This window comes from Metopolophium dirhodum, chromosome 2 (genome assembly GCF_019925205.1).
Source record: "Metopolophium dirhodum isolate CAU chromosome 2, ASM1992520v1, whole genome shotgun sequence".
Classification (NCBI taxonomy): Eukaryota; Metazoa; Arthropoda; class Insecta; order Hemiptera; family Aphididae; genus Metopolophium; species Metopolophium dirhodum.
This window is the reverse complement of record NC_083561.1, coordinates 2,860,250-2,932,338: the sequence shown is the minus strand read 5'-3', so window position 1 is coordinate 2,932,338 and position 72,089 is coordinate 2,860,250. Positions and strand designations below refer to the sequence as shown.

The 72,089-nt window shown below is 31.5% G+C and overlaps 2 protein-coding genes across 2 annotated transcripts; both read left to right on the top strand.

Moving 5' to 3' along the window:
* The first annotated feature begins 13,757 nt into the window (after positions 1-13,757).
* Positions 13,758-60,503, top strand: LOC132938148 (putative uncharacterized protein DDB_G0277255). The gene is made up of 4 exons (XM_061004834.1): positions 13,758-14,534; positions 22,140-23,065; positions 51,578-51,776; positions 57,110-60,503. The coding sequence occupies exons 2-4, from the start codon at positions 22,223-22,225 to the stop codon at positions 57,406-57,408; spliced, it is 1,341 nt and encodes a 446-aa protein (XP_060860817.1). The 5' UTR covers positions 13,758-14,534; positions 22,140-22,222; the 3' UTR covers positions 57,409-60,503.
* Positions 13,769-14,260, top strand: LOC132938029 (integumentary mucin C.1-like). Its single transcript, XM_061004685.1, has one exon. The coding sequence runs from the start codon at positions 13,769-13,771 to the stop codon at positions 14,258-14,260; it is 492 nt and encodes a 163-aa protein (XP_060860668.1).
* Positions 60,504-72,089: the final 11,586 nt, after the last annotated feature.

The following is a 72,089-nucleotide window of genomic DNA, read 5'->3' as shown; positions in this document are numbered from 1 at the left end:
ATTACTGAAAAGTGATAGAAAAATAAACTAACAATATTTAAATAAAATATTTCATTTAAAACAATATATACCAGCATAATGTTATATTATATTCTGCGTAAGAGTTTTAAATGTATCAAATCATATATAAAAAATAAAAGATATGTCATAATACCTAATAATACCCTATAATATTAAACTAAATATATTATTACTAGGTACGCCGCTATCGATTTGATATTTTTTTATCTCTCGCGTGCTATAAAAATATGTAGGGTTGTATATTCGGATGCATAACTAAGACACTACCTGTATGATATAAAATATGAAAATATAGTGAAATCAGAACGAACCTCGAAATAGCCGATTTCCTCCATGAAGCACTAGGTCCTGACAAAATTGAAAAAAAATTCAGATTTTTAAAGTCAACTAAATTATACCACTTCATTTAACCACCCGCATCTGTATCGAAATTGTACTATAATATTATAATACTGTTCCGACTTGTTTCCTTTTTCCGTACATAATGTAAAACGTAATATAAATCACCGTGCAAATGATTTTTCAATGCCAAAAGCCAACAATCTCTGTTGTTGCAGCTTCAAAATTAATTAAAAAAAAATACAATATGCTTCGATAGTAATACGGACGTCGTAATAGTAATATTCTTTAGGTGACAAATATAACACAAGACATATGCCTAATATTAACAATATAATATTATACACGAGTTCGGCCTAGTATTCAATTTCGTCACTTGGAATAATATTGTATACTCTGCCACAGATACTACACTAGATAAGCAACTCCCGCCATCGGTTGAAGCCCGAATGTCGGTTGGCAATTGTATGGTATTTTATTATTTTTATATTATGGTAAATAAGATCAATTATGATGTATTGTATTTTATTATTTCTATATCTGTTGTTTTTTCAAAAAAATAAATATTTTACATTTATAATTTTATTTTACAATCAAAACCGTTGTTATTCCAAATACAATTATTATAATAAATTAAATGTTTTGCCAATCGACGAAATGGCGGTTGTCACTTTATCAGCTTCATAGGTTAATAGGTTATCCATGTAAATTATATAGGAGTTTCTCATCTGATGTATAGTAAATAGAAGTGTATTTTTAGACCAATGAATTTTAAAGTTATCAAATCATAGTTAAAAAAAACAACAAATATTATAATATCTCCTTAATATAATTAATATACAATACATACACGATACATAACAAGAAATTAAACATATATTACGCATTTACACTGTCATATCGATTTGATATATATTTATTTCTCACGTGTTTAAAAGTTATGTACATACATAGCCAGACGCAATACAAAAAAAACTACTTAAAATATAAATATATAATATTAATCATTATAATACGGACGTCGTAATATAGTGATATTCTTCAGGTTCCGAATAGAACGCAAGACAGACATTAATAATTATACCTATTGCAACTGCACGAGTTCAGTCTTATTCAGTATTAAATTTCGTCACTTGGACTAATGTTATACTCTACGTACTTACGAGTTTTTGAGTTATCGATTAGACAATAAATTGTATTATATAAATAAAACAACGAATATTATAATACCTATCGCCTCAATATAATTAATATATGATATTAAATCAATAATTGTATATTACACGTTTACGCTGATATAATATCAAGTTAATATTTGTATTTCTCGCGTGCTTGAAAATAATGTATGTGCAGACTATGTAGTATAGTCGGACGCATAATTTAAACACTAATTGTCATAATATACCTAATATACTTTGTGATCGTTATTATAATACCACGGACGTCGTAATATAATATTGCCGTAATATTCTTCGGGTGCCGATTACTATAATAGAACGTACGTATTTATAATAACCGCGAATAATAATATAATTATATTGCGCGGCCTCGCGCAGTTGTGTACGCATTCGATTTCGTCACTTGGAATAATATCATATTATTAGGTACAATATTATATACCCAGGATGAAACGCGGGAGGCGACAGATGTCGTGAAACGTGCGCCGTGGTCGTTTTTCACCGGGATTCAAGTAGTCCACTCGCCGCCAATACGGTTGTGCACATATCGCGTACTGCTCTCGACAATGGGCTCTCGACCATCAAGACTCGTGTGACACCTTGAAAACACGGAAGAGGAAAAAAATTACACGCACATATTGTATTGCTGTGTATGCGTTGCAGGTATTTCGAGTGCCCGCCGCGGACCGACCGGCAGACCAGAAATAATATTATTAATAACAGAGTAAACTGTGCTCGCTATAATATACTATTTTACACTTTATTGCGTGACGCGCGTACCTCGACACGAATAGTACAACACCAGCTGCCCACCGGCTGGTTATAAATCGACGAATTGAATTTGAAACTTTTTTGAAAATCCCTCTTATACGCAACAACGACACGGTTGGATATGACGGTTTTTGATGACACGACGATATGACGGGTTTCTCACGTGTTTTAACTACATAATACCATATAGTGTAAAACTGTAGAAATATGTGTGACTTTTTTTTAACTGCAATTGTTCCTTGTTATATATTATATACTTTTATAGGCACCAAAAGAAAAAGAAAAATAATATTAGAATTACAAAAAAATATGATTTTATATTCTTCCGGGATTCGTATGAACTATGAAGTCTTAAGGGCACTTGACTTATGCGAAACTTATACGAAACATAATATGGAAATAGGCTTTTTGAGTTTTAAAAAAATAAGAGAATATTTATTAGGCTTGAGATGACGAAATAATTCTTTTGTATCTTAATAATAATGTAAATGTTTTAGTTGTACATGTTAAAATTGAAAGAATAATTTATTAATTATAATAATGACAGTCGCCATATTGTTAGTTTAGTAACTATGCTAAGCAAAATTTCTCAACGACTCAAATTAAAAATAAATTATTTTAATTGTGAACATTTTTACCATAGGCACATATTTGCATAAAAACATCAAACTAATGGTATACTTATTCTTCTTATAATTGAGTAATATTGAATATGTTTATAAAAGACGTTTCCTTAAAATTAAAGATTTTAAAACTGGTATCATTTTTAGATTATAAGCAGAGCAATGAATGTATTGATTTTACAATGATGTGTGTGTGTTTTTTTTTTTAAATTTTAAATTTTTCGTCTGTCACTACCGTTTGGGGCAGTAAAACTGCTTCGATTTTCTTCAACAGTATTTTGTTTGATGGGAAAGTGGGACATTTTTAGAACATTGGATATTCACTCGATTTCTCATGTAACGATTTTCTTAATTTGTTGTAATTTAAAAACGAATAATTGTAGATACATGGAGATTTCATTGAATGTTTATATTTTCATTTACTATACACCGTAAAATGTTGAAAATATTTTGACTCTTTTTAAACTGTTTACGGACATTGTCAGTTTTCAGTTTTTTTTTTCTCTAATTATCAATAAAATTTTATTTGTTGGGTAAAAATGCGTGAACATTTAATACAAGGCTTCTGATATATTGCTACAATAGCAATTAAAAAATATTAAAAATACATAATGTGCATAATTTTTTTTATAAGCATTTCAATTTCAATTATTCACAAAATTTATCAAATTGAAAATCTACAAATTATTCGGTTGTTAAAAATTTATAAAATATTCAAATTTTATAACTAAAGATTGAAAATTTAAAACAAGATTCCACATAAATAGGTTATGTATAAATTACTTTATTTACAATAATATCATCAAAATATATATTTATAATAATATACCGTCTTCGCTCAGAATCGTTTTTCTTATACAATGATATTATACCTATCATTGAATTCAAATTTAATACAATCCTTTACTCTATTACAGTGACCCACTTGTAACCTACTGCACAGCAGAGCGACACCCACTTGCCCACTATTTTTTAATTTGTAAATCATAATTATTTTTGAACATTTCGTTATGGTTTGGTAATTTTGACATTGTAATATAATATGATAACGCGTGTTGTATACACGTATTTTAGACATCCAAGTTTGTTTCTATGACGGTTGAATTAATCACGATTTTTTTCTAATAAATAAAAAAAAACGCATTTTATGGTCATGAACGGGTGATTTTCGGTTGAACAAAATTAAATTACGCCTAAAGCTGCTGGCATAGTAATTAAATAAATCAACTGAAGACTAAAATCAAGACTGAAAAAATTTGATCTATAGAAAATAGGTAACATGTTTGCGCTGATATTTTACGGCGTACATTATAATTTATAGTAAATAGTGCATGAAAGGGATGTCAATCGATATGTTTGAATGCCTCACCTAATCAAAAATATTTGTTTACGTTAACATCGGAACAACGCGTTATAATACTAATGATATATTAAAGCGCCTTTTATGAGGTTGGCTTATTTTGAAGAAACAATTTAACACATCTTCCGCTCCGTTTACAAATAGAACAACTGTATGCATTACAATTATTGTTGTCTTAAAACCCCCCGAACTAAGACAAAAGCTATTAAGATGCACGCACGTGAAATCTTGTTCAATAAAGTTTTTGTTTCACGTGTACGTGCAACGTGCTGGATATTTGGTTATACCTACATACTATAACACGGTTACGACATCAAAAGCCAATCAAAATTAATTTAGTTCGTAACCATTATATTCCCGCGTGACATATTGTGATAAGGTTGTAATAATTTAGCTGCGGCGGTTGTAGTTACTATTGTATCGACTGAAATATATTATTTTTCAATCTGCAGGCGCACAATATCAACGCGGTCGTCGGTTGTTGTACCAATATATAGGTACCTCCCAGCTACTAAGGGACGCAGAGAAAATACAATATTATTATTACTATTATTTAAGAATATTTTTGAATTTATATAATGTTGTAATAATATCGTGTCTCATGCACACGTATAAAGACTATTGATTTTGGAATATGAAACATCTGATAAGTTTGTAATAATTTAGCCGTGGTGGTTGTAATTATTATTATTATTGTTTTTTTTTTATTGATCCAAGACAAGACATTGGCAACAACAGCCATTAGTTGTTGCTGTTATAATAATTACAATTATTTTTCCAATGTATATTCTTAATTATAATATTTAAATTAAGTCGAACAATTCAGATTTTCTTAAAAATAATAAAATTTGGTAGGCGGTGTCTGCGTTCGGTCCGAGTGCTGCGTCTAGGGTGTTGAGAATGTTAAGTTTGTCGAGTTCCTCTGTGTACTGGGAAAATTCTGTAGTAATTATTATTAAATCGACTGAAATTTATTATTTTTCAATCTGTAATAGTGCACAATATCAATACGGTCGTCATTTATTATACCTATACCGGCTACGCGATTGGGAGAAAATATATTATAATGCATTGTATTGTTATTATTTAAGAATAGTTTAGCATTTATATAATATTATAATATGTCGCGTGCACATGTATAAAAACTATTGATTTTGGAATAAGAAAAATGTGTGTTATTGACATGTAACTTGTATTATTATAAAATTTCGAAATACGGTACCAATTCAATATTTTACTGTACCTTAAAAATTAATGCATCAACAACACTACAATATTATATTATGTCGTTTAGTTCTCAAGATGATTTTAAATTTCGATTTATTTTGGTGATAATAATAAATTATTCGTGGCCGATGTGACTGAAATGATGTTAACAACAATTCTGTCAGTTTCTAAAATTCATGATTGGTTTAATAATTAAAAACGAGCACTATATTAGTTGAATTTGGACAAATATAATATCTTCAATATTAATTTAAAAGTAATTTTAGCACACACAATCTATTTAAAAAAATGTATTTTTTACACTACGCAGTATAATAGAAATGTAATATCTTTATTTTGGACAATGTGCATGATCTATTTTTAACCGTATCGATATAATACGCCATGTTAAATTTAGATAACTGATATTTTTATACGAATAGCACTCATCGTAATTACTATTACCTAATGGCTATCACGTGAAAACAAAAGTCGATTTTTTTTTTCGTTCTGACCCTACTTGGTGTTGACTAAAGCTAATAAAAACAATATCGCTTTTGAGATTTTGATTAGGGTTATGATGTAAGACGACAATAGTCATTATTATATGATATGGTCAATGCGTTATAGCGAGTCGTTAATCACGGTTTTGCTTCTCGTGCCACTGTCAGGCCTCTTGGCGTCTTCGTGTTTAAAAAAGACTGCGACACTGGAAAATGGCAATTTGTGATTGTCAACCGTATAACAATAATATATATAAAAAAAAAACCTCATTAAATACAGAACACTCAAGTCTACGCTACGGGGCGTGGTGGATTCTAAGACAAAATATAATTACAATTAATTATTGTTTATTGTCTACCATTTGCCTACTATGTATAAAGAAAAAACAATTAGGATTAATTGTTTTTCATTTAGATTTTATCAGTTTATATTTTTTTTGTGTATAGTATAAAACAAAATGATGTAACAATTAAATGGATTAAAAATGTAAAAAAAACATTTAGCATGTGAGTACCTATATTAAACGAACAATTTCAATGCATTTTAATACCAAAAAAATGTTGATCGAATATAAATTAACAAATCTTAGGTAATATTTTTTTGAAATTAGGTATGCGTTATACCTAAGACTTAAATAAATCAATTCAAATCAAATCAATTCAAACTTACTAAACATTATTGAATACTTTTAATTAAGTTAAAACAAATTACGACTTAAAAATACGATTTTAATATAAATTATATATTTTTGTAAGTACTTACATAATTAAATTTATTATAACTAGTCTATTTTAATAATATCAATATATTGAATATTGTGTATTTCTCCTGAACGAGTTTTGACCTGATCATATTCAATATTTTGATCAGTATACCTTCTACTGGTCTAATAGTGAATGTCATGGCCAATCATACCCTTTAATACATATATGGTCTGTCCAGTGAGAGAACGATGCGCCCAACCTAACCGACCAAAATTATTAGTTCCCCCGCGCAACACTCTGTCTCAAAGGGAACCGGTTTCAATAACAAGGAGACGCGGGGGGATGTGCAGAATCGGCGTGTTCTCTCGCTGGACAGAGTATAGTGTTGTCAAATGAATCTGATGATTTGAACAGAGAGTTAAACGTGGTTTGAGACGTAATATTCTAACAGAAACTAATAGCAATTAGAAGTCTTAAAAAAAAATAATTTTTAATAATTCATATAGATTAATGTGTATGTATATTATGTATTATGCGTTTATATTGTATTAATCAATACAATTTAAACCATAGACCTACAATTTAGTAGATAAATTGACTGGGTCGAAAGATTTATAACTTATATGTATTGGTTTTGTCCTAGAAAGTTGGATATAATTCCCATGAAAAATATTGGTATATGTTTGTATAAAGGGTCTACTGCTATTTAGTCTCGTCGAAGAGCTTTGTTCAGAACTGAGACCGAGCACGTATTTAATCGTTTTCTTTTGTATTTAATATTTAGTGTATATTGAGACCATGCGAGTCTTCTTCAAATAATGTTCTCAAGTGAAAATATATTGATGTATGGGTACCTAACCTAACCTATTCATTATATTATACACTCATGGATTTTGTATAATACAAACAATTTTTTTTTCTCAGAATCAAATAAAGACAACTTTGCCTTTGTTTTTATTTTTTATTTATAGGCGAGTTATTAGTAAGTTATATAGAAATTATATAAAACATATTATAATATGTAATTTTAAGTAAATTATTATAGTTAAATTTAACACATAACTAGTGAGCATTTCCACTTTAATTAGAAAATATCGTACACATTTTTTTTAATTATTATACAACATTATAATGTTTCTACCTTTTCATTACTATGTTTTTATAAATAACTTAATGTAACTTGTTTTTTCATGTACCTATGTTATTTGAACATTTTCGTTCATGACATTATATTTTTTTCAAGTTTTAATTGTATAAAACTATTCAAATATCAGAAACGATTTAAAGTATGTTGTATATAAACTTTTAAATAACAAAAAAGCAGAAATAAAAATTCATACTTTCGTATACTAGTTTTGGTTCACTTTGACTTGGGCAGACATCGTTTCCCGTGTACACTATTTTTTCTATAATATATAGTGACTCGACTTGATCAGCGGAAACTTAAGTATGCGTGTTTTTTAAGTGCTACTACTATTTTAGAAACAATGCCATACTAAATATTTATTTATTTTAACGTTGAAATTATTACATAATATTATCATATCAATGAGACACCGTCAAAATGCTCCCATCACAGAGGTGTAGCTAAATTGCATATCCAAAATGCCGTGTAACCATTATATTTTTACTATTCAAATTCACTAAGTATAAATTATAAATAATTTAATAAATTGTATTCTAATGTGATTTCTAAATATAAATTAACCTAATGTTTGGTATAATAATATTACAAACTCCTGGACGAAGTAGGGGAAAGTTATTTCAAGTGCATCGAGTAGGTATTTTGATTGTCTAGTTACCAGTTGTTACTTGTTTTCGGGTGTTTTTCACAACAAATGAAAAAATAGAATACAAAAATTTCCATCCAAATCCTTAAAATGTATTGTTTTTAAAAATATAAGCTTTAAGTTTTTAAGGTGATTTTTCTATTAAAAGTATAACATTTTTGTATGATGCGCATTTTTACAGTTTATTGGATTGACATCTTAACTTAAATAATATGATCATGAAACATGAGTGGGGGAGGGGGTTGTACTCAGTACTTATGGGTAAGACTACTAATGCCACTTACATAATGGAGGATGATGGGCTTTAAGAAGATTTTCAACAACGACTTTTGAATTTAAGAGGATTGGTAAATTTTAGGTTAGCCGGTAAATGCTCTGGTTGAATTCGTTTTAATTAAGATCAACAAAACTTATACGGTAGTGGAAGTTTGTCTAAAGAGTAGACTCGTGTCGATGGTGAACGCTATGAACATTTATACGGAGAAATCTAATTTAGCTAGAGTTGCTTCAATATTATTCGTGAGTATAGTTCGATAGATGTAAATTATGGAAAACCACTTTGATTGAGCAGTCACAAGGACCAGTCAAAATGAAAATTGGTTAGTTAAGTCTGATTATCCAGTCCATGACCTACGCCTGTGTCTTTTATTGTTATGTATCATGTATGTATTATCATGCAGTATTTAATATTTATAAGTAATAAGTATTATTTATCGAGTGAAGTACTAAACTTGTGTAAAATAAATGCCTAAATGGATGATGGTGATTTATTATTTTTTAATTGATAGTTTTTATGATTGCTTAGATTCAAAAGTACCTAATAAGTAATATCGATCTTTATCATTATTTATCGTGCTTAAAAAATAAGCCACAAGTATATATTAAAATATATTCTGGCCGATGTCGTCATTGAAAAATAGGCACGGAATAATAACAAACAATTTTGTTTTACTCTAATTAAATTGTAATCATTTGACCGGTATAATTGTTGAGATGTTTGACTATAACCGGTAATAGTTTTATTTTTCAAAAAGATATTTTACCATTCCCAGCAATTTATTAACTCTTGGCCGTTAATAATTTCCTTATACGTAAAACGATTGCCTTATACATTAGGGTAATTCTAAGGGAAAACGATCTGTTTTATATAGAAAGGAGTGGCTTTTTAACAGCGACAGACCAAATGGTATAGAATTGCAAACGGATGCCAAGAAACCGTTCAGACAATGATAATGGATAATACTGCTGAAAATTAAGTAGATTTAAACGTTCCTTATCACGCAAATATATTAATATCATTACTTTCAAACGAAAGAAAACGAGGTAAAAACCGTTGAATACTTGGTAAGATAATAATATATTATATTATTCACTCCACCAATAAAACAAAAAAAAAAAAAAATTATATTGAGGTTTATTTATACATAAATAATATTTTTTTCCCCCAGAAGTTGTCTATGAAACACTCATACATTTTCATGTTCTTTTGTTCATTTTTTTATGATATGATGTACAATTAATTTAAATATTTGTAGCATCTATTTGCTGTTATTGGACATCAGTGGTAAGCAAACTTTAATAGTGGCTATGTTTGAACTATTATTATAAATACTATTAAAAAGTTTATAAATTATACCTTTTATGATTTAGTATTTTTAAAAATAAAATTGAAAATTGCATAAGAAAAGGTAAAAAAACATTTTTAAAAACAAAATGTCAACATATAACTTTGTTAACATAAAATCACATAACCAGTTAGTGTTCAAGTACATCTAGGTTTATAATTTTATGAAAGATAAATGAAAAAAAATTTGTTTGAAATATGTAAAATTGAAAATAATTCTTAAAACAATTGCTTTTGAATCGAATTAGATCAAAGGTAATATTCAATTTACATATGAATATTGCTAAATTAGTAAGTTTTTTTTGGTAAATTTGATTAAATTTTACTGTTTTGGACAAATATTTTGATGTATACCTACAATATACATGGTTTAGTACATAAATAGTTCGTAGATATTTTGAATATATTAAGTTTAAATAATGTTAAAAGCTTGAATATAACGATCATTATATACTAATTATTATTATTTTAGTAATTACATTTTTTAATTGTTATTACAATTTTACCGAAGTTTATATTTTTAAAAAAATTATTTTTAAATTATGATAAATACTCAAAAAATGCAGACTTTATTTATATTTTTTCATTTGAAACAGCAGAATACTACTTTAAAAATGTTTATTCTGTAAATTAATTTGATTATTATATTTTTGGTATAAGTATCAAATTATGTTTATGATGTTTTATAATATGTAATTACTAATTAGTTATTGAATTCCTGTTAAAACTATTTTTACCAAGTATTTATTATATACTTGTACCGGTTAGATTTACATAATAAATTATTTTTACATCGAAAAAGCGCAAAATTAAAATTATAATAAAAAAACGTTATTTTGAAAAAAAAAACTATACCTTTATAACATACATAATTATGTATTAGTAAATATGATTTTGTAATTCATCAATAATAATAAATATATATTGTCATCGAGATACAAAAAAAATATCAATTAGGATAATATGAAGAAATTATTTTCTCGAAAGACTCATTTAATCTGTTTGCTATGAACATTAGTTTACAATCATGACAGAATTATATTATTTGTGTGCCAAAAATATATGAACCCTATCGGTTTCACTTGAAATTAATAATTCGTCACTGTGACGATTTGAAGTTATTTGCGCGTCAATATGGATTATTATATTACTATATTATGATAATGCAGATGAACAGGAACATTAATAATAATAACAACAGTCAATTATAATATTGACACAATCAACATTATACCCAAAACGGCAGTGATATTGGAAAAACCCGAGTGGTTAATGGTTATAATTCGAATGTTGTAGGTACATTAATTTCATAACCATTTAAAATTTATCATATTAACAATTATATTATATATCACTGCAGAAAGGACGGGTGTACGGACAAAATACGTGTGGTGCCGATGATGAATACGTCACGTTTCAAATCGCTACAGCGGAATTAGATTACTTTGCGTGTCAAATTAAAGAATCGCGTTATTATTAAATAAGAAATCATGTCAAAGTCATTGAAACGTGAAATGCTCCTTGTCTTCTTGCTCATGTAGCGAATTCATTTTTGACACACATATGTACATTGTTCGGCGTTTTTCAATAAGCGACTTACCGGCGAGTTTTATCAGCTTTTCATACCGAGTAGTCAAAGATACGTTTTGTTCACCGATCCGATGATAATAGTAATAATAATCAGTGGCAAAACGACCGCGTACAGCGATAATAATATAACGGTATTAACAAAAACGCATTTCGCGTCATATTTGAGGGGAGATAGTGGCGGCTCCGCCCCTAGATGGTTTTTCTTTATGCTTATTAGTTTTTAAATTTATAAATTATTGTTATTATCTGTTTATCTGTTACAGTTAGGCTTTTCACCTAAATTGTTTTCGTTATTGAGTTATAAATGTAAAACCTAACTACTAAAATAATTATACCTACTGTGATGTTATTATTATGCATTCGACTAATGCGACTCATTTAAAATAATACATTTTTATTAGAGTATTTTGGGTAGTAAACCCACACCAAACTGTAAAACATAACATTGCTGAAGTCCATTATTATTTCCGCATTGTACCTATACCTATAATACTTATGGTGTGGTAGGAAATAATATTAATTTTATTCATACCTACATATTATAATATACCTAGGTATACATGGTTGGAATCACGTGTACGAATTTGGTTACGACCCACGGCCCGCAATAAAATCAAGTCGGCAACGGGATAGGAAGCGTATAGGATGGGCGGCCGATCAGTTCGAGAGGGTGGGTGGCGATTGTTTCAATTTTTTCTTTTTTTTTTTGTATTTTTGTTTTACGACCGTGATCGAATGTGTCCAGAACTATCGGTGCCGGGGTAGTGCGTGGGCGGTGGCGGCGGCTGATCGTACGCGACTTTGGGGGTGCGATGGAGAAAATATACAATGAAGGGTGAGAGAGTGAAGGGGGACGGATGGAGAGAAATGGGTGATAGAGACGGAGAGACAGTGAGAAACGGGTGAGAGAGCGAGATAGAGAGGGGGGAGGTGATAGAGAGAAATGGGAGAGAGCGATGGGCAGATCGCGAGCGTGGGGCTTGGGGGTTGAAAGAAAGTGAACACATTATCTATTAGAGGTTTTTTTTTCATCCCGGTACACCACCACCGCCGCCACCGCCAACGCCACCACTATTACCGCTTGTTCCGTATATACTGTTCGTCGTCGTCGTCGTCGTAGTGGTTCTCTTTTTTCACTGTCGGCCGATAAAATACTGTACGGTGGCGGTGCAGCGGTCACCCCGCGCGCTTGTCTATACAGTATATACAGCACCACCCCTCACGCAGCGCCCTCCCCCCCTCCCCCGACACCGCGGAGTTTCGCCACGCCCGACGAACATACATATACGTGTATATATATATATAATACATACGTTATATACATATATCAATGTACATAACGTACAAGTACATATATACATACACACGAGTATATAGTAACGGTATAGCGTATAAACCGCGGTGGCGCGTGCGTGCGCCGGCGCCGGGGAAAACCGCGTCGGCGGGCGGGCGGAACGGGTAAGGGCGCGTGGCTGGGGGTGACGGAGTGCTTCGCACGCGCGTCATATCGATCGGCCAGCGGCGGCGAAAGATGGCCACCGCCGCGGCGCCCTCTCGCGCCGCTCCGCTCTATATATACCCCAGACCCCGTTACGCGGTGCAGTATAGAGTATAGTCTCGCAGACGGTCGCGCCCCCCACCGGTTTTCGCAAGTGTTTCTCGTCGCGGCCGCGTGTTACGCGCGTGTGTTTTGCGTCTCTGTGTGTGTGTGGGCGCGCAAGCGCGGGTGTTTGCGCGTGTGAACGGGTGTCCGTGCTCGGCGACGATATCGGTTCGCCCGACAAACGATCATTGCGTCCGGAGGCGCCCAATAAAATAGCTTCGTACTACCTATATAAATTATAATAATAACAAGAGTAAAGACGACGACGACGACGACGGCAACGACGACAACAAGTAACGATAAAATCCGAGTGGGGGGGAGCTCGAGTGCTCGTGTCGTTTGATTTTCGATTTCTCTTCGTTTTCCTCCCCTCTAAATCCTCCGATTCCGGAACATATAGAAAAGGGTCAGAGCGCGCGTTACCGCCGGACGCTGGCGCACCGGCCACTGTGGTAATGACCGCGTCGGCGGTGTCGTCGACGTACGCGACGACGGTCGCGCCGTCAATGTCTACCAACGCCGCCGCCGCCGCTACTAACGCTACCGCTGCTGCCGCCGTCGCCGCCGGCTTCACTATTACTCGTGCCGCCGTTGCTGCCGCCGCTGCCGCTGTTACCGTCGCTGCGTTCTGTACTACTACCGGTGCTGCTGCCGCATCGACTACTACATCATCCGACATTACTACCGCCGACACTACGACTACTGATACTACTTTTACTACTACCACTACTACTATTACTCGCTCTACTAATTCTAACGCTACTGCGAATAATACTACCACCACTCCTAGTGATACTCCGACTCGCACCGTCACCACGACCACTACGACTACTGATACCGTAACCATTATTGCGTTTACCGGTGCTGCGACGACTGTTATTACCACTACGGCGGTGGCGGCGACGACGACTCGGTGGTCAGCCGCGTTACGCCACCATCTACACTGATATTATGGGCCGCCGCGTAGCCCGCACCGTTTTACGGCAACGTCGTCGTCGTGTGCGGCCAGCGGACCGCCGCCGTCGCGGGCCTTGTGTTGTTATGGTCGATTGTGCGGGTCACCAGCCCGGCGACGCGACATGATCTCTGGCGTCGACACGACGCTACAACGCATCACCAAAGTCGTCAAATCGTCGTTTCCTCAGGCAGTTGCAGCTGTTGTACAACATTACCGTCACCATCGCCACCGCCACCACTACGCGCTACCGACTCATCCGTCAAGTAATGTTTATACCATGATAAATTTTTAGTAATTTTTTTTTATCGATTTTTTTTTTATCTACAACGACTGACCCAACTAATACCTATATCCCCGTGGTCGAGTATCCACAGGGGAGCTCCTCATGTGCTGGAGGGCTCAAGTATCGCGCTTAAAATTTTTTTTTTGCCGAACTTTTTTTTTTAAACTAATTTTTGTTATGGCGCATAATTGTGTTAATGTGACGATTTCCAAAGGTGATTAAAACGAACAAACAATCAGACATTTATGTTGGCTATATAATTACAATATACACTAAAAACTAATGCAATGTAAATATTAGTTATAGGAAATTATATAACACTGATAGTTATTTCGTTAATCCATACATATATTTGATCGGTCTTCGAGTTAGGAGGACGCTGTTTGTTGTCTCCGCCTTACAGACGCACGACATGGCAATTATCCGTTCACTAGTTCCAATAGTGTGCTGTTCACTTTGATACCAGAGTGAATTTATCTATTATCAAACTTTTAGGTAAAAACTTTATCCGTGCTTGAGCGTCGGCGATTTTTTTTTAGATATTTTAATTTTCAAGCAATAAATTAGTAGTGTGTGAAATGCCGCAAATTAAAAATGCTCGAATCTCGTTTGAAAAATAAAATATCGAATAAAATCCGACGCTTGAGCACTGATATCTAATGTTCTTAGGTACCCAAAAGTTTTATAATAGTCGAATATCCAAACCAATAGTACACCGTTGAAACTAGTGGACGGAGAAATTTGCCATGTCGTGCTACGCGTGTAAGACGGAGACCACAAATGCGTGGGCATGCTACCCCGCGGTTGTATCCTGTTAAGGTAATTCATATTATTTCACTTTCCGTTTTTTTTTTTTTTTTTGAGCGAGGGGGGTGGGGAGGCTCGAGTTTCCAACTATCCACGCCGACATCAATTATCATGCGGTTCGTCTATATACCGTTCACTATAATATTATAATACTGCGCTGTACAGGGAATTTTTTTTCTCCCCCTGCGGTTTTTGCCCTTCTTATTGTCCCGCAAGCAATAGCTTTACTATCGGAGATCGTTCCGTAACGTCGTTATTCGTTAAATCCGTGTCTTTGGTCTTTTCCACACCCCCATGGCCCCCGTCAGCCGACCGGGCGTACCTCGCCCGTGTCGTTGCGTGTGTCTACCGGCAACCACGTTACGGTAACCGTCCGGTCGTCACGCGGCGTTTATCGTCAATAAGTACTTTCGTACACAAAGTGCGTATAATATTCGCGTACACCTGCCTACCTATCTGTATCATAATACGCGAGAACGACGACGATAACAATCCGAGAGACGGCGATCGTAACAATATTATTATATTGCGCGTTCGTCTCGGCCGAAGCGTTCACGTCCCCCAGCTAGGCGGCTTCGAACAAAATCGATAAGACAATAAAACGGCCCGAGGAAATCTGCAGCCGAGCACGCCATTATCACTCGTAACCGTATTTATATATACTACAATAACCTATATCGCATGTAGGCAGGTAGGTAGTAATATATCATTATGGCGATAAATAATATATATTTTTTACACCATTGCGCCATGTACATATTTCGGCCGTAACAGTAACAATAATATTATATTATTATCGTCGTCGTCGTCGTCGTCGTCGCGCACGAACGGGTTACGATCGCAACACTTTTTGTCAATTTTTCGTCCTCGGCACGCCGTGCATTACGCGCGCAACGTTTGCAGTTTACTTCATGAGTCGTCTAACCTGTGTCTGAGGTTTCCTCGACATTCCATCATGATACGACGAGAAAATTCGGACGCGTATTGCGATGTATAAGTAGGTTCAAAATAATACGCGGCTCCTATAGAGAACAATATCGTACCAGACAATGTTACTTTCGAAATATGAGACGAACGCAGACAGCGCGTGCAGTGTACGACAGTGTATGCGCGCTGAATACAACAATACTATTTTCCCATCTATAAGTGCATATCATTATATTATATTCCTAACAATAATATAATATGCACACTTACCCGAGGAATCTTTGGATATTGTTCAGACATTGTTTTCAGTAATTCTCTCGGAAACGCTCCGACTCTACCGGCCCAGCTTTCACCTGCCCACCCACCCGCCCACCTATCAATCCGTCCGTCCGTCACACCCACCAAGCCCCCACGCCACGCAGCCTGCACTGCCGCCTGTCCCGAGGTAATCCGTAATGCGATATTTCGAGGGTATACCGCGCGTAAAGACGGAGGGTTACTACACGTGCCGATGAAAACGAACCGCTCGTCGAATAGTTAAACACGATGGTGGTGTCATCGCAATATTATATTATGTGGGTGTAGACTGTATATTAGTGTATACCTTTGGTGGGTGACGTGACACTGACTATTATTATGTCGTAGAGACACTGCAAATATGTACACTAGGCCGACCACATCAACCCCCCTAGACGGCGCGGGCGGCATTAAATATTATATATAAATCATCACGGACTCGGCGTCCCCCCCCCCCCCCCCCCCGCCAACAGTTCGGTTCGAACGTCGAACGTCCCACGCGATCACTGCGACGCACTGTATACAATACTGATACACCTATTGGAAAATATTTTATGATTAGTTTATTAAATTGTTGTAAGTGAGACGTATAAAATAACATATTATAGCTGGGACGACGATGCAATACGATATCGGTATTAGACGTATAATATAGTGTTTTCGCCGGAATCGGTGTCAGACTACCCCACCGGCATTATAAACGATATTATTATTATTATTATTATTATTACCTCCAGTCGTGACGGATGTATAATATAATATAATACTCGTGTTATTATATTTTACGAAATTCTAACATAATATTATTATGCTCGGGTGCATAATATACCTATTAAAATAAACATCATATTGTGCTTTTTTTTTTGCAGTATATTATATAACATGACGTGTGTCGTGTGTATTATTATCGAACGCTGCGATGCGTGTCGACACATTTTGACGTATTAAATACACTAGACATTTTATCTTTTAATGACTAGTAAACATTATTATTATCCGTAGTGCAATGCACATAGTCTTGTGCGTCGTACATTTCGCGTATAACATTACAGGGCGGCGACACAAAAAAATTGAATCAAATTGACAGGTGCAAAAGTGTGACGTGTTAATACCGTTCAAAGCACTATACGAATCGATAAGCCGGCGACATCGTTTATTTTAACTTTTCGATTTCATAATATAATTGCATATTTTTTTTTTTTTCATGACCAGATTTTATTGTAACAATAGCACGGAATATACGCGATACGCGTTCACTATTAATAACCAATTTTTTTTTTTAACGGGATTATAAAAATATAATCATTTTTTATTTTTGTAAGTTTTGTTTCTCATCGTTCCCGGTCACAAATGTAAAATGCAAAGCTCCGATACAGCCAATGATTTCTAGGGCTACAAAGAGTATTATTGCGATTACTGATTGGAAACAAACATTGAACGAACGAATATCGACACTTTTCCTCAAGGGTCACGATAAGCACTTTCATACTTATTTCGGTAGCTGCCATTTTCGTAGGTATTTTTTTCTTGTATTTCCCAACCCACCTGAATTCTAATAATTTGGTCTTTTCATTATCGCGTATCACTTGGAAAACGTGATAACTATATAGGGTTTGAGTCAAGGCAAAAATAAATAAAACCTTTAAATGATATACCTTGATTTTAATAATCAACGTGCCATATACCTTGTTGCAGGTTTGTGAAGATATAAAATCAGCACGAATAATATACAATTTTTATTTTTCCCAATCATAGTCGTGTTATGTTATGTGACTCGTGGTTTTTTTTTTATAAATTTGTATAATTGGTACTCTAACTATTATTGTTTTTCACGAATGGATGGAATATTGCGCATTTTCGACGCTCGACTATTCGAAAAATGGCTTTTAAAGATTCGGAAGCAACCAATCCGAGATCACAATCGGAGACTGAACTTGTCGACCACTCTTTCTTGATCCTTGAATGAGATAAAGATCCTGAAAGGTATAAGCTGACGGCTGATTCAGGTTTTGCGCACGTCACCAAATGCGTATTAAACGGGTCGTGTTTAGACATGTCATGCGGTGATCCTTTGTTTTAAATTCGAATAAGGATTTCGGTTAACGGGGAAAGGTTTTAGAAGCGTTTTTGTCAAGTACCTCATAAGTTATACTGAAAAAACAAAATATTTGCTTGTGTTAATACTAAAGATGCCCCTAGTCTACCCGATTCGTGTGTATAAAAATACTCACTTGTATCAAACATTGATATATTCAAAATGAGATATTTATGCAGATTAAATTTATTTTTGAAACCTTTCACTTACAAAATATACACCGTAAAGGTCTGAGAACATATATATGTAGGTACTCAGTTTTATCGATTTTAGTAATGTTTTATTAATCAATACGTTCAATCCAATACCATTAAATTACACCTACGAAAATATTGTAACATCATTAGGTATCTATGCTGCTTTAGAAAAAATAAAAATTTGGAAATCAATAATAAGTGAACGTATTGTAATTTAATAAATTATTATTTTTGACAACTGAAAGGACTTATGTTTGAATGTTTTAATAAAATGTTTCATATTTATAGATAATATTATATATTTTTTAAATCCATGAAGACGTTATTTATTATTTTTAAAAATCATTTGAGGTTATTTATTTATTTTTACATTAACAAAGTATTGTTATTAAAAATAAATTGTATTAAGCTTTAAACGGTTATAAATGAGGATTCGATACTCCGTTTTATGACACTATAGACAAAAAACTCGTATACACGTAATCTTATGAAAAATGCAAATCCTTTAACGAGCTGACGGCTCCCTTCCTTGTTATAGTAAAGTGTACTCATCGTAAGCGTGATAAATCTTAACTCTGATAATTCACAAAAAGAATGGGACGGAGGAACTTTTTTTTATTTTCAGCCTGCGTTATGCATTCATTTCCGAACGGAAAATAGGTCATTTCGTGTGATATATTCATTATTTAAAAATTCTTAGAATGATGAGCGTGGCATTTTATCAATTTTATCGTATGATTGTTTCAGTGAGAAATTGAAAATTTAGTAGGCATGTTTCAACTTTTAAGGACACAGCAATGAAAGTCGTGTGGACAAATTGGTTGTAAACAATGTGGCAGACAACCAAATCATTACCATCTAACGCCCTAACGGTATCGAAATTATTTTCCACCTAACCTTTCCAATGGTATTCACTTCATTTGTGCGACCATTTTAGCTAGTGGCCCGGGTATAAGTTGACGTTCTCGTGCTTGTATACAATGTGTATGTGTGATTAGTCTCAAACTCAAACCTCACAAACGAGCATCCACAAAGAACCACGATTGAAGTTAGTATGAAGTGCTCAAGTAAGCCAGGATTTATCTTGGGTAGTTTTTTTTTTGAACCAGATACCGATCACGCACAATATTTGTAACGGCATACAATCGATTAACGTTCTCTTGTTCATACTTGTTTCATAGTGATTTATGTCATTGTTGTTTATTGTTTTTAGTGTATAAGTACTTCACACTACATCACACGCTCTCCCGCGATACTGTGCTCACCTATAATACTGCTGGGCTGTATCCATTAAAATTCCAGGAGGGGCTAACATTTTTAACATTATCAATTACGTGAGCGGTGGGGCTTCGATCACACACAACTATGTGTGTATACAACTGTATATGTTTGGAGATATTTATATGAGCCCCCCTCCCCCCCCCCCCCAGTTGCTGTAGGTTAAGTTATCGCGTGTAAAACGTTATAATATCTCGTCTACATTTGACGATATGATTGAAACGGCCGCTCATAGGAAATCGCTTTGGACATAAACGCATCGCGCAGCGGGTGCGGCCTGAAGGTAACTACAAAATATTCGTTCGACTAAAAGGTCGAGAGCGCCAAACACATTCCGCTACACATCTATCGACCACCGACTGCACACGATTCCCATTCGGATACATTCCTATACGATGCGCGTTCAGTGGCGGATTAAGGAAAAAGGCAAAGTCCGCTAACGTTACAAAGAGCCCCGCATAAAATGATTATTTAGGGGTAGGTAGTGCAACATTTCTATTTTTTAATAAATTAAATCCAATAACAATTGACCAAGAATTGATTGGACACTTATATTGTCTTAATGCCTTTATACTTTAAGCGGAATATTCACATTATTGAAATGGAAATTCTAGAAAACAATATGCGCAAAGATCATTGTTCGCGACATTATGTACAATCGTAGATGATAATATAATATACATAAAAATAAATACATATGCGTATAAATTGCCAATAATATTGGGGTACGGGTTTTCGATGCGTAGTTTTTTTCTCACAGTCAGTGCACACATGGTACATCATTCCTAGAGTTATCAGATCGAATCATCTTCCATTCCGCTTTTCATACAAAAAAATACAAAAAAATTGCGAGGGGCTGTGAATGTCTATATTTGCTCCGTAAAATCTGCTGCTGAGCACAGTTACGACGGTATGATGTCGTTCAATTATTAAAAACATATTATTATATATTTATACCATACTGTTATATACAATGCCTATCGAGCTCTTTCCCTACATTATCAATAATTATTCCTGCAATGTACCGTAGTCCTTATATTATGGCTCTAATAAACCCATTGAACGTAGCCTCCAATGTAACACGCTAAATCATTTTGATTTATTTGATATACAAGTCTTGTACTTGCCTCTCGAGAACATTTTTTTTCAAACTCATTACTGATATTTTTAATTATTAGTGTTGATACGTTATATTATTTTATTTGAATATAATATTATTTATTTTTACTAACCTGCAGTTTATCTATTATTAGAAATATAGTATTGTTTTTATTCACTGTGGCGTATATCTACAAAGGTATGGGGAAGTAAATTAAAATAATTAAGTAAAGTTAAATGAACATATAATCATGAAGTTAGAAGTTAATAGTTATAAAATAATACGTTAAACTAACTAGGTTTAAAACAAGTTAATTTTTTTTTTTTTATTAGTACGTGGATCACAAAAAGAGTATTTTGTGCCTATCTATGTTATATACCTACTATTAAAATTTTATCAAGACATACCTAACATAAATTATAGTATTATTAGGTAGGTACTATAATTATTAATTATAGTATTAGATTATACTAATTTATAATCGTGTAAGCTGTAATTAATTAATGTATAAAACCATTAATTCAACAATTACAAAAAAAAATTTTAATTTGAACTTGATGGATTATTTTTAAATCAACTGAAAAACCTAAGTTATTTCAACTGTCAATTATAGTAGTTAATTTCCAGGTTAAAAAGTTAAAAAAAAAAAAACTTTGTAATTTAATTACACTTTTTAACTAGTTTTGGTCAACAATCACCTTTGGTCATATTATAACGTATTTTGTTTACATTATCATGATCATTGTATAAACGTCGTAGAAATTAATAATATTATAAATTGTGTTCTGCACTTGAGCCCTCCTCATGAGCGTTTACACGGACTAATATCGTAATGATAATAATATCGTAGGTTCGCAATTTAACACGTTTCATCGTTTGTTTCAGGTACAAGGAGGAAAAATGCGGATTCCGAGGCGAAACGGCCGGATCGGTTGTGATAGAGTGGTGGCGCCGGTTCCGGCGGTACAATGCGCGCTGCCAGCACCGGCGGCGGTCTCATCCGTCTCGTCGTCATTTGGCCGATGGTGCTCGCAGCGCTGGTCATGACCGCAACCGGCGCCTCGCCAACGTCCGCCGCGGCGTACGCCGCTACGGCCACAGTCACGGCCGCCACGGCCACGGTCACCGTGGTCGCCGCGATGCACCGGACCGGGCCGCAGCCTTCGTCCACGTCCCCGTCGCCGTCAAAGCCACCACCGTCGCCGCCGCCGCCACCGGCCGCGGACAACGCGACGGCCGGCACCGCGGCCTGCGAATTGGTGCGCGTGTCGCTCCGGGAGCCGGCGTGCACCGGACAGATAAGCGAGGGCCCGGGCCCGCCGCGGTGTCCCGCGGCCATCCCGTGCGCCCGACATGCCGATAACGATAACGATAATAATAATTATAATAATAATAATAATAATGTTAATTACGATTACAATAATAAAAACGATAACGATAGTAATAATATTAATAATTATAATAACGATAACGATAATGATAATAATGATAATAATAATAATAATAGTAGTAATCATCAGTGCCTTGAATACGCCCGTCGGCAGCTCATACCGGCCATGTGCCCGGACGACCCGGGCGCGTACCGCCGGCCCGGCCGGCTGTCCCGGTACCGGCTCCGGCACTGCTGCCACCACACCGTCGAGTCGGTCGTACAGGAGCCGTACGCGGACAAGGAGTCGTGCGTCGACCAGGTGAACAAGGCGCTTGACATGGACGATATCGCGGCCGCCATGTCATGTCAGTTCAACGAGGTGTTGGCCAGGTACGACTGCAAGCAAAAGTACTCGGCCAAGTCGTGCGATTCGTGCAAGGTAAGTCGGCCGGACGTTATAGTATTATAATAATATACAGTTTTGCGCGTGTTCGAGTAAATATTAAAGTTTTTTGTTATGGAGCACGAGTGAGTGGTTTTTATTTAAAAAAAAAATGTTTTCTCACAACGCGCGTAAATTGTAATAATTTATCCTTGCGATATTGCATATTTGATCGTAAGAATTATACCCGACACTTAAGAGGACGCGAGGACGCCATACACCTGCATCCGTCTTACAAACGCGTAACATGGCAAATTGTACGTACGTTCTAAACACGGTTAAAGACACAAGATAGTATAATGGTTGCCCAAAGAACCTCGGGCTTATTGTTACAATAAGTGACCCCGAGAGTGTCGTTCTTATCATAACGTCTAGCAGAACTGAGCATCGGCGCTCCAAACGTTTAAATATCGAACCACAAATTTGGACAACATGTTTAATAGTAATTGATGTCTAGTACTTTATTTATATCCCATGAGCGCTAGTGAAAGTTTCTAGAGTATCGTTGATAAAAGAAGAAACAATGAGCCCCATTAAATTGTTTCGTATCAACTATCATAGCTCGTTGGGTAACCATACTATCTTTAATCGTGGTCTTGAATAATACATTCACCTCAGCGGTATGTATAATATAAGAGCAAATGACCTATTATCAAATTTAAGAGTACCTAAGAATATTATCTGGTGAACCTCGCGTTATGTTTTTTTTTTAGATTTTAATTTTAAAGCAAGCTATGAGTATTTTAAAATTGTAAATTGATAAAACAAACAAGGTTTACTAGGTATATTATTCCTTCTAAATTTGATAATAGATAAATTCGCTCCCTATATTTATCATGACAGAGTTAAATGGATTATTCAGAACGTACAATTTTTCATGTTACGTGTATGTAAGAAGGAGACAGCGCATGTGGCATTCTCTTAACATTAATAAAAGGTTACATTTTTCGTTCAACGGCATCAATTTTAATGATTTTCCCAACCCTTCATAGCTACTTATTTTTGGGATTGGGTGAAAGGAACATTATTGAGGAACCATATAATATATGTTTTTAAGTACCTATAGTGCTGTGGAAAAATATCTAGTAGCATGCTACATTTTGTTAGGAATTTAATGAATTACCTAAGAATAATTATCATTGACTGGTTTTTAATATATATTTTTTATTGATTTGCATTTCAATGGCGATAAACAAAGCATTACGAAAAAAAATCTGTAAGAAAAAAAGTTTTATCGAGGCCAAAAACATATAATTTTGTTAAAACATATGGGGGACGGGTAAATTTCCCTTTTGATTTTTCATTCATAAACAATAATATTAAGATATTAAAATTATTATTAACTCTTAAATTATAAAGTATTTATTATTTTCACACGAATATAAATCACAAAAAAATATATTCAGGAGACGTAGGTTGAATAGTTCATCTTAAATCCAAAATGGTATTTTACTACAAAATATTTATTAAAATGGTTATTATATTTCAAATTTTTAATCAGATTGGACCAAACAAAATACCATTAATGTATGTTTTGTAAGCATTTGAAATTGTTTCAATATAATGTAAAAATCTGGTCCCATTTGGACCATTTAGAACAAAAAATTGATTAAGTAATTCGATCGATTTTATGGACGCATTTAGATCAATTAATAATATTATGCTTTTATACGACATTTTTAAGGTTAATAATTATTTAACTCTTGAGTACTAAAATTGGAATATTTCAAACTATTATAGTGGATTATAACATCGTATTAATTGGACACAAATACCTACATAGTATATTAATATATTATGATATATACTATTTTGGACGTTTTTAATTATTATGACTCGTGAGTTATTATCCTGAACATAATTAATATTTTGTAATTAGCCTGTAGTTATGTATATAAAATGTATTCATAGTAATATATTATAAGCAGTTGGTAGGTAGTACTTAAGTACTTATACACGTTACACACATATTATATGTTAATAAATACGACGACTATTAATTTTTTTTAATCATCGACCACGTGCTGCAGGTGAGCGATGGACAAGTCTTATTCCTCAATCATAGCCAAACATGTTTCGACAACATCGATTGTCAAAAACGAGATTATTTTATGGAGTTTTTCTCTGATTTTCCTATCATATCATAAAATATTGTGAGTGTTTATTAAATTCCAAACAAGCGCGCTCAGCAGAAAATACGAAACTGTAAGGTCATAGTATTCCTACAAGTACCTAACCTGAATGTAGTGACCTGACATTGGTTCATCCTACTTTGTGATCCCAGAAAATGGTCAGCATGACGTGTCGTCTGGCTGGAGACGATCAAGACTTTGCGTTTGCATTGTACCATGTGTCCATGGATAATACGTACTTTTGTTTTTGTACCACAAAAACCAGAATATTATCGAGATTTGTCTGCGACGAAATTTTTTTTTACCAATGGAAAATATCGCGGTTACCCGTAAAAAATATGGCCAGCGCCCTACTCAGATGTGATCATCGTAGTCGGCGCGTGCTGGTTAGAACCTCACTGGATTTTGACGGTAAATGTTTTGTTTTTAGATGTTCTATAAGCCCGCGTTGTTCCATGCACCGGCAACCACGGTATAAGCTCGATTGAGGCCACGGTAATTGTGTACTCTTTACTCGCAGTGAGCGGGTAACTACGATATTATTTTCCTTTGGTAATCAAGTCTTACGCAACAGTCGTGAAGGGTCGTCTGTTTTTTTTTTTTTGGCGTCCATATCATCAACTCCACGTCCGTTTCAAAATAGTTTCCAATAAAAAAAACGTTTCCTCGTCACTGTGCCGATCGCGAGTACCTATATAGGTATGTGTAATGTGTGCAGTGTGATGAAATTCTAAACACGAATTACGATCTATAGCCAACGGTTTTTTTTTTCACGTCAATGTGTGTATAGTATAATGTATTGATTTTGAGTGCGGGAGAAATTTGGCTAAACGAGTCTCGACTGCGCCTCCATAATAATATCACCTCTGGGCCGCCGAAACAAGTAGTTTGTTTACAGAGGATAAGGCACAATGCGTCTCGTAATGGATGTAGGACGTAGTTCGCACATCAGTTACCTAAGCTATATTATTCATAGGCTCGTGTAGAAATATCGTTGCACACCCCTCCACAACGTTTATTTAGAATTGGTTGTGTTTACATAACATTATGTATTAAAACGTGTGTAGGTGTGTGCATTATGTTTGGGAAATACGAGAAAAACTTTGTAAAATATTAGCACGACGTACCTACAAACATAAATTTTTATTCTGAAATATTATAATATTATATATTATTAAATATAATATTATAATATAGGATTACAGATCACTTAAACTATGTATACAGCGTTATTATAATGTACTATTACTGAGACCAACAACGGTAAAATTGCTGAAAATATTTGCGAGGGGAGGACAAGTTGATATTTTTAGAAAGTTTTAGTGAAATGGTGAATTTAGGTGAATATACTTTGATAGAGTGAGGTGATTGAGATGAATGCATCGATCGAAATTCGAAAATATAATATGTTCGACGTTTGTGTCTTAGTAAACTTTAGCATTACGTACAATAATACATTTAACCTAAAAAAATAATAAAAATTAACAAATAATTAAATATTCTACATAGATATTATAAATTAAAAATATTATATTAAGACGATTATTTTGGAACTATGAAAGCAAACGTGCTTTGTCCATGTAATATTATGTAAGGCGATGGTTTGTGCCCCCGATCTAGAACGGAATTTTACACTCCGTGGCCCATGAAGTTGATGGGACGAGATCATATCTCAACACTGAGTGGTTAGTGTAATTAAGTGTTTTAGCAAAAAATATAATGATTTCGTACACATGCATATTTTATAGCATAAAGTATAACCACGTACCCCGGTTAGCATGAAAATTGTTTGTAATTTTAAACTTATACTTATAGGTCACTTATAACTTATGAGCGTATAACAACGAGTTCATGTCTTAAAATTAATAATTATTCACTTAATACACACCGCCATTTCTGTATGGCATTCTTTAGATTCCTATTAATCCATATAATAAATTATTATCGTGGTCAATATGCCAGATTTAAAAATCCACTCAAGAAACCTGCACAAATATTTATTATTTATTTATATATTTTTTTTTTACTATTTAAAATGTTTATTCTATAATATAGGTCCTTACTGTGTATAATACTTGTATATAAACACATTTAATATTTAATATTATCGTTGTAACAGTCTTTAAGGGGCGACGATCGAGATTTTTCGCTGTCGTTCTAACCTCGAAATCGCTACATTTCGTTCGGTAACGGCCAGGTCCTGTATCCTGGGAAATATTTTGGTCGAAGACGCTCCATCGATTGTGTACGAGAACACATTTGGAGCGTCGCCAACGAATCCGGTCCGATAAAATTCGATAGCCCTAAATTATTTCCCCCAGACAAATGTATATTATTATTATTAGTATCGTCATATAGTATCATCGCTTATGCCCGCAATATGCAGCGTGATGGTCAAGTATGGCGACCATGCGAAATGGGAGGAACGTTAAAATTCGGACATCCGTATATACGTCTGGTGGTGTACCATATAACATATCCGGGGAGTGTATGTTATTACGTTTTGCCCGCCGATATTATACCGCACACGGATAAAAGCTCCAGTGTGATTTATGTCGTTTTTCTGACGAAATGGCCGTATATTAGAATAATGTATTAGAGGATATGGGTCAACCACTCACGGCAAGGCAAACGTTATAAATGGACGTATCGATGTGCAGAACGCGCTGGTCTAAATATTATATAATATATTATTGTATACGTACATAAAACATTTTACGGTCATTTTTTTTTTCATCGTAACAAGACCGACGGAACGTTTATCGACAGAATAAATAGTAAAAAAAAAACTCGAATTTGATTGACGATTGTAATATATTATACGATATAAGTATACATACGAGTTAGACGGTTCTTTCATCGTGGGACTGCTGCAGGCAATATCTTAGAAAATTATAAAACATTTTTAAGTTTTAAGAACAAATTCGGATAAATCGTGGACAATTTAATCTATGGTATGTTGTATACAAATGAAAATACATACAAATTCCATGCAGTGTTTTTAACCTTAAAAATATTGCGTGTTTCACAATAAAAAAAAGTCACCATTATTAAATTTGCGTTTATGTAATATACACTTTATGTGCGTATACGTTGTACACTTGTAACACAAAGTGTGATTAAAATATCTAAAGACAAATTAATTATAAAACTTAAACCTATTCACTGGGATTGGATCGATAAAATTTTAGCTTAATTCCAAAATTATGATAGGTTTTTTTATCTTTTAAATGAGTTTTAATGGATTTTTCGAGCCATTTAACCACTATGGTAGATAGGCTTTGAATTTTACAATAATAACAGTTTGGTATTTAAAAAATATATATTATATTAATTATTTGTCCTTTTTTTGTTCTTAAATTTTATAAAAAAGCTGAAAAGTTTTGTCGATACAAAGACGTGGCATGAAAGAATAAAGAGTTTCTGATAAGAACTTTTTAAGGTGATAATATAACTCATTCGCGTTCATTTAATGACCTAAACGAAAAAGTAACGTTATTGGTTTTTACTTCATTCGCTTCAATCACATTTACACTCATTATTCCACCCAATTATGTACACAATGTATTGCTTGAATCAGACTCCACAAAGTGTATTATTCATTGATGAAAACCGTTTCAAACTATGTGAAAACTATTTTGTTGTTATATTATTCAACACTATGACTTATTGAACATCACACAATGGTTATGTACGTATAATGTACGTGTGAAATATATATATATGAGTTGTATTAGTTAAAATATTAGTGAATGTCAGCTGTTTGATTTTCGTATTTCATAATAAAAATATTGTAAAAATCCTATGAACATATTTATTAATTATCACTGAAAACCACGAGTTGTATCCAGTGAAGTGCTAAATATCTTTAGCGGCTTGAGGCAATCAAAGTTGATGCCTCTATTCAACATGACATTTTGATTACGTTTCTATAAGGAAACTAAGATTATAATATTATCATTATTATAATATTAATACCTACCATTTAAGCCTTCTATGCTCGTGAATCACTATAACTATCATGGCAATACAAACACGTAAATTATTCATATCATAATTTAATATTATCAATAAACAATGATTATTATTCAAAATTAATCAAATACAACATTTTTTTAACTGTACAATTTAAGATTTACAGTTCTTTAATCGCCTTGATATTTTCAATAAAAAACATTATTGACGAATCATTTTTGTTTTAGAAGAAATCTAAATTGTTCACATATCTGTATGATGCCTCTTTTGTTTTATTTATTTGAATAATTGTGTCGATTATAAGAATAATTTTTGAATTTTTTTCTATTTACGCCATTAATAATAGTAAATAATAAGGTTCGTTATAAAATATTATATGAAACATTTCATTTTTTTTTTTTTATTTTGAAAATAATATTGTAATATTATAGTGACGTTACCTGAAAAGCCAATATTAATTAGTTAAAGACTTTTTGATTTTCGATAAATTTTATATTTCTTTTTTTTTTCTTCAGCGTTTTATGACATACTATAAAGGAATGAAAACATAAAAATGAAATAGTGAGAAAATGACTTAGTATACTATTTTTATTACCGAAAAACGACGTTTATAGTTTGGAAGGGAGGGAAAACACGTAAACTGCACCTATATAATATATATATACACTCACACACACAAATAGAAAGATACACGTTTACATGGAATTGTTGACGAGATGGAGGCTAGTATAGTGTAACAAAATCACGTAATTGATTTGAATTGACTGTGAGCGACCAATGGTAAATGGAAAGCCGTTTATTGACCCTCTGAGGTTAACCGGTGTTAACAAAATAAACGCAATAAATTCCTTTTATTTTTAGATTATTAAGGAAAAACACATCTAACTAAACACCACGTAACTACGTAAGTATAGTTTAATAAGCATACACATAACCGACTTAATAACTCTAATTTTCTAGTTTTCCGATTTATTTTAACTTTATAATAATATGTAGGCAATTTAAAGAAAAAATTATATTTTTAAAAAATTACTGTTTTTAATTTTTTAGTGGTGTTGTCACGGGTTTAGTATTAAAAAAAAAATACAAATAATGAGAAGTGTTGTTGTTGAAGGAAATGAGAAGTGTTATTAATTGATTCAAAAATATGATAGTTTCGAAACGATCAATTATACTTGAAATCATTTCCACTGACATTTCGATTATTATTTACCGTAAAAGATAAGTGGAAATAATTCACAATCTATCTGACCATATCGATTACCTAGCAACGACAAAAAATTCGTTAGATAAATCTAATCAATCTCTTATTATTTTATTACATCACTCAAACTTATCTACATAAACAAAGCAAATGACGCATTTGGTAATTGGATTTCGATTCATTTATGATCGATTAACGGTTGGAATAATTATTTAGTTTCATTACAACTTAATTTATGAGTGTTGTAAGACATTCAAATTCTTTGTTTGTTTTTCGAGTTATTGTTTTATTAATAAACGCAAAGAAATTAAAAAATGTTTAATGAGGCCGGTTAGATTTGAATGAACGTATTAAAGTTTTGGCGTGTAAATCCATTTATTGTACTTATAATCATACATTGAAATTATTTCAAAAGTAAAATAATTCATATTATAAATTATCGTACATAAGTGCTGAGATTTTAACGGTTGTAATTTTGATTAACTGATTATTACAATGTAAGATTAAAATTTATGACTCACATTTTATGTAAATTAATAAGTTGTATAATACGTTTTTAAAGTTTATGGATATCGTTAAAAAAAATAATGATTTAGTTAAAAATATTTCCTATTAGAGGTTTTTTTATTTGTATTAGTAAGTATTTTAAAACTGTTTGCGTAAAAAGTTATTTGACGTTATTACTTATCGTATGCGATATTTACGCGCAATGTCATCGCATATTTTATAATCTGTAAAATAACTCTCTTCTATGTAACATGCATAAACATTATTATTATTACTATCGGCTTCCGTGGAAACTGGTAATCGTACCAAAGAGGAATTTGATTCACATGACGTGATGACACATAATGTCGATAGTAATATAAATATTTGACAGAACACTAAAATGCAAATTTCAGTGAACCACATATGGATACAGTGATGTGGTAACTATGTATTTTTGACAAAGTTATTATTGAAAATGAAATAATTCTCCACCGTCACGTTTCCGATCGGCCGGCGCTCTGTATAGGCATTTTAACACCATCGCTGTCGTTAATCGCTTTAACCTCAACATTTTTATTTTAATGTGAAATATACAAATAAGTTTTAGGCATACCAAAAATTAAAACAATAATGCAATGCAGTAGGTGGGACGTAATATTATTGATTCTTAATCCACATGGGTATTAGAATATACCTACAGGTTTATAATATAGGTACAATAAAATATTGAAATTAAAAATAATAATTTATTATATTGCCAATTTAATTAATCATACAAATCTTAACGAAATATTTAAGAAATATCATTCCAGTATAGATCAGGGACATGTCTAGGGATGAAAAAATGGGGGATCTACACAAAATAATATGAACCCATATGAGTCGTATAAATATTAATAAAATAATTGATGTGAACCACCAAGAACATTCAATAGTAAAGTTATTGAAGGTATCAAAAATTATTACATTTTTTCTAAGAACTTTTACTAATTAAATAAAGTATCTAATTTGTTTGGTTCCCTAATAAATGCAGTAAGCATCTTGAAATGTTATCTAAGAGGAATTTAGTCCATCCCTTATATCCACCCTTGGTTTCACCCCTACACGCGCGTTTCTTATTTTCTTTATTTATCCTTTGCTGGTCATTCAAGAGGCGTATACGTTTATCATGTGACCAACAAGTTTCTCAATGTACCTTACATTGATTGTCTGTAAAAAAAAATACAAATTTAATATTTTACATTAATTGAATAGTTATATACAGACATACTGTGTAGTATTCATTAAAATAGGATTATATTACATTTAAATTGATCTGACTTGGCTATACTGTGCATATTACTCAAATGACAATGTCTAAAGAATCGTTTTTAAAAGAATAATAATTTATTAATTTTGTTTTTAGAGAAAAAAACCCATCGAATAATACATTTTTAATATTTTTTTTCTGGGTTTTCATGAGATACATCATTTAAATATTATTATTTTATTTTGCAGAATTATTAAAATGCAATTTATGTTAATAATTCTATAAAATACATCAAAAGTCACAAATTTTGTAAAAGATATAAAAGGACCTTACTATTGTATATTTGATTATTTAAAGTACAAATGTTGGTAATAATATTTTTTTTTGTCATATTATATTGCAATGTCAATTAAATAAACTTTTAAACATTCTGCTTGTATATTTTACTATACTCCGACTAACAGCTGCATATTTTAATCAGATTCCTACCAAATGTTTGTATATTCTTATATGATGATATTCGATCATTGAGGATATAATTCGTAAATTTCGATTATATTATGACATATGCGATGCGTTGTGTAAGTAATGAAAAAAGTAATTTTACTTAGGACGTGGTATTTTTTAAATTGAGTTTTCTTCAAGAAGTTTTTTTCTACCTAACTTAAAACTGATTGAAATTGACAATGCATCTATAACACGATTTCTTTATTCCGTGGGTACTTAACCTAATTTTATTTTATGGTATATTCACGTTAAAATGTCCCTAGATTTAATTTATATTATCTTAGTTTCAAATAGTGATTTATCGTGTAAATAGTTTTATCCGTTATTTTTCTCACAACATAGAAATAGAAAATCGAATACGGTTTTGATGCTGCTTTACTTGATTAATCAAGTTTCACCAAGTTGCACAAATATAATATCAATTTTATAATTTATTATTAAATATTTTCCACGATTCATATGGAAATCAGAAATGATTTGTTATGAACTTAATTTAATTTTAAGTTTACTAAGTGTTACAATCGAAATAAAGTTAAGATGTTTTTAAAGATTTATTACGATGAAAATGAATAGTGTTGAATAAGATGATTTTCTTTAAACTAAGAGTCACAAAAACCGTAAAAGGTAGGATTTTTATAGCGGTTGATTTTATTTTGCATTTTTTTCTTATAATAAATAGTATTTATTTATAATAAATAGTTATAACCTAATAGAAAAATAAATTTCATCTTGTATATTTATGATGAGTATTTTACATAATATTTAGATTCATTTTTGATATTTATCTAAATTAATTCAGTTGTTGAAAATGTAAATGGTATACCGAGTAGTAGACATTTGTTAGTATCATAATTATTATAATCAATTTATAGAAATTGATATAAATCAATTTCTAACGCCAATGGCAGTTAATTTGAGGTATTTATTTTAGAAATAGTTTTCAAATTGTAAAAATGTAGAAGGCATTACGGGATATTGTTTTCGTTTATAATGACTAATTATTAAACTATTTTTTTTTTAGATATTTTAACCCTGAATTTTTTGTCTTATATCAAAAATTAACACATAACTGTATTGCAATATAAGCGGCAAACATATTTAAATCATATTTTATGTACCTATATATTTATTTACTTGAATATTGTTGATAACGTGGTTTAGTAGGTCATCGTTTGGAAAATAATTATTTTTTGAAAGAGTAGATATTATTATCATTATTATTTTTAGACAAAATAAATTTGGTGTTACTCGAATTTAAATTCTGGCCACGGCGTTAAGACAAAGATGTCATTAATCATCGGTATTTTTTTTATTATTTTTTTTTTTTTGTGGTTGGTGAAAGATAGAAAATTCTCAAGGAAAAAACCCATCGTTTTAACGCGTGTATAACCACCCTCTCTTATCCTCTTTTTGCGTGTTGCTGTATATATATAATTATAGTTCCAACTAGCTGGGTGCCACCGACAGGAGCTATTTCGTCACGTTTTTAGCCCCGATGGAGGCTTTTTGACACCCCTCCCCCCTCGCGATATCATTAGTTGTGGGTTATATTGAAGGAGAATATTAGTCGGAAATAAAGGTGTCGAGTCGGCGAATTATGTGCGTTATTAAGTCAAAACTCCCGTAGAAATAGAGGCACCCGTCGACAGCGTAGGTCTGCCACACCTCCACCGATTGGGCGCGGCATGGCCGCCGTTCACTAGCAACCCTTCTCCATCACTATCGCTGCCACAAATTGATTGATGGACGTCGTCGAAGTTGCGTGAGGAGGGTGTGCACGAGTGTGGGGAGGGGTGTAGTATAGTAGACTGCAGTGTACGGTGAGCAGTATTGAATCACTGGTACACTTAGGTTAATTATATTATGTATGTATGTGTTTGTGTGTGTGTGTGTCAACTAAGCGAAATTGAGAGCAGGGTTCGAGGTCAGGGCCGGGAAAAGATTGGAAATGTGTTATTGCTCATTAACGAAACTATGGGGATGGAAAAAATGAATAAATAATTAATTAGTGGCACGCATATATTATATTATTACCATCCGTATATAATATTATAATAATACCACGTAGTCGTGCGCACTCAATGTTTCCCCTCACGGCGTACTGCATAAGTATATTATTATTATTATTATTATTACCATTATACTACATTACTGATACGAATTATACATGAGCATCACGTAAATAATATATATATATTTACATTTATACGCACATACTACATATTATAATAATATGTATGGTGTATATATACACCATACATATATGTTATTTATGTAATATATATATTTCATATATTATGTGCGATTATATAGGCCGAGGGGAGGTTATACGTATATGCGATAAGAGCATAATACTCGGTTGACCCGGGGAAAATGCGATGTGCAAAATACAGAGGAAAAATCTAGGTCACCGTGCACAGCCATCGGTCTGTCGTGTACGCCAAAATCGTTTCTCCTCGCTGCTGCTGGTCCCCCCTCCCCCCTCCCCCCGAACAAAACGCAGTCACGCAGCACCAGCCCTCCTCGCAGCAGCTGGTTAAAAAGTCCACTTGAATAATATGTACAATATACATATATATATATATATGCGTAACTTTTACCGCCTCTGCGAGTACAATGAAAAAGATGATTTTTTTCCCCCCCATATAATAATGGTAAAAAGATTTTATACACATTTTTAATATTATATACTGATAACCTACATTTAGTTTGGATCTTTATATGACATTATTCTACAGTAAGTAGGTCAAATAAATAATAAACGATTATAATATATTGATTGCTAATTTTATAACGTGGCGGGATTCTATAGGTATAATAATATATTGTTTAAATTTTATTAGTACTAAATAGTATATAGCTAAAATTATCTCGATGAAGAGTATAATGGAAGATAATAAATGTAGTATCTATTGATGGGATTTGGAAACTACAATCACCCAAATTGTCGTAAATGACGAAAATATAAATGTTTCAAAATCATTATTGAGCTCGAAGCAATGTTAATCAAATGCCCAAGAGAAAAAAATTGTTTTTTTCATACATTGATGAGTTTTGTTTGTATTTTAAACAACTTTTTTGTCTAATTGGTTGTAGACTACAAATTGTAGTGCTACAAATCTATTGAAAATTAGTTGTGGATATTAAATATTGCCAAACCAGCAATGGCATAAGAGGAAATATCTTTATTTTTTCCTCTTTACTTCTCTAGATAATTAAAATCATAATTATTTATTTTATAATTATATTTGAAGCACAAATGTTTTTTTTTAAATTACTTACATTAATTTTTTGATTACAGTTTTTTTTTATATAGGTAGGCACATAAAATATTTTTTTATAATACCATAAGTAAAAAAATTATAAAAATATTGATCGCAAAAACTTTTTTTAAAACTTACTTTTTATAAATACTTAAACGCTATCTTTGTTTGATTATTTCATGGTTTTTTTTTTTTAATTTTGGTGAATATATTATTCAAGTTAATTTAAGATTGATATTTGTTATATTAATATTTAGTATTATTTATGAAGTAATTTTAAATTTGGTTTATTCTAATTTCCACCATGCTTTATTTAGTTGTGTTAATATTGTAAATCTTTTTTAATTTTAGTGATTAAATATTTATTCTACACTAAAAAAAGAGGATTCAGATACTTTAGTCGATTGTGATTATTGTGAACATAATCAACACTAATTTTAGCATTACATCGACTACATATTTTACAATAGAAAACATGTATTTGCAATATAATGTAATATAAATATTTATCGATTGGCTTTTAATGGAAAAATTGAATAATTTAGAAACTTTTTAACAGTATATCGATATTTTTGACTATAATTAATAAAAACAGATTTAATAGTATGATAAATGAATGAATTTATGACAGGCATGGTTGTTTATTGTCCATTAAAATATTTGAAACACACACATATTGGTAGTGTATTGTTTAATTTTTTTTACATTGAATCACAATTAAAACTCTTCGATAAAAATTCAACTGCTTTACAGATTTTATAATTTAGAAAAACTACTTTGAGACAAACGTTAAAATTACGATAAAATTTTACGATCTTTGGAAAATTCTAATATGAATATTTGGTGAAAATTTGAAGTGTTGTATGGTTTTAAGTAATAATTACTATTTTCTTTTCACTTATCATTGCAAATTAGTACATTTATCGCTCCGCTCAGAATCTAAAATGTTGTTCAAGTATAATTACAATCTGTGAAATAGTTATGTGCAAATAATGTGCTAAAATTAATTAAAATGTATTATTCAAAAAATATAAATGTTATATTATGATGCTTTAAGTCTAATACAATCTTTCACTGTAATGGCTGTAAACAGAATCCCAATAAATGTCATCACTTATCATAGCATTCTTTTTAATTAATTAAAGTTTGTAATTAAGGTAGGTAAGTAGGTATATATTATTATTATATAAATATTCAATAATAATTTATTCTATTGGACAAAATAACAATAATATGCTATTGCCTATTATCATCCATTTATATAATATATTATTATGTTAAAACAATATGCTTTTATCATCAAGATACAATTGTCTGACAGAGTAAATTATTAATGTAAAAATATATAAGTAACGAACTTTAATTAATTAAGAAAATTATAATTGTAAGTTATAATATTGATACATCCTTTTTTACATCCTTTTACTGTGGCATTCAAGAATAATAAAATTATCTTATTGCATTTACAATAGTTTTTTTAGTTTCTGTATTAATTATATTTAGATTAAAAAAGGCTCGACCACAATAAAATGAAAAAAGGAATAAAAATATTTATACGTATTATTGTCTTTTGGGACCAAAGAATCTAGTGTCAATCTTAGGAATTAGACCTAAACATTTCAACTTTGTTTTCATTCTCTTTCTGATATGAAAATATATTGTTCTCGGACATAGTTACAATTATTTATAGCACGAAACAATGTTTTGTTGATTATTGCGTTTTACATAATACTATAGTCATGTGTTATTCATCTGTATACTTTGATGACGTTTGATGTCTTATATCAACATAACTAACTTATGTACATTTAACTTACACGATATCGATCTGCGTGCTCATTTCTGGGGCGCGTCTATTATCCACGAGTAAAAATAAAAACAATGCGTTTGATTTATTCAAATGACGGATAATAATAATAATAATAATACATCACTGTGCCGACGGAAAAAGTGGCAACGCGTATGGGGAATCCATTTGGTGGCTCCAAACATGCTTTTGTCTGTCCGTTTTGCACAGCTCGAAAGCTATTGCTATCGCGATAAAATTATACGCTGCGAGTCGTTAAAGTTTGGTAACATATTCCGTAAAAACGACGACGGCGGCGGCGGCGGTGGTGGTGGCGGTGGCACGGCATCACGCTCCTCTCGGTTTTCACCGAGATAATATTATTCGATACGAGATGTAAGTTAATGATCTGTCCTATAATATGTTTTATTCACTCCGTATACAGCTCATCAGCTGTTACAGCTGTAATAGTATGTTAACGTTTTATAATTCGTTTAACGATCACGAGGCGATAAAATCGACTGGTCTAATAAAATATCGTACCATGCGAGCGGCGCGGTGTAAACACAAACAGACTGAATTTTAAACACGGCCCGAGCCGAGAGATACGATAAATCTGCGTTAAATTAAAAAATATTAAAGCTGCAGACACGGTCCGGACGCAATATTATTATAATACGATTATGCGTGTTACGAGTTATTTACCGATGCACGTAATACCGTGTTATGTAGAGTTGATTAAACGTAATTGGATAATGCATCTCTTAGTAATAATATCGTGCGCGTACTTGGTTCGATTGTTCCACACTGAAAACCATTTAACGACGACACAGCCGTTCGATTCCTCCGGGATTCCATTTTTACCGAACCACTTTAACCGTGGTATTCTTCGTTATAACATTATAATACAATAAAAACCTATTAATGATTTTTGACCTCAAGATTTTTTTTACCATTTAAGTGCAACACAGTTACCTAGTGCAAACAGTTTCTGGATTTTTATGATTTTGAATACGCCTCAGCACAATATATGGCTATGCTGACGATCGAAAGAGGCCCACACAAATGAATTATTCCGGTACATTAAGTTTAATTGCATCTATCCAACCACAATGATTAACGTACATTGCGTAATATTATACTACATTACAATAATTATATTATAATTCTCTGTTTGGAAGCGTTGACTATTTTAAAACGTATATGAATTGATATGTTTAGGCACAAAAAACTTTGTTTTAACTTATCATGATTTTTATTTAAAAAAAAAAATAAAACATAATAACTTGAGATAAGCGGATAAAAAGATAAAGTCAATATGTCGTGTTTCTTTTTTAAAAATGATTTAGGAAGGTACATTAGACAATAAAGCGTTTGATATAACTAAATGAATAAAACAATGACTATCAACCGTGAAGCAGATTTTTTAATAATATTATATATTTTATTCATATATTTATAAAAATAATAGTTAAATAGATAATAATAATAATAATAATAATAATAATAAAATATTACTAAACTAATATTAGTATTAATATTACTAACAACATGACGTATGAAATATTAAATATAAATATTTGACATACTTAATAGTTGTACGTAATTAAGTGTTTTGGAATATGTTCTTTATTTGATATAATAATGCACATTGTTATTAATTTCCTTTAATATTAAATGCTCTGGGGTAAAAAATGAAATTAATTTGAGTACCTACATCTTACGTAGACATATTATACACTTTAACGTTAATCTCGTGCGCAATTGTTATTATAGGTAAGTTATTGGTTATATTTTTTTGAAAAGTAATTCAGTTTCAAATAGCTCATGGTTGTTGATACCTGTTGGCTATCATAATATACCTAGCCCCGCCAGGTACCTCTGAATAATACAAATCACAATACATTATAGTTACTGCGTTATACAACATCGTGATTCGTCTTGTGTCGATAATTCTCCGACTCAAGCTTCGGGAGCTTATTGTTAAGACAAGAAAACCATTCGTTTTACACCACAAACATAAATCTATATGTATTACTTTGGTGTTGTGATGGAAAAATGCACCTTGATTTATTTAATGCGTGTTTCAATGGACTGAAATATAATAGGTACGAGGTAATAAGGTCTCGGGAAAACGAGTTTTGAGGTTCGAAATACGCGTGTCTGTTTTCATATCATAACAGTTGTAGGCAGGCACGAACTATACTATATTTTAAACACATTGCCGTCCTCGCAAAAAAATAAATAAAAAGTATACACGTAATTAGAACATAATATAAACATCAAAACGCTATCATATTGTGTAATAATAATATATTATACGACGTGCATAATTCTCTTGTAAAAATTCAACTCGGTTGTTCGAGTGGAACAAATCTCAACATTGTTACGTTCGTATAATATATAAATTATACACAGAAGTTTTTGTTTCGTTCACATTCTTAAGTAAACCGTGTTTTGTTTAAATAAACTACAGCACTATAGTATATATATTAGATGGATTAAAAATATCTCAGCCAACCGTTCCACAACAATTATTATACCACCGTTGTTCATACCGGTTGTATACCAAAGGAAAACATATATATTAGTTTGATTTTGCCTATATATTTAATATTTAATATTGTATTACCTATCTAAATATATTATAAAATAACTTGTCCTGCCTCGCTGGTTCATCTTTGTGGCTGAAGGTATGAGTATGAAATTTCGTCAGTATAGTTTTGTTTTATGATGTAAAGGCCCACTAAGAAAGGATTTTCCCAAAATTCGCATTTTGAAGAGGCCCTCAAAGAAGTCAACTTCTTAATTAAGGTAGGTAATATTCAAAGAGGAAATTGAAATTTTTTTTGTTTATAAATGTTTTTCATTGATTACTCGGTGTAGATGAGGTAAAATCAAACTTTTCAGAAAAGTATACTTAGAAAAAACCATTTTTAATAAATCAAGGTGATCTAACGAATAATAATAATTATTATTGCTATTATAATATTAATAATGGTAATATTATGATCTAAACTCAAAAGCGATACATAACCTGTAATATATAAAAAAAGTAATAACACAAAAAAACTGCACATGGACGAAACCTAGTAATTCAGATAGTATTATATAATATTGGATCGGTGACCGAAATTATAAAGTCTGGTTGTGAAATAATTACGAAGCCTATCTTAAATTTATAGTTACAAGTGTAATCTTTGAATTGCACCAAAAAATTCATGGCATCTGGTTTAACATCTCCAGACTCGAAGATGTAAATTAAGGGTACAATAGTTGTACTGCATGGAATGAAAAAAGCTCTAGTGTTTTCTGAAAATATTGCATTGCCTTTGACTTACCATATTTGACCTACTACCATATTATGCGTATAATCACTATTGTATTAAATCCAAGCGAAATTTCTTCGTTATTTCGTTACAAAATATATCGAATTATAATTAATAAATGCTAAGGAATAGTATAATTTTTGAAACTAATTTTTAGATTTTTTTTTTTCAACCATAAGGCCCCCGAACGAAGTAAAAAGCGTGAGGCCCAAGACCTGTGGGACCCTGCCCGTCACTCCCTGAACTCATATGTACGTCTATGAACGTTTTGCGGTAAAATAATATCGAAATGACCGGTCCGGAGAGAGTTTATTATACGAAGGAGGAATGCCGTGGCGAATAAAGTCTCGACAAAGCAAAGTTAAGGACAGCGGTTATTCTTTTCTCCCTCCGTCCGTTCGACCGGGGGCGGCGGGGGGGGGGGCGATATCCAAATAGTGAGTGAGAGTGGGTGGTCAGAGAGGTGGGGAGAGAAAGAGAAATGGTGTCTGGTCCGTCAACCATCGTCACCTCCACACTTTACCTCCGGCCGCCACGGCGTACTAACTTTCGTCGGCGGTCGTTGCGTGCGTGTTGCGGGCGTTCGCATGTGGGTGCGGGCGTGCGGGTATGCGGTACGTGTGTGTGTGCGGAGTGCAGACGCAAAAGACAGGAGGACGGGTCCCCGCGGAGGGAGGGGTGTGCGTTTATCGCCGCGACCCAGTCGGCGACGGCGGCGGCCGACCGTGCCGGGCCGAGAGGCCGTGTAAGCGCCCGCCGCTGGATGAACGTAGGCTATAATCCTCCGGTCGGGTTACTATAGCGACGGGAGTATCATCAGACGGGGGTGTCACGTGTGGTTTGCGACTTACAGACGCTATACACGCCGTTAATCGATTTACTCCTCTCTTCGCACACGCACATGCACCGCACGGGGACATTGCAATAACAGTGGCGTTATATATTATCATGCCGAGACTGATTTTCGAACCGGCACGAACGCAGGCACAACGTTATAGTGTGTTATTTCGTCGTTGTCGTCTCGTCAGCTCGGGCGGGCGTGTTATTATATTGTTTTTCGAGGGGCGACGGCAAAAACAGAAAACCCGTCAAAGCGAAACGCACAGTAATTCGTGTCACGCGTAATGGTTGCAATCATTCTCCGATATTCGTCGGAGTCGCTGTCTGGTTGTGTTGTATGACAATATAGTATAGTGCTATATTATGCGCTTTACGAAATATCGTCCACCAGATTGCAACCTGCAGTCTGTGCACCGTGTCCGCAGTACACCGAGAGTATTCTCGGCTCTACGAAAATATTTTTAAATAATAATAGGTTATCCGATCACAATTTGTTTTCAATGAATCTATTGTAATATTACGTGTGTTAAAAAATGTCCGATGGTTTAAATAACAAAATATGTAGTGTACGATTCGCAACTGCTTGACTGATTTGTATATTTATTTGTTATCATAATATTTTATTCTTACGGCCTGGTTACAGTAAACTTCACAATATTATAATATAATATTAATTTCTAATATTAACACAACAGTGGAGACATCAGATGAAATGGTTTATCGTTTTATTATGAAATTTTTAACACGTGTTAACAATATTGTGTACAACTATACAATAAAATATTATTTTGGTCCACACCAATAATTTTGCTTATATAGTTGTAACATATTTTATGTAGTATCATAGTAATATGGACTGTCTGTTTTGACCATAAGACAACTAGGTAGTCAATAAAATACTACTTGACCGATGACTTTGGTGACGGTTGAACCGTTTTTCTAGAATCGTTACAAAAAACTTATTTTGAAAGAAAGCCATAAACGAATGTATGGGAATGGTTTATTTGGAGTAATTAACAGCATAATATTATATTAAAACAAGTTTTGTAAACGCTTAAAGTAATATTATATAGGTAACTGAATGAGTATGCAATAATTATAGTTGTTGGTACCAAATATTAATTAATTATTTTTACTATTCGTTACTAGCACTATCTGTTTCGACGTATCTTTAATATAAATATTATATAATCAATAAGAACAAGTATTGTAATTTTAGAAGGATCAGATAAAACGTGTGTATATTATATATATTATGTAGTTGATAAAATTATAGTGATTAAACACATTGTAATAATATTTATATGTAGTGCATTTTACATAGAAAATCATTTTTATTGACACATATTTATTTTTATTATTTGTATTAGTCATTTCGCTTCAACATTATAACAATATGAGCTTTATAATAATAATGTGACACTTTTTTTAAAATTGATTTTAAAAATGTAATTTATTTTTTAGGTCAATATTACATAAAAATAGCTAAATAATAATATATAATATATGTATATATCACACGCATTATTTATACGAATATAAAAAAAAAATATTTGTGAACAATTTAGGCTATACTTATTTGAATCCAATATTCAGATGGAAATAACATAAAATATTGCATCATATTGAACCACAAGACTTATTTCAGAAACAATATTGTCATCATAACATCCATCTCTATTTGAACATGATCATTATTATTACAGTCGAGCGAAGCTTCATCGTACAGCCATAATTAATCAAGTTATGAAATATCAGTAAAACATTTGTCTAATTGTTTTAACATGTCCGTCGTTAAAACAATATCAAAACACAATGAGTTCGTTTAAGAAAACCCCAGGGTTTTGAATAAAAATGTCAGGGGTGCTCAAAACTAGTGTACTAAACCAAAATCAATATTACAACATGTATATCATATATATATTTGTTTGTTTCGTCTGCAAAAGAAACGGAGACGGAAAAGTTCGTTTTGTTTAACGTCCATGGTATAAGATGGTATTGTAGTCTGATGATCAATAAAATAGTATAGTTATGAACAATGCTTATTGCAGTCCATAACAAAGTTATGAGATCACGTGTTTCGAACGTCCGTCCAAAGGAAAAAGTAATTGTAATCCGGGTCAGATTCGTACTTGAATCCACCCAAGTTTTGGACTTTAAAATTCAATTACGACTGTTGAAATTTTAAACCTATCAAATATGTTTAGTGTTATTTATTGGTAAAAAAAAATTGATTAAAACATAATATTTTAAAACTTCTATTATGAATTATCATTGATGAAAATTAAATGATATTAAAAAAATATAAGTGAATCTAGAGGTTTTGTATGAACAGACATTTATAATTGAATTCAAGATAACTATGGAAATAAATTTAACCAATAATAATTATTATAGAACTATGAATAAAATAAAATATATTATTATAATCATCCTTAAAGTTTTTATTCAAAACTATCTTTAGTTATAAAATAATATTACAATATTATAATTTGTCTATCGTATGTAATGTTTTATAGTTATTGTGTTTTCCTAGTCAATAATGGATATAAAAAATTTGACGTGTTTCATTAGATCGCTGATTGTTGAAAATATGTTATAAATTATAATATAGTATAATAAATAACAATACGTGTATGTATAAATAATACTTAATTTAACGTTTTAAACTATACCTATTTAATAAATAATTTGCAAAAGCGTTTTTGTTTGAAAATAATTTAATTAACTTATTAAAAAGAAAATCGTGTTACTGCCTTTAACACCAAACCTATTTTATAGCAATCTGTCTCCAGTCTGCATGTATAATATAAATGATCCCCATTTTTTCCTTTAAAAATTAATTTATTCAACAATTTAATAAATGTTATTACTTAAAGAATATATATGTTTCTACACTTACCTGTATTTTTTATGTTATTTATAAAGTGTCCCGTGGTAATACAAAATTCTATATTTCCAATGAAAACTATCCTTTTTAAATATTTTTTACTCTGAATTAAAGTAGTTGGTTTTTTTTTCTTTTGATGCTGACAAAACTATACAAATCAAAATTTGAATCAGTAGTTTTTGAACTATTAACCTTATGAACATTTGAAAATTATAGTACTTAAATAACATAAAGTATATTAATACTAGGGTTGGTAACATATTTGGTATTTATATGTAATCCAGTAAAACGTTTATTTGTAAAATAGCTGAAGTTGGTATGTTATTAGTGAAGGTTATTATATTATACATGGTTTAGTTTGACTCATTTGAAATGTTCGATACATCTCTTTTTCTATAAGATGTTGTGTGTCAGCAAAATTCGGGATAAATGTACCCCAATGAGGTTCCCCTTTTGTTGAATATCCATCAACCCTCATGTCACAGTTTTCTCTCCATTCTTCTGATATGAAAGTGAAGGGAGGAATTTTGATGTTTTTATACGCTTTTTGTCGTTCTTAACGACATAATAACGTTCTTTCAAAGAAAAAAAAATACAGAAAGTTTAAGATTAATAGTTAGTTTGTATTTAAAAAATATATATATTTTTAGCCAAAACCCTGAGTCAACTAATGTTTTTAATTTCAACCAACCTTAATTAATATAAAAAAGTTTAAATAATTATACATTTTTTTTAATCTTATGTTTACATTTAATAATGATTATCATATTAAGATTTAATAAAATTACATCATAGTAATTAAATAATTATGGTAATAAAATCGACTTTCCAAACTATTTTTATTTTTAAACTTATTTAATTTTTGTAAGTAATTGGAATTATACTGATTGTTTAACCAATAACTATTACTCAACATTTCTAGTTTCTAAAGTAAAAATAATGTCTTCTTGAAATTAATAAATAAAACATAAATTCCATTTACAAAGCCTACAAAAGAAAATATTAGGTTTTTAAATTATGTAGTACCTTTGCATTAAAATGTCAAGACTTTGTACTAAAAATATTAAAATTAACCTTAAAATAAAACTGTTGTAATAGAATTACAAATTGCATGGTATTTTGTAAATATTTCACAAAGTAATGAAATGTTTACAAATTGTATAACTAATTTAAATTCTGCCCAAGTATTACAGTTACATTTTTTATGTCAAAATACATTTTTTATTCACCTCTTTTATCCTTTTATTCTTTTATTCCTTCAACTTTTCAGACTAAAAATATTAAATATTATTTTACTTGACAATTTATCAAAAACTCATTGATTAGTATATTTTAATAAAAAAAATTGATTTGATTTGATTCGCTTTTGGTAAATCGTGCAGCATAGTATTTTATAGCTATATGAAATCTTTGGAATATTAATATTTGCTCTTCAGCATGTTTCTTATATTGTTTTAACTTTTTAAGACCTCGTATAATGTTAAAAATTTGAACATAAAGAAAAAGAATACTTATTTAAGATTTGGATTACACATGTATTTTAATCGCATAAATTGTTTAGGATCAGGACCAAAATCTTTTTTAAATTTATATTTCCATTTTCATCAAAATCATACTTTTTTCATCAAAATTAATACATTTGTTTTTATCAGTGATTTCATTGTTATGTTAGAAATTCCAATATTTATATTTACTGTGACTTTATTTCAGTTTATTGACGGGTTTACAAATAATTAATTGGCATCTTATCGTTTTATAATTTTACGTGTCATATTTGAATTATTTTGGTAAAATATTATTCTGAGCTATAAAGCTATAAAACAAATTAGTTAATCACCCTAAAGTTTTAAATAAATATCATGTATGATATTGAGTTTCAGTGTTATGCGTTCAAAAAAGGCAAACGTATAATATTTATTGCCGTTTCATTAATTATCTACCTAAATACATTTTGTTTAATTTAAGATTACAGGACCAATATTTACAACTATTATTGTTTTTTTTAATAATAATACATTAATGTGTTTAATTTATATAATTTAATTCTGTCAGCCAATATGTGCATGGAAAACATACTTTAGCAATTACGTTAATAAACATTGGTCATAAATATAACCGTAATGGTCATTATCTTTTAAAATATGATGGTATCGCGAAATAATTATTTTTTTATGTGTTACGCATTAAACTTTTTGGGCGTATACAGTTGATAATATATGCACCTAATAATCACTAATAGACTTTTTTAATTTCTCAACATTACTAAAAAAGCAAAATATAGTTTTCAATTAAGATAGATTATAATTGCACATTACGTGAAAACAATTTAAGCTAATTAAGTATTTAAAATATAATTTGATTTTTATAAACAATTTTGAATTGGTAACATTTAAGTACTTTTATTAGTTTAGTTGAAGTAAATGTGGTCGTATACTTTACATATTATATTATACTACAATAACCAAAATAATGTGTATAAAATAATCAGATTTTACTTGACTAAATGTCTAAGGTAAATGAAAAAGGAAATCTACCTTTACTATTGTATTTATGATATCTACGACTAATATCAATTAATCCTCTGATTTCAATTAAAAAAGAAGATATGTTTTAGAAATCGTAATATTAGAATATAGTACTAAAAAGTAAAATGTATTCAATTTTATTCGAAATAATGTAACCATTCTTCGTTTGACTAAACGATTTAGTTACATAAAAAAGTATATCCAATTTATAGAAACAACAATATTGTTATAATTGCTTTAGTTAATAATTGTAATTCTGTTTTTAAATATGAATTCATATTTGAAAACCGTATTAATTTACTTATATTTTAAGTAATATTTGTTGGTTTTAAAAGGGAGTTTTTAAACATTGAGTCTGTGTCACGGCTGTACCTTTTAATGTTAACAAATCAAACTGTTATTTATTAGCATTGTGAATTTGAACTTTTGAATTTTGATAATAATGTTTCACCAAGTATAATAAATATTAATTAAGAGAAACATTTATGTTTTCCTATTGTTGTAACGTGCTTATGTTTTAGTAAATACATTTACACCCATTAAATAATTTTGAATGAAATAATTATACTAATAATTATGATTATTTAATAATAATAATATTCATAATACTATACATTGACTCATATCAATATGTACCCATATTAATAGGTATTAAATAGGTAAGGAATGTATTGCATAAAATTATAAATAAATCAAATTTAATATTTAGTACGTCCCAGAAAAATAATGTTTATCGTTTTATACTGTCTATGGTAACAGTTTCTGTTTTTGAGATTTTATACTGAAGTAAGGGAGTTATGCAATCTTATACATATGTTGGTACAAAGAATATAGAAAATGAAATTTTTGAATATGAATTATTATAATATAGCATAAATACTAGTCAAATATGAGTTAAAAATTTCACAGTTAGGTCTAAACAATTTTTGGATCCAAGTTCAGTGAAAAAAAAAATTAGTCATGAAAACAATAAGCTCCCTCTTATGTTGATGCATAGAGGAACAGAAGGAACGGTATTCGTGTACAATTTACAGCGTCACTATTTGCCATTGTGTGTGGAGCTTAGAAAATGCGATGGTAGTCGAGTGAGTATGGGAGAGGAAAAGAGAGTAGGAGAAAAATAGATGGACAGATAGGGTAAGAAATAGTGAGTAAGCGTGAGAGAGACGGAGAAGAGAAAAAAAGGTAAAGATAAAACGAGTGCCGACCTCTTGAACTCCGATCGACACCCGTCACGCCTTTGTCAGACTATAAGAGTCTGTACTCGGTAGTCGTAAGCCCACTTTAGCATGTGCCTTCCAGTGTTATTTTCCGGTCTCCATGATCCCCGAGTGGCAGGCAAACCTATCTGAAAGATGAGGTGAAGGGATATATATCACGGACAGATGAGAAAAAGAGTAAGCGAAAAATAGCAGAGTGAAAGAGTAAAAGAATAAAAGGAAGGGGACAAGGAATAAAAAAGGAGGAATAAAAATAAAATAATGTCAAGTTTTAATTGAAAAAGTTTAAACGTTAAGGAATCGTCTCACATTTTCTCAGTGTAATAAATATTATAATGAACGCACGTGTCTCCGCAAAGGACAATAAATGCATAAAAGTCTTCTGTTAATTTCGAGGACCGGATAGTATTTTTCGGCAATATTATACATTTATAGGTACCATTTATTAGGTGTAATGCGGTTTTTAATCTCATTGATGACATTTTGACTGATATAGTAGCTACTGATCACAGTTCACTATTGCTGTGCACAATGTTTACGATTTAACGATTCAATGGACAATTTGAATTTCCACATTTTTATTGTACGTCTATATTTTTAGCTACCTTTTTTTCCGATAAATATTGTGCCTACTCGACTTACATAAAGTTCACACCGTTTAAGAATCACTGATTTATTGCTTGAATAGCAGATTATTCCCTTCAGTAAACACTTGGTTTTATGTCATCTGCAAATGACACTATAAACTCCTTTCCTCTTGTCATCTTGCCTTTTCTCAACACAGCTCCACGCATATACCTACATTATTATGTAAAGTACGCGTGACAAAACAATCTTCGGATACTCTTGGGGGTATTTTATATAGGTATAACACGTACTTTCTATATAAGTATTTTTTTCATCAATACCTCGACAGAAATAAAATTAAATAACGCGAAATATATTTTGTCCCGTTCGTTTTTAATAAGCGCACATTACTGCCTATATTATTTCGTTCTTTGTTTTCAATTATAACGTTTTCGTTTTTTTCATTTTTTTCTCGGCCAATGTCATTATACACTTTGCCAATACTGCAGATATAATAATTTGTAACCGCATTTGAGCATATTGTATTATTTTATTAGCACTCGTCACAACATTATAGGTACTTATTACATTATTATACATTATACTAAAGATTGTTTAACCGTAGAACAATAATTAATACCGCTATAATATACTCATTTGATACGGAAGTTATATTATTATTATTATTATTATTATGTCTGTTATTGATTTTTTCTCACTGTAAAACGAATAATGAAACGTTTAAACGTGTCTTATGACACTGATTAAATATTTCCGAATCAATTAAAATGTTCAAATTTATAGAAAATAATTAATTAAAGGTCAAATATATACATAACTCATTATATTCACTAAAATATTCTTAACATTTCCAATAACATTCTACTAGAACCACTACAAAATAAAGTCATAAAGATCAGTGAATGAGGTGGTTGTAATAAGTTTATCAATATTGTAAAATATAAAACTATAACCTATTCTAAAAATTATATGTCTCCATCTTTTAAAATACACTATTTAAATGTAATTTAACAGACAAGTGTTTCTCTTAATATAGACTTAAATATTTATTTCGAATGTTCTGACATATTATACAAGCATTATGTTAATAAAATAGATATTAATTATTCTTTTTATCGATAAAAAAATATTAAAAAGTTAAGCTTTAGTGATCCGAACATTTTAAGATAATATAAATAATTTATGTCCATACAAACATAACTTATTGAGTTAAATCAAATGACTTAAATTAATGTTGGATTTTATATTTTAATTTAGCCATAACCACGCAATAATAAATCTAGGGTTTGAAATAAAATATAATATGTTTTTAAATTATTATTTTAATGATAAATTACCAATAATAACAAGGGTGTACTTTTATAGTTAGGTCTATATACACAAAAGAAATATAGTTTTTTTTTTAAATAAATTTAAAATTATTAAGGATACATAATATTACAATAATATAACTACAAGTATTTTATTACTTCGTATATTTTTTTACTAAATAAAATATAATCCTCTCCCTTTCTATTTGTACGTTCCTCCGTTTGTAATAGCTGCCAAGATTTTCATGACGATGATTGATGGGCAGATTTTAAAATATCTTAAACCGACGAACATCAAACATGTTGTGGATGGGTGACCCTCCAAGGAAACGTCTCCATATAAAGAAATAACAAGAAGGGAAGTTAAATTGAAATGTATATATCATCCGATTTTACTGTATATGTTTTGAAAATATTTCTGTAAAAACATCCGATGGGCGAAGTTTAATTTTTTTTCCTTAAACTATTACGCAATACAAAACTGTAAAGGTCATACGAATATAAAAATATTCAAATATTCCATGAATATATAAGCATTTAAATATTTGTACAACGTGATTTTACATATTTATCTAAGAATAAAACCTACCATTAAGAATCACACCACCAATTCATTGGAATAGTATACGAACCTACAGTAATAATTATTATTACTCGCAAACGGTCGGATGTGAATGTGATCAATACCTCAAGTGCTCGAACGCGCGTAGGAACCTAATGACTAATGAGTAATTACAATGTTTGACTATAATAGTCACTAGTCACTACATAATATATATCATTATAATAAATTATGAACACGAGACATATTATTATGGAGTTTGTGTTTTGAGACGAATTAAATAATAAATTATCGCCGTGTATACAATAGGTTAACCTGCTATACTATAATAGTAGTCGTCAGTGTATTTGAATAATGCTATTGTTTAAATTACAGCGTCACGCGATTATATCGGATACCGTCGTGTTTTACGACCTCTCGGGAAATTAGGTTGAGTAAAAATGAAAAAAATATTAAAGCACACGTATGCAATTGCAAAAAAAAAATAATATTGTACACGTGAGAACAAAATATTATAATATTATTATTTATTATAACAACGATAATGATACAAATAGAAAACGTACAACAACGCTAATATTCGCGGATTTTTTTTTTTTTTTACATTTATTATATTTATTTTTTTGCCCTTGTTTTGCAGGACGCTTACGCTCTGTGGGCGTGTGCCGCGGTCCTGCCTCACTGGACCAGGACGACGGCGAAACAGGGACGCCGCGGCCGTTACAGGGTGAACGCTTGCCGGTCAGTGTGTCTGGAGGCCGAACAAAAGTGTCCGTGGCTGCTTCCGGTGGCCGACGACGCCAACCCGTACGCCGGCGAGGCATCGTTCACGTGTATAGGTAAACAGACGACGGTATAATATTAAACTATTTATCCTCCCCTCCCCCTCCCCCCCTTGTCTAGTGAGTTTAATTGATAATCGCGGGGAACATTATTACAAATTGAAGCCCCCAAAATGACGGTATACATCATTTTCTGGACCGCAGCGAAATGACCGTTGTACAGCGGTCTTATCGATATAAATAAATACTGTGCCGTAGGTGACAAAGGTGCAGCAAATCGCATGGGTACCTTTTTAACGGCTACCATAATACGGTTCGTATAAAGCCCTTGCGCCCGCCGCCGGGAATGTCGCGGCCGTCGAATAGAATGCTAATAGAAATATAATAAACCAATAGAATAATAGACGTATTGTGTAGTATTGTAATATTAGGTATAATGAATGAAATTAAAAACTAGTATACAATGGTTTTTTTTTTTGATAAGTTTTTATGCGCGACCTTCACGGTTAACGGTTCAATAATACATTTGGCCCAGTTAATATACTTTGAGTTTGACATGGCTGCCTTACACCGTTCTTCGACTATCCGGGAAATGTCGAAAACTAACCATTTGAATATGTATACGACGAAGTGCATGAAAAATAATATTTACTACTTGATCGCCAATCCACCACGTCTTGTAATACACTACGTAATACACTTAATATTTAAAAACTCGTTCGTGTACGGGGCGTAACGATTTGAATATTAAAAATAAAACGATTAAAATTAGCAATTTTTATCAAATCCTCCATATTCCGGATACATTATATTATGTATTCACATATGATATGCATGCTGTGCACCGAGTCCCGCGGTCAGTTGGTCAGTAGGCAACAATAAACGATGTGGCATTTGATATCACTGGTCTTTACACATTTTGAAGTAAAACGCTAACGGTTAATATAATCTATGCTTAATTATTACCTATTAAATATAGTACAATGTATCAGCTCCATCATACTGCTCACGAGATGGACTGGATACAACGAATTATTTTATTTTCATATAATATCGTTCGTCCAGATTCACGGATGAATGATTAAATCGCACGTGGCTGTCGCTGAACCCCCAAAGTAGTTGGCCACCGAATGGGTGCCGAAAAACCATTTTGCACTACTGCCCCGTTGTTTACCGAGCCTGCCCTGTATATACGTATTATATGTATAGCGTTTCGATCTACGCCCGCAGCACTGCCCTCTTTTCAGGCACACCTACCCCCGACAACCCCCCCCCCTCCCCAGCCACGGCCACAACACCGACCACCGACCACCGAAACCACCGGACTTTAATTATTTATAATATTGCTAATTGCTGCTGCCGCCGACGATGATGTACCTACACGTGGAAAAATCGAACGACGCGTACACCCATATAACGCGAGTGCGCACGTGTGCAGATCTATGTGGACGAACGTGTGCCGAGAGAAGCGGCGTGACGCCTTCTTTCCTGGCGTTCGCGCCGCCGCCACCGCCACCAGCAGCACCGCCGCGCCGCCGATCGTTGTTGCTAAGGGTCCCTTCCTCGCCGACGAGCGCCAGCTAGTTTGTGCACTGCGGGTGTGCGGGTGTGCGGGTGTGTGGGTGTGGGTGTGTGGTCGTGCGTGTATGTGTGTGTGTGCGTGCGTGTGTGTGCGCGTGTGTGACTGTGCCCTATAATAGAACGGGTGGGCGGCCGTGGGTGAGGTGAAAAACTCGGGCACCCCGTCCCTCGGTGTACGGCGGGCGCGGAGCGGGACAGATACGTCATATATAATATTATACATGCGCGCCCGTCTTCTCGTTAGGTTTTCGGGTTACCCTTTTCCAAACTGTAATAATAATAATAATAATAATAATAATAATAATAATAATAATAATATATTACAGCATAACGTATCATAGTAATAATATGTTATTATTACTTTGACTATTATTATTATTATTGTACCCGTCTAGGATACAGGGCCATCGGCGGACGTGCGAGCACTAGTACCGCGGGCATTGTAATGCGTTTTAATTCGGAAACGTCGAAGTCGCGGTTCGAATTATGATTATTACGATTACCTATTATGATTATTATTATTATTATTGTTTTATATTATAGTTGGCCATCACTTTTTCGTTTTCCTCTTCCGGTTTGTCAGTTCCGAACATTAGTGTTATTATCGCTACGAGGACCGCCACGGTCACTGTAATATTATATTATAAATATCGCATCTGAACGGTTTTAATAAGCACGTACGGAAATATTGTTGTTGTTGTTGTTGTTGTTATCGTTATTACCGTTCTAACGGTCCGAGTACGCGTGTCAAACAATATATAGGTACCTAATAATATCTTCTAATACTGCAGGATTCATAGTTGGCAACCGTATTACCCTTATTTCACCGATATGACGATGCCAAACAGTATTGTCTCCGTACGTTTTATCTACGACTAGCCCTTTGAATCCAGTTAATTATTGTTATTATATCGCTAGCAAACTTTTGAAAATACATGTTTTCAAATTCAACAAACCTGGTTAACACTTGGTTGATTTTTTTGTTCGTCGTTGTTTCAATAAAATAATTGTTGTTTTCACCTAATTTAATATATTTTCTAATAAAAACATAATAACTCGCGAATAGTTTATTTGTTATGTTATTATAATTATTATAATTGTATAATAATATGCTGAGAAATAAAGCAGTGCTCTAGCTCTAGCGAGTGCATTCAGTACTCGATACAATTATATTTTATATAAATTCACTGAGCACGTCTTAATAATATAATATTATGTTAAGTAAATTTGTTTACATAAATCGTATTAATTAAACCAATTATAAATTGCAACACACGCAGCGCCGCATTAGATATATTTAAATAATTATTTATTTTTCTAGAAATGTTTGCGATTAAAATTGTATAGTATTTAATTTTGCATTAGCCCCGGGTTCCTGTCCACCTATATTTGGTCTGCCTCGCTTTTGGTGAACATTTTTTTGTTTGGTAGTTGTAGTGGTTAAATACGTGGATTCGGGTGTCTTGTGGTCAGTCGTTTGGACTCAAACCGTCTAAAAACGAATTTTGTGGCAAAAAGTGCAATCTGCTCGTGGCAGATTGGATGTACAGTTTCGTAATATTATGTATATTGTACAACGTACATATTGTATGGCTTTTTTTATCTGTAAATTAAAATGTGGAGAGACATTTTATTCAGGATATAATATTGTCATTTGTGATCATCGTTTGTTTCACAGTAAAAACAATAGAAACAAAATATCTAATATATAACTACATTTTGATAACCTTTATAAAATAGAATATTAAAATTATTACGTCATAAATAATTGTTTAAAAAAGCGTTGAGTTTGTTTAGAATTAAAATTTGTTTAGTATAATATCATATCGAGATTTGTTGTATATATTATATACCTATACTTGCTTACAGTATCCATTTTTTTCTTTTTTAATAAAACGATTGATTTTAATAAATTCGAACATTTGACCATTACTAAGGAATATCATAATGATTTGCTTCATTAAATGTGTAAAGTCTACACGAAGCGTTTTTTTTTTTGAATATAACGTTTTGTTAAAAAATAAAAAAAAATGTTGCAAACAAAAAGAGAAAAAAGTCTTACAAATACGTGTTTCCCGCTATTCTTTGTTTCGTCCGATTACGAAAGGCTTTTTGTGTCAGTCACGTATTATGCGAAATGCCAACCAAGTTTTAAAAAAAAAAAATAGTTGACCCTGTGAAAACATCGTTGAACGTGTAATAATATAAAAACATCGCTGCTTTCATGAAATGTCGATATTTTTCATTAAAACCCATCGACTCTAACGCAATAACTAGTTTTCTCCACTACAAAAATTGTGCACAAATATATATGTCATCGTATTGTATTTCTGGTAAACAATTTTAATTTATATCACATATTATTACATTATTCCACAACAAGCAGAACGTGCTGTATTATTATGTAAAATTATCATTTAATGGTAAATAATTCATGCATTAAAATCAAAATTCTAAATGGTATTACTATTGTAAGTATTTGAAAACCGCTCATGCTATTATTTTTATTTTTTATTAAATTGTTTACTATTTATATCGTATACTAACATATTAAGTCCTTGGCTATAACCTAACCCACAACAAAATAAGTTAAACGTATGCAAGTATATTTCAATATTTGGTATTAAAGTATTTTTTATGATATGCACAAATTTTAATTAAAATAGAAATGAAAAAAACAATATTTTTAGCATTTGAAAGTAGAAAAAACAGTTTATCTAATAGGTCTAAGGGTCAAACTTAAATTTTCACCAACTTGAACTTAATTTTTTCTGGAAATCAAACATAAATCTTACTTAAACTTTTTTCAAACTTTTAAACTTTTTTTAAACTATTAACAATTTAATTAAAATAAAATACTTTTTTGTTTCCAATTAAAATTTAGCTTCAACATTCAAATTAATAAATATTGATGTGCTAAAACTATCTTTGCGTATTGGAACCTGGAAATAAATAAACAAAAGCTGTAAGATATTACCCACATTAATAATTGTTCACTTATGACTCAAACACTTCGAATATGGTTTTGTTAAAACTATTCCAAATATTAGAATTAGAATTTTTAACGATTTAAATCAGCTTGAATTGCCTTAAATTCCGAGGCGTATGTGAAGATTCAAATATCCATACCTTATATTTATATAGTATTTTATTGTTTTTAAATACAAACTGCATGGTGCTTTCGGTAATATTACTATATTAGTATATTATCACCAAAAAATATACTTACATCGATGATTTATAATAGGCAGTATTTAAAACACCATTATTGCCGACAGATCTACTTAAATTTGATATACCACGTTACTAGTTTTCAAGTACTATAATAATATAATATGTAATAAATGAATTCGGTTTTCGTTATTATATTGCAGTAACTACAGTAACCTTATATTTTATAAATATGATTAAGTAAGTCAGTATGCTAGGTGGCGTACGATATAATATATTTAGCAGGCTAGCTACCCGGCTTAAAATTTAAGATACCAACGGTTTTCAATACCAACGTGGTACGGACAATGTTTAATAGTTTATAATGATATTATATTGTTGTTTTCCTATCATACATTATAATATATTAAGATTGGTCCCCGTCGTTAAATATTCGATTGGCGGGCGTTGGTTGTAGAGCGATGTGGTTAAGTGCGGTCCAACCACTAACCCCGGGTGGTTCAGCCACGGGTCTGTTGGGTGGAGCCGCGGATGTCGGAGGCGACCGCGGGAACATACCGCCGTCTGATATCGCGCGATATTATGATAACGATTACAATAAAAGAAACTGTTTTGGATATCGTTTTGTGTCCATATAGATCCGGACATATGGTTCCAGACGTCGGCGACGGACGTGACCGAACAATGCTGCTACGAACATTGTGCGGACGGCCTGTGCGTGCGGAACGCATCGCTGTGCAACGGTGACAGTGGCGGCGACCCTCAGAGACCGGTGTGCGTGGAAAACGTTCCGCTGGCGGTCGAGGTGTCTCTGTGCACCGATTACAGTCTGACCGACACGTCGTCGGGCCGTGGTCGACCGGAGCTGCTGCCACTTCGGCTCATGTTGTGGGCGGCATCGGCGCTGGCGCTGGCAGCGGCGGCGGCCGTCACGTAGTGGCCGACGAGGCGACGACGGCGACGACGACAGCGACGACGACGAAGACGACGAAGACGACGAAGACGGCCGACGGCGGGGTGATCGGAGACGGAAAAGCAAAAAACGCGATTTCTGAAAAATTATAAATCCATTATTATTATTATTATTATTATTATTATTATTATTATAAATTATTGTTGTTATTATTGTTATGTCACTTATTATTGTGAACGGACGAGGTTTTCATCTCAAAAAAAAAAAAAAAAACGAAACCGAAAAATAATAATAGTAATTTATTATTATAGTATGAAAAATAAATAATAACGAAAATAACGACGGACCGTCCGTCCGATGGACGCGGACGCAACGGGCACGAGCAGTACCTATAATGGCTCGTCATCGTTACTTGTGGGCGGCCGGTGAACCGGAGGGAGCTTGACACCTCTCTGACAGGGTCCTCGTTCCTGATAAGACTATTATTAAAATACATATACAATACATTATATTGTTATAAAAATGCACACACACACACACACATATACAGACACCCACACACCCACACACACACACACAAACGAGAGGCGTAACTAGGGACGTTGCGTGGGAGTGGATTTGTCACCTCTTTCAACAAATAATTCAAACCTCGGTTAGGTATTAAATAGGCTATCTGCAGAAATTGTCAAAAATATAATATGATATCCCCATTTTAGCCCCGTCTTCGCGAGAACGGTTGTGTCACACACCAGCGACGTACCTGTGCGGGACGAGTGGTAGGTACATATATATTACTTGTCCCCCCATCCCTCCCCCCTCAAAACAACATTCAAACCACAGCGTACGTTAAAATTATTGAAAATAAATATTATGAATACTATCGAAAGCAATAAAATATATAATATTTTATACATCTGCGTTTTGGCCTAGTTTGATTGTCTGGTTACGCCCATTTCCACACGCACACACACCCACACACACACACCCACACACACACACACACACCCCACGATCGTTGGCGCCGCAGGTTTTTTCAGACCGGGACCAATATAATATTATTATGATAAATAAACGGACGACGAACGCGCGCAATGATTATAATATACTGACGTTCATGATATTATTATGATTATTATATATAAAAAAAAAAAAAAACACTGCGCAAGACGTAACGCAATTAGTATATTATTATTATCATAACACTTTCGACGCGGACATTATTTAATTAAATATTATTGTGTTGTTGTAGTGCTAAGAACGTTGTAATCTATATTATAAAGCGTTACCGCTATTATACTATTATTAGGTCGTAGTGAGTTGCGTGACTCGATGTCCGAGTGAATTGTATAAAGTGAGAAACGGATTCACGCATTTGTTTATTTTTTTTTTCCGTTCTATTTTCTTGTTTGTTTGTTTGTTTTTTTTTTTGTTTTTTGAATTTCAATATCTTATACGGAGACATTAAAATATAGTGAATAAGGAAATTCGGAAACGTCACGTGCACGACGATCAATAATTATTATACGATAATATTATTAAGTCGATTAATTTATATCGCCAGCACTACGGATCGTTTTCATCTTTATTAAAGTTATACTCGTCACCGACACGATTTTCAACTTTACATTTTTAGTGCACGCCACCTGTCAAATGCGCTGTTTTATGGCAATCTCACGATAAATTGCGCTTGAATTACTCAAACGATTTCACACGACGATCTAATCACGAAAATAATCAATGATTATTTGGGGGGTTTTTTGTACCCACAATATTAAAATTTAAACATTTTACAAAATAAATTAAACTTAATTATTTGAAATAAGTAAAATTTTTCTTGTGTTCAATTCCATAATTATGCAAAAACGTATGTATTCATCTTCTACAAGTTATAAAAACGAATTAAATCTCCCCAGAGCGATAGACGCCTGTCACAAATTTTTTTTTAAACTATTTTATTTTAGTAAGTGATGTAGGTTGTATTTTTTACTTTTTAAATTACATAATAATTGAATGTATGTATAAAATGTAATAGTAGGTATGTCCCGTGCCATATAGATTCGTACGGGTGATCTTTAGCATATTGTGATTATTAGCTTCTATCGTTTTAAGTTTTTTGTTAATTTAATATTTTCAATAAATTTGTTTTACTAATGTTTTAGAATTTCTGGAGATGAATTAGTTAAATTTTGTTTAAGACAATAATATTATTGTTGTTTCTGTTTACGCGTAGAAAAAAACTTACAAATAGGACCTTTAAAAAAAAAAAAAAAATGTTCTTGGGCCTGCAAATTGGAAAGTGTTAAAAATATATTGTTCCTGTTAGAATTTAAATTTATAAAATATGCTAAATTTGTTGTGGGATTTACCATGTTCGAATATAATTATAAAATACAAATATTGTAATAATTTAAAATAAATATAGGGTTAATTTTTATAATTTGACTGGTTTAGGTAAACATGGTTGCAAAAATATATTATCTATAGATAATAAATGTATATATCTATATATTATTTATTTAAATAAATATATATATAATACGAGTTAGCTTTATTTGTAGGTAGTTCCGTCCAAAAATATTATATTGTAGTTTATAAACAATATCTCGTACTTACGGCCTACAGAACGTTAAATTTAATTGAGCAATTTATTTTCAAATCTTATTTCATGCCCTTCAATTGTAATTTTTTGTTTTTATTTTATTTTTTGTTTTTGTGCCAATTTAAATCTTACTTAAGTCAATATTATTAGAAAAGTGCTCAATATATATTGTAAAAATTGATAGACTTAGAAATGAAAAGAAATGTCAAATCTTATTAAGTATATTATTGTAGGTTTAATATTTTTAAATAAATTATTTAAGATTATTTTTTAACTATATAATAAATTACGGATTTCTCAAAGAAATTATAAATTATGGTATAAATCTATCAGCCGGCTTGTCGGAATGAACCCATCATTTTTTTATTTCAATATCAGTTTTATTGTACTTGCTCGATGAAAGGAAACTATTTGTCTTACAATTATGTGATATTTTTCGAAAATACTTTTTGAAACTGTTTATGTAATTGTAACAAAAGATTTAATGAAAAAAAAAATACAGATCAATTTGAGCACGAAATGTGATACTCACTTTTGTTAATAAAAATATGTAACTCCTTTCCCATACTCGGTAATAATACATTAAGACTTGTTCTTGCATTGTATGCAATTTTAATGTGCGAGTGAATTGTAGGTACTAAAATTTATTTATGTATAAAGAAAAAATCAAAAATACTTTGAGCAAATCTATAATACTGATTGAAAAAATGATGTGGGGCAAATATGTGGCTTAAACATTATACTAATTTTTAATATACATCAAACTTACAAAAGTGGTACAAAATTTTTCATTTTGAGAAGACCGTCCTTATTACTTACAATTATGTACATAGCCATACAACTAAATATAATATTAATTAATTTTCTACTCTATATACTATTTCTGTTCATATAATGAAAAAAAAAATTCAAAATTATTTTATAGCTTTGTTAGGTACGTATAATAATAATTACTAATGAGTTTATATACAATTAACTGAGTGCTCTGTAGATGAAAGTTTTAAGGTATTTTTACACCACTTGAGTAGAGACCAAGGGGCAAGGGCTAACCACTCCATAGCGGTCGTTTGATTAATATAATAATAATGAAAAACATAGATAACGATAATAATATAATATGATTGATTAGACTATTACAAAATTAAGGTTATATTTACCTCTATTAATAATGTCATTATACTGAATATATTATAATTATAAATATAAACAAACATGTAGTCAATTGTAAAAATAATTATATATGATTATATTAAGTATTATAAATAATAAAATATAAAAACTGTTGGTTAATTATTAGTTTTGTAAAACATTTGTTACGTTCAGACGTATATTATAAGAATTTTAAAATAATAACATGAATGCAAAATAATATTACGAGAACAGAAAAACATTATGTTATGGAATAAAACGTTTGTTTTATAGGAAATATATATAATTTAAAATACACGATATTGTATATTTATTTGTTTTTTTGTCATATATGTAATGTGTATGTACCTATACGGGACGAATTGTATTATATTTTGTCATCGTCAAATAATAATATTATATGTAATATATTATTATGATTACATTGGCAGCAACACAATTCGATGATAATAACGATTTCACACTCAAAATGTAGAGGCACCTGTAATACAACAGTGATGATTAGTAATAATATTCTATCTGATGATATAAGTCATATAATGGTAAAAGAATATTACAATATCCAATAAAATATTAATATTTTATGACATTATAGAATGTTAATAAAAATATATCAATATTATAATGTTTGTATACTAGAATTAGTTATGTGGTGGATCGCATCCTATCACATAATTCAGTAATCATTTTCCATCCCCTACTTGTTGTGTTTGAAATTTATTATCTATCCCTTAGATTTTTGAAAATTAGTTGTGTTCGTGATATGTGTAGCTCTTATATAAACGAAGTTGATCGAATTCGCTTATAACGATAATATATAAAAAAAATCAAATATCAAACATCATATATAAAAAATATTTTGTTGTTTTACAATTTAAACATTTACACCGTAAGTCAGTATGGATCACAATGTAACTCAGTCGGTAAAGATATAATTTGACAATATCTATAAATATGTGATCACTAATAACTGAGATGGTTCATCTCAGAAAATCAAAGAATAATACTGATAACAGCGTTTTTAGAGCAAATGAAAACGCAGAACGTAAGAATACATTAATTGGATATGTGCCATTCCCCACTTATTATGATCCGCTTAAACAGCAACGCAATGCATAAACCAAGACTAATATGTTATGTAAAAATCCATGTTCGTTAAACTTTTTCTACCAGGTGATCCATTTATAAGTGACGTGTACACTCTTTATTTCAAAAAGTTTTAATTTTTTAAAATATTCTTTTTATATTATTTCATGTCATTTCATAACAAAATTAAAAAAATTAATTTTTTTTTTTGATCATCATTTTTTAAGTCTTATACTTTTTGACACCATGTATTTTTTTTTATATTCCTAGCATTTTCTTTTATATTCCTAAGCAGAATATTATTCGGAGTATTCCACCAATCTGTAAAGATCAATTTTCGGACAAGTAGTTCATTAGTTATAACTTATAAGCATTTAAAGTTTATATAACCGGAGTAGTGGACAACATTTTGAGGGGACCCATGTAACTCCGTTCATCAAAGCTTTAAATATTTATAACTATGAACTATTTTTCCGAACATTTATATTTATAGATTGAAATACTCCTAATAATATTCTGCTTCAGAATATGAAATAAAAAAGTATGATGTCATTCAAAAAAGTAAAAATTAATGAATAGTAAAAGAATAATTTTTTCCCAAATGTTGTTTTGAAATTAAATCAAATTATATAAAAAAATGTAAAAAAAATTTAAAGTTCAAAATAATTGGAGTAGACACTAGATCACCCTGTACCCCACTTACACACAAAATATAATTTTCTCATATTTTGATGTATTTTAGTTTTAATTTATTTGTTCTACTGAAGCCGAATCAAAATAAGCACGAATACATTATTATTATCACAATATCACAATATTATTATGCATTGATGAATAATATTCTTATAAAAATTCAACACAGCACCACATTAATATTCTCTATAATATGTTTTAACAATATTTTGTTTTAAATATTAATAGTATAATATTTATAAGTTTAAGTATTATAAGTATGAATAACGTTTTTAAACGATCAAAAAATTATTTATCACTAATATCATAACAATTTATTGGCCAATTTTTAAATCCCCCCAAATAGTTATTTTTAAAGTGCCTTGGTATATCCTATAAATATTATGATTAATTAATATTTTTAATAATAATATTTTGTGTGTGTTATTATAATACCTTATAATTATTTTATTGAATACATAATAATAATAATTATATGCTTGCAAACAAACAACAATATATTTATACCATAAAAAGTTAGCTCACCTCCTTAAAGGAGAAGCTTGTGTTGGAGGAGGGATGTTTTTAAATTAGACGATTTTTATATATTTATAATTTATATTAACAATAAAATAATCTAGGTGATTAAATATTTTGAATAATTAAAAATAATAATAATATAAAAAATAATAAAATGGTCAGTGATTATGAATATACTATCATATATTCGCTCATATTACTACAGTACGTGAATTAAAGGAAGCGCTGCAGTGGTTAATTATTCCAGCTGAAAGAAATTGCAAGATACACAATGAATATAACCTTTAATAGTTCTTGTTTGAATGACCACATTGATAAATGATAATTTTTGTCGCTTTAAAAATATATTATTTTGTTTTGTCTACAGCCATAACAATAAGTTATCTATTTAAAATACAAATGCTAACATCTATGAAATATTTATGCCTATTACATATTTTGTAACGATTCAAAGTGTTTACTATTTATTCGTCAGCAGTTGAGTCAGGCTCTTTGGTGACGATACAATTTTTAAAGTAGAGATTTTAAAACGGCATCACACATTAGATTATAAAATTTGTTAGGTTAGGACTTTACGAGCGGTAAGTATTTTTGTAGTTTCCATATTAATTATTGTTGTCTGAAATTACTCATTTGCATCAGAACTTCCAGGTAAAAGTTGAATTTTTTTTTTATAACATACTTTAGTTGTATTACATTGTTAATCTGTCTTACATTCGTGTTTTATTAATTGTGTTAAGACCGAACGCTAATCAAAGCATTTTTAAATAACTGCCTATAAAAAGGCATTTTAAACATATCTACTTCACGAAACGTTGGCTATGCGCAGGATTTATTCACGAAGATAAGTATATAAAATACATAGATTTAAAGGTTTGCTGCAATATTTATAAACGTTTTAATTTTTTTATCATCATACGAAGTTATAGGTATCTATATAATTATTATTAATTATTATTTTAATAGAATATAATAAATTGTATAACAAGCTCACACGATGAAGTACTGAAAAGAATTATTTCAATGTTTGGTGAACATCCCAAGTTGACATCCCGATAAATATTAGTGGAAGCCAGTCCATCCAGACGGACTTCATTCATCGTTGACCTTCAATACGTCTCGAGACACCATAGTGTAGACAATTATCTTTCGGTAGTTATTGTGGTTATTCCGGTAGTGTAGCCAGTACCCACCAGCCATTACACTTAATAGTTGATGGATACTTAGAAAAATATTTGGGCAACAAATAAGGATAGCGTAGAGAGAATTCTAAATATCCCGTCGTAAAATTCGTAGCAGCCAAATGTGTGTACCTCCCTTATCTAAATTTCAGGCAAATATTCGAGGAAAATATTTCGTACAAGATGTTTCATCTGGGGCTTTTGATTAACTTGGAAACAGACTAGAGAAGTTTGATAAAATATTGCGGTATTTTAGAAAACTATCTTCAAGATGAGTAATAAAGAATGTGAGGTAGGGTATGTAAATAATACTTATTCAATAATTACACTCTACAGTGTCTGTTAGAACGTTTGAACTGGGTCAGCAAGTGTAAAATGATGTAGCCAATAATCGTCTGCTTCTTTGGTGAATAAAGTTTAATAATTTAACCACCAACACCCGGTTCAAAAGACTGTATGTATTTACGTCAGCTATTATAGTTAGTAAATACTCTGCTTCAAAAGAGAACAAACCGCTTTTGCGCTTAACGACCGATGCCCGGCGGCAGTCCCGAGGCCAATTTCCCCCACTCTCGCCGAAACGTGACACCGACCTTGCACGAGAGTGGCCATTCGAAGCTATCTGACAAGACGTGTACACTGATTTCAAATTGTTTACAATAATTATTTGTGATGTCTGACCGACGTCGGATTGCGGCTTGATAATAAGTGCGTAATTTGTATGAATTTTAATTGATCTTATATTAGCGTCAACTCATTGGTTGCACTATGTCTGATCACAAAAATCGTCCTTTGTTAATAACACGGTTTAAGAATTTAAGATATATAGGTTACCCAACTCAGTATAGAAATTAGAAACTGGTCTCCAGAGTGATGCCCACAGTTTATCCCTAAAAATCAGCTGTTCACTATAGGACTACGTACAGCTACGGCTCTCAGTGTACATAATTGTATATTTATCGAAATAAAAAAAATATATCTATCATGAAAATGTACATTGTTTAACTACATTAATTTCTGAGCACGCTCTTCGTGACCGGTGGTACTTGGTGGGAGATGCACGTCGCCTCCCGGTATGTCCTATTTTGAAACAGAGTATAACTAACTAACTAAAATAGTGTAATTATAATATTACGTACCGTTATGAGTACTTATGACCGGTTAATATTTCATAATCGGATGATTAATTTATAAACTGTCTTTATTAAGTAAAGTTATAAAATTAGCTCAATGTTGAGCTCTAGTCATATCATGCATAATATGTTATCATTACCAGTTGTTCGATTAAGAAACATATCATTTAAAATATGTATTCATATAAAAATAATATGATAAAAAGCGGGTAAGTGGATGTCACTCTGCTGCACAGTAGATTACAAGTGGGTCACTGTTTAATGGATTGTATTAAATTTGAATTCAATGATAATATATTGATATCATATCATTGTATACGAAAAACGATTGTAAGCGGAGACGGTTTGTCAGTCTAGATATTTTATATTGTTATTATATTTTATTAAATCCTGTAAGTTGAATTATTATTATAAAGTACAACAAATTAACTAAAATTTTTATTTTTATTTTTATTCGTTTCCATAGCGATTAACAAAGAGTTAAAAATTAAAATCCCATTTTAAGCGGTTTTTCGTAATTTTTCAGTAGTTTTTCCCGTGGCATTATTTAGCTATTGAGAAAATCGAAAAATGACCTCTTTAAAGTACCATCTTGATTCAATTTTCTAAAAGATTAGGTATCATATTATGTTGAAATCAAAGTACTGCCTCTGGTAGAAATTTTGTATACAGGATATAAAAAAAAAATAAAAAAATAAGAAATAAAATAAACACCATTATAAAACCACTAGCTTCCTCGCTCCGCTCAGAATCTAAAATAGCAAAGAAATATCGATCAATTGGAATAAATTTTTCCATGGCATAAAAATTCAAAAAAAAAAACCAATTTATTTTATTGTAGATAGGTAATGAATTATAATGCTACGGAATTATTATACTCCGAAGTTCCAACATCGAATGCTCTAAATCTAAAAGAATAAACGTTTTCGATAATCATTATGCATTAGACGTATATTAGGTATAGCTTATAGTAGGTTAGGTAAAATATTATACCAGAACTTTCAACCGCTACGAAACTTATTCGTTTCTTAGAAATTTAAACTTAATGATCAGTGTTTTTAAAGTACCTATTTGAATCGAATAAACTCTTTTATGCTTAATTTACTCCCTAATACTATATTCTTACTTACTTAAATTTGATAGATTTTCTACTCGAAATGGAATGATTTTTTTTTTGTTTTTCAAAACAAATTATATGTGCTACATACATACATTTTGGGCAGCACGTGATTTAATTTCACAAGGCTCCGCACTTATTTCAAATACATTAATATTAGGTTCCGATTGAATCGACTGTAATAATTATAGGTCACATTAACCGTGTGCGTACGACGTTCCAATAACACTAATCGACGACTTTTGAATTTTTTTATTAGTAACAATTTTTGTATGGCATTGTGGTGGTGACCAAAAAAAAATTTCAAAAAATTATTGTCAAATAAAACAACGGTCCGCACTCCCCGCGTACTCGTCGGCTCTAGATTGATGTAATAACGTTCGATGTGTAATCGATTACGGCCACGGCGTTATTATATATGAATAAAATAAATAACGGCCGCGTTTAATATTTCTGTATGATACAAAAGCTGTCCGGAAATACAAATTCGTGACTTACAGTTTTCCTCGTAATGGGTTTTTAGCGACTTGTTCCGAGCACGTCGACGTTACCGTGGTCGGAAAAACACCGTAAACGTTTCGCCCATAAATCGCGAGCTCCTAAACACAATATGTCGACAGTGGTGGTGTACCGGTGGTGTAGCCTCTCGATTGCGCACGTACACCTCGTTGGCCGTTTATAGTTTTTAGTCATCTGTCATAGTGTGTATAATTCATTGTTTGGGATTTATATTATCCTGTTATTTCGATTTTATACGCGAAAATCATCGTTCAACGACACGCAATTGTTGCAATCGTATCGTGTATATTTTCTACAGGTGCGAGTTGGCGTGTTACAGAGCGTGGTGAAATACTGAATATTATACGAGATTCCAGTCTGTGGTATCATACACATAAAGACGAGCAAAACAAACTAGTTAATGTTGTTGGAAAATTAATTTGATATTGCTTAAGAATATAATTTTCTGTGAATTCTAACTACACTATTTTAAATTAAAACTATTTCTAGTCACTAGGCATATCAGGACTGCTGGCACGAATTAAAACATTGATTTACTCTAAAATAATGATTGCATAATACTGTGGTTTTAAAATATTTTCTGAATTTAATTATTCATTTTAAAATTGGTCATAATAATATACACTAGTTATAACCTGTGTTCAATTTCCGATAATTTAAGGTGATACAAGGTTTTATACGGTATTATACAACAACAACAACAACAACAACAAACTGTAGTATTTTAACATCAGTATGTATTTATAATATAATATAATATGTACTAGCATGTACAAGTACGCATATCGTATTATCATCTATACAGACCATAACGTTGTTGTTCATTTTGAGGTCGACGTAATGAAACGAATTAATATAGTTTTTTTTTTATTATAAAACAAGAATATTTACAATCTGTAATAATCTATACAATGGGTAATATGGGGGATACAAGTATACAAGACGGGACGGCGTGATAGAAGGGGGGGTGGTCCAATTATCCTACTTCAAAATGAATATAGTTATGTGTTAAAAAATAACGAATTATAAATTAATAATACGAAGTATAGGGACAATATAATATGACAACTGGTTATAAAATTATTTATTCCTTTTATTTTTTTTTTCAATTTTGTACTGTACTCGGTTTAATAAAAAATTATACCTATAATTCCCCACATTTTATATAATAATAATAATATATTATACGGAATATACAATAATATAGTTTATATATTTTTATTATTTTCCTTTTGATTCCATTATTGGCTATAACTATTTTTGATATTGTAAAACTCACAAAATTATAAATTTTATACGCACATTTATTTGCCATAAATCAATTATTATGCTTCATTGGTTTTCATTTTTAATTAATAGTACCTATGTAGCCATTGAACTGATGATAATTTAAATAAAACATTTTTAAATTAAAAATTATCTTTTTGGTTTCGCATTTGTTTTTATAATTATCTTCATCGATGTTTAATAACTTTAAAATAAATATTACGTTGAACTTTGGTCAAAGTGTGGGCACAATGTTAGAAAAAAAACATCCGGAAATGTATCAGGCTTATGAATATTTTTTACTGCCTCATTTAGTGCATTTAGTGTACCAGCTACTATATCGGATTTAAGTACCTACTAAGTACCTATACTGGATAATTAATTTATATGATTGGGTGGTTATCGATTATATGACGTACAAAAATAATTTTGTTTTTGGTATATGATAAATGTACATTAAATTTGAATTTCATGTTGTATACCAACTGTTTACGTTTGTTACCTCAATTACTACTTTTATGACGTATATTTCCCACTGTCACAATTTGTAACCATAAATTAATTTGTTTAACGTATTTAAAATATATATCATGTATTTATACAGATTATTGACATTAATTAAATACATAGATAGGTATACATTTTATAGTTAATCAACAAATTTTAATTAATCAACTCATTTATTTATTAACTTGATTTGTAATTGTTTTGTATCATATTAATGCAGTACACGGCTTTATGTGAATAAACAATAAAATTAGTTATTTAAGTAGAACCAATGTCGAGTATTATAGTTCGAGATAATATTTTCCCCAAAACCAAATTTCTTGTGATATTAATTATTAATTTTTTTCTAAAAGAAAATGTGGTTGTCAGAAACAGACTGTTGTAGCTATAACGATTTAGGATGTTGCCATGATTGTAATTATTTAATGCACAGGAAAGAAAATCAAGAGAAAATTCAATCCTTAATATTATTATTATTATAATATACCTAAATACGGAATAAATTAAAGCAAACAATGAAACGTCATATTGAAGTCAACACTGTACATCGTTTGGAAACGTGTAAAATGATAACATGATTAATTCTTTCGAACTTATTCGACTCAACACAAACCATCTAGAATCTAACACGTGTTGGATACAAAGTTACAAAAAATATCATCTATTTTTAGTATTTATATATTTTTAACTACATGGATGGGGTCGGCAATGGCAATGTTTTTACTGCCAAATAATAAAAGACTATAATATAAATTATGAAGTCTAAAATTAACGTTTGATTCCCCCCTGTCTGTTGGTTTTACGTTTGTTTTAAGAATACAATCTTGGTCATAAACAGTCCTACTCGACATCTTGTTTTCTGATCTTGATAATGGTTTAAAAATTTAATTCAATTACACCTAACATTAAATATTCATAAAACTAAGTCTAGATATGGTCGGTAATTAGTAATTATATAATATTATTTTATAGTTTACTATACGATAACATAATATTTACTTTCTTACTTAACATTAAATGTACAAACCGTTTAAAACACAAAGCGTATGAATTAAATATTTTAAGTTAAATTTGAAACGTAGGTAGGAAATTACATTTAAAACAAGCTCTTTTAATTACAATTATTGTTATTAAACTCTACAGATAGTAAATTGCTATATAATTATATTATTATAAAATATCTTTGTAAAACACTGGAAATAAATATAAATGATATCTAAGGATTTCTACTCTGAATTTTAAAATGTTTTTTACTGATACTAATCGTAGTTTAGACGAATAAATTCCTTCACACATACTAAATCTTATATATTATTAATCCAATATTTATTTTTTTTTTTTTTAATTACAATTTAAGTTTTCTTGATTATTAGTCGTCAAAACTTAGTGATAGAATATACCTGTTGCATATTTTATTATCATTATACAAAAATATAGCTATTTTTATAATTATTATTATAAATAAGTAGTAAGTTAATTATTATGTCAACAGTTATTATTTATCTAATAGAAATAGTGATTAATATTGGTGTCTTTTCTCTTTATTGTTTACGTTTATTACGATAAATTATTAAATTGACTTTTTTTATTTCAAACAAACATAATGGGACCGTCCAGATTTGAGCCAATGAAAGATAGGCTTGTTATCTACTTGTATAAATTCACGACATGTCTTATTTGGACAAAAATTTTATTGAAAGTATATTACACAATATTATACTTCGATGGTGTTTGATCGGGGTTAGCTTGAATTCGGTTTGAAGTGCTTTGTTCAGCATGATTGTGATTTAATCATGGATCATTTTAAACAATTATTCTTAATATTTTCGATTAGAACACTTGAACTATAGGGGAAGACGGGAAGTACCGTATGATTAATCTCCTATGGTTTATAAATCATGTAATTTTTCAAAAAATGCCACTTTTTAAGTTTTTAAATATATACTCGACAACTATTGTACAACAGAGCGGTACCTACGTGTCCACCTTGACACACATAATTGTAAAACCAATACATTCTTTTGCTCCTCTAAAATGTATTTTTCGATTTTCTCAATAGTTATGCCACAAGAAAAACTACTGACAAATTACGAAAAACGGCTTAAAATGGGATTTTAATTTCTAACGCTTTGTTTATCACTGTAGCAACGAATAAGAAAATTACAATACTATAATATTAATTTAACTTAAATGCTATAATAAATAACAAAAGTTTAAAAAATCCATACTGATAAACCGTTGTCTCCGCTCAGAACCGTTTTTCTTATACAATGATATTATATCATTGAATTCAAGTTTAATACGATCCATTATACATTGACTCACTTGTAACCTACTGTACAGCGGAGCGACATCCACTTACCCCCTTTTTTATATTTGAAATGAGTGCATATTATTTTACACTGAGTAATAGGTACTGGCCTATTACAAATCAACAAACATCCGGCCGTTGCCTTAGATTTGATTAAAATACGCAGCCTATAATTGTTGATAGTCGCCCATTTGTAAAACTGCTGTCATTGGTTTGTCATCGTCATAGTATCGTACTGATTATATTCTGTATTGCAATATTGTACCTATTGAAATCGTATCATTATTATAATGAAGCCGTTTGAAGACAGGTCACTGTCCGCGGAGGCCGAAGAAACGATGAGAGTTTTTGCGGAACTCAGGGCGCCGCAAAGTTCAATTTTCTTTGAGGACGGTACGTGGACTGGAACGTCGCCGGTACGGAGCACTCCAGAAACGACCCCGCGCCGGATGTCTCGGCACAGCCGCGTCGGTTCAATGTCCAAGACGAAGGAGACATCGAGGCCGGGCCGACACACCGGCTGTACAGGTCGGACGCCGAGATAATGGGACTGGGGATCTATTCGGCGAGCCCGCTGTACCGGTTTACCGACAGATCTGCAGGTTGCCGAACTATGCGGACACGG

What these genes read in the sequence shown, in the direction of transcription:
- LOC132938029 (XM_061004685.1), top strand. Translation starts at nt 13,769, where the DNA reads ATGACCGCGTCGGCGGTGTCGTCGACGTACGCGACGACGGTCGCGCCG.
- LOC132938148 (XM_061004834.1), top strand. Translation starts at nt 22,223, where the DNA reads ATGCGCGCTGCCAGCACCGGCGGCGGTCTCATCCGTCTCGTCGTCATT. An exon ending in AGTCGTGCGATTCGTGCAAG is followed by an intron (nt 23,066 to 51,577) that starts GTAAGTCGGCCG and finishes CTTGTTTTGCAG; the next exon opens with GACGCTTACGCTCTGTGGGC. An exon ending in GGCATCGTTCACGTGTATAG is followed by an intron (nt 51,777 to 57,109) that starts GTAAACAGACGA and finishes GTGTCCATATAG; the next exon opens with ATCCGGACATATGGTTCCAG.